A 72,089-nucleotide genomic window follows, 5' to 3' on the forward strand; every position below is an offset into this window, starting at 1 on the left:
ATATAGAATGTATTATGCCTGCTTTTGGTGAGCGCAAGTATGTGTTTTAGTCCTGTTTTATAATATATACGACACTGGTCGAGGTTGGAATATTGGATGTATATAGAGTACGGTACATTAAACCAATGAGATAACGCAAACAAGAAACAAAGACTGCACCAGTTAACTGCTGTCTACATGTTTGTTCCTCTTTAGTATATTACCGGGATTGAGTTCCTCGTAATATAAAACTGTGATAGGACCTCCTGAATATTTCATTCCCGGACATGTTTAACAGCGTGGGAACCTACTTGTACGTTAACCGGAAGTTGTAACGTGCGAGTCGACTTGGCCGCACACGAAGTTTGTCCATTTGTAAACCTGGCCCGTTTCACAAAGCTATCGTAGCGCTACGACTGTTGTACCTCCTATACTGGGTCTAGATTTTCGAAGCTCTCTTAGTGCTAAGATAGTCGTAAGTTAATGTTAATGCATGGCACTTACGACTATCTTAGCGCTAAGAGAGCTTCGATAATCTAGGCCCTGTAACATAGACTTATGACAGCCGTAGCGCTACAATAGCTACATCATCATATAAATTTTTCCCCATACAAGATAGTAATTGCTTTTCCAAGAAGTTACTTGTATAATATTGGTGTTTTCGAATTAAATGAGTTATTATGCAACACTAAAACATATTTCGTATGTTGTCAAAGCCTTATTGAGTGCGATCTTGCGTAATAATTATGAACATAATCACGACATCAGTTTTTTGTAAAACTAATATGCATATGCGTCTTTGACTTTTACACGGTTGATCACTGGATTGTCTGATCCAGACTCGATTATTTACAGTCCACTGCCATAAGGAGCTGATGGTCGCATTATACAACAAACAATCAAGTAATCACAATCAGGGAAACACGTGTCTGAAGGCGACGTACAGACTCATTTGTTTCGTCAAAGTAGAGACCCGTGAAGATATGGGTTACAATATTGATTTTCAGTAACCCATGCTTGTCGTAAGAGGCGACTAACGGGATCGGGTGGTCAGGCTCGCTGACTTGGTTGACACATGTCATAGGTTCCCAAGTGCGTATATCGATGCTCATGCTGTCGATCTGGATTGTCCAGACTCGATTATTTACAGACCTCCGCCATATAGCTGGAATATTGCTGAGTGTGACGTAAAACTAAACTCACTCACTCACTCACGTCAATGTACAGTACATCTGAGACCTGCATGGGTCCAATCTTCCCTCCACCATTGACACGCCGTGATACATCACTAATGCTGTTCAAAGCGCCGTTAAATACAACTCACTCATATCAGTCAAAGATTCTTATATTAGTTGCGGACTACATTTCAGTGGACTACACACGAGCAGAATGTACTAAATAAGTGTACCTGTCAACGCATCACTTTGGGCTAGAGAACTGGAATCATCATCACTGACGCTGAGGTCCACCAGTTGTTGGTCAGTTGGTCGATGGCCGTCTTCGTCAATCAGGGGCTTGACATCTGAATATTCATGTTCAGTTATGTTTTCACATTGCTTCCGTGTTGGATTCCTGGTGACCTCACACGTTGTTATTCCCCGAGAATTGCCCTCGCTGGTCCTGTCTCCCTCGGCTTACAAACAGAAGGAAGGAAACCCTTATTGAGGTGTTACGTAATGAGGAAAAGCATTAAACATACAACAATTAGCAAAATAGTTGTGTTGATGTGTCATTAATTGGAATATGTTTTTGTAGTCAATCAATGCCTTCATTTATATTAGGTCTTGTGCGTGTGTGCGTGCGTGAGTGCGCGCGTACATGTGTTCAAGTGTTTGCTTTATTATAGCCATAAATGCCTTGGTTGGTTACAGTGTCGTAACTGTAACATAAAATTTAAAAAATTTAGTTCCGATGCACTTCTTTATATTCCGGAACTCTTATATGCTACATAATGCTACTGTCACAAACAGTATTTGCAATATATATAAATGATTTAGTTGACGGTGACGGAAATCGTCACGATGAAGGGAATAAATGAAAATAATGTTTGCTGTAAAACATATAATTGCTTTCATAGCTGATTACAAATGAAAAACATGTACAATGTCTACTCAGTTTCCTACATGACCAGGGTTTGTAAATAAAAGTTTAGACCAGCTATTCAATTCATGGATTGCTAATAAGCCACGCCCCTCAATTTACCACTACTACATTATCCAGTTGCAGAGCCTGGCAATCCAATCCTTTTCGTTGTTCCAATCCCAGGAACCAGGTCTTTTAACGTTGAATCCCACAGAAAAGCCATTCTTGGGCGATAGGACCATTTCAAAATAGAATAATTTTGTGAGTTTGCTGAGGAAGAATCCTATGTACATGAATAAGTGTTTATTAGTCGGAAAGAGATCAGTGTCCGAAAATAAAATAAACACTACAAATCCTTTCTGTATACATCAGCATGTTTATCCGCAACTGCCTCACAGAGAAGGTACCAGGTGTTGGCCAAATGGTGAGCGTATACTGCTCCAGAATAACCGATTGTGTCGATTACAGAAGTGTCCTTCGTAAGTCTAAGGGTATAAATTACTTGATGAACTCTTTTCATTTAAACATACACCGGACATGTTTTCCAAGTAAATGCTTACAAACATAAACCTTAAACATATACATATCTATCAACACATGACGTACTTAGTCGCGATAACGCTCAGTTCGCTATGATATATATACTGCTGACGGTGATGTTTAAAGTCCTTCAGTCAGTTCTTCTTACATATGTAACCAGTATAGGTCATCTGGGTGAGTATACCCACAGATCAGCAATGCTTTTCGTGAGCGGCAACTAGAGGTGTGACGATACAGAAATGTCACGATACGATACGTATCGCCATATCTTCGAACGATACGATTCGATACGATGCATATCACGATATGCTATCTTTAGTTATTTTCTTTTAAAAGGTGTATTTTGATAACAAGTAACTTGTAAATTTTGACATAACCGTCAATTTCTAGTGAAAAATCACAATTTTAAGGTCAACGATACATATCACGATACGAAAAAAAGTATCGATATATTTATTGTCAGAAAAAGTATCACGATTATCGATACTAAGATATATCGTCACACCTCTAGCGGCAACCATGTTGGGTATGGACGCGTCATTGCTCATATTATTATCTGTATTTCTTAGCCATGAGACCAGTGAAGATCCAAGTTAGGGCTGGTCTTTAGCAACCCATGCTTGTCGTAAGAGGCGACTACCGTGATAGGGTCGTCAGGCTCGCTGACATGGTTGACACAATTGCGTAGACCAATGCCCATGCTGTTGATCACTAGATTATCTGGTCCAGACACGATTATTTAGAGACCTCTGACATGTAGCTGGAATATAGCTGAGGGCGTAAAACAATCAAATCTTAGCCATGACTCGAGTGACACTTTAGTAGGGTTCGCCATACGGGTGAGGGGTGGGGTGCCAGTCTACTTAAGCGCTGTACAGAGTTGAGAGTCCCTTGGGCTGTGCTGATTATGTTTTGGGTTCGTCACTATACTCGTGCTCGTGGGCTTTCAACACCTGGTGAACGTCTAATGCCTGCACTACCCTAAGGACCATATCCTTTATCAAGCCTACACGTCCTGATATAACTGGAATACTGGTCAAAACAGCGTTAAACGTACACTTGCACAACTCTCTACGGTAATAAGTATAGTTTCTAAACAATATAAATAACATATAAGTCCTTGGATGTACTGTCCGCTTATCTAGACTTGCCTCTTTAAGGGATAGAATTACTATAGATGCATAGCACTGAGTACAGCCTTGGAGCAAGGCTACGTTACACGCAGCTCACAGCAAAATGAGCAAGAAAAGCAATGTTACCTGCATGACCACTACCTTGTATTACAGGCCACGTGGTACCATCCTCCACCGAGCTGCTGTCAGCTGGATGAGGGTCGACGTCCTGTAGTTCATCGGCATCCTCATTGATCAGAGGCCGGAGGTCTGAATATTCACTTCCAGTTTTCTTCTTACTTATTTTCGGTTTGGGAAAGCCCTTCTTGCTTGACGCCTTCTCTGCAAGTAGAGGTCTTCCTTCTGACTTAGTTACCGTGTCAGCATGGGTCAGTTGTGGAAGGCGGTCAACGGGTTGTTGCCAGTCCAGCAGACAAGCGTTCACGTCTACACGGAAATCCGTTCCACAAGCCATTAATACAGCTGCCTGGAATGAATGTATGGATATGTAGAGCTAATGGAACTAACTTGAATGGAAATGTTCTATACGTTACAAGGACATGCAGGACTATTGAAGACAACGTTGCTAAGGTGAACAGTACATTGAACACAGTGATATTTCATTGCTCCCATAACCGCCCAACATGAATGTCGATGATGGCTCACTTGTAATTCCATACAATTAGGACAATGGAGTTTGAAGTGCGTGTGTAAACTCAATATGAAATCGACATGTTTCATGAATACATGGTCACATGTTGGAAAAAATCAATAATTTATATTCTCGTGTTTCTACTGAGGAATGTACACATTTACAAAGAAATGGTCAATAATGTCAACTTTACGTTCGATCATGTTTACAATCAATGATTCAAAATCGATGACCTACAGACAGCCGTCTTATAGTTGGAACATTGTGGAGTACTGCAACAAGAAACAGGGTTGATAATTTTAACATGAACATTTTATCAGTGATGGGAGCAAGAGAACGGACATTGTGCATGAGACCGGTTCCACAGAGTCACGCGTACCGCCATCTGCAACAACCTTAGGCCAGTGTTAAAGTATGGGAGGTACATCACCTTGGCGTTAAGGTCGCTTGTGAAACGGGACCCTAGTCATAACATTGCACCAGTGGTCGAGGTGTAGGACAGTGTGTACAGCACTGACAACAACGCCTTTTGTTCAACATTTAACGACGTTTCGACGTCGAATCTTACACGTCATTAAGCTGACGTGACTACAGTCAAGTAATGAAGCAAACAGTCGGTGCAAATGTCGTTGACATGAATCCTATTCGTTATATATCACCCTTGTAATGCTATTGTGTTGTGTCAATATTAACACCTATTGCTGCGTGACTGAATGTCGGTCAGTGGTAGCAGATTGTTGCTCCATTGTGGTGTGACGGTATTAGAACAAACGCCTACAATGACGGTTATGTGAACCATTGTAAATAGGCACAATACGAAAACAGCTATTATTTTCAGAATGAAATAATACTTAATGTATCTTTGTTAACAATTCTTGGACGAAGACGCATTATTTGCCCCTTATAGCAAGACGAACATAACGTCTTCGTTTATATACAAGAAGCAGAGTCTCGACACATTTACACATCAGACGGGATTCAAAATTAACCCATCATGTTTTGTTTAATTAACTCACTATAGTGTCAATGGATCATTCAGTGGATTTATAACTTGATTGTTCTGTTTGTTTACAGTCCACATGGCTGGAACTATTTACCTGTTATTTTATGTAAACAGTGAGATTGGGGAGTACAACCTGTACGGGGCCTCCCATGGTACAATATATGAGGCTGGCGTGGAGGGGCCACTTAGCAGCTGTAGCATTTTTATATTAAAACATTACTGACTCCACCCAATGCTGTAACCACAAATCTACCCCACCGCTCTGCAGTTCAAATAGAGTTATAATGCATGGAATATTCATTGATGTTATACAAAGCTTGCGTGCATCTTATATATGCGAGAAAATATATAACTATAATTGATAACAAGTCAACAAAGAAAATGTATAGCATTTTTAAAGTGGATACGATGAAAACGTGTATATGCAGGAAACAATTATGAATACCATTTATTTAACATTATGGACCTAATCTATCTGAATACGTGTACGATCATCTGTCAATCAGTCGACGCCATATTTCTCTATACAATCCTCATGTCCTCATGATATTCCTCCAGTAATAAATATCGTCTTCCTGAGTAGCATATCTACTAATAATATGCTACTCAGGTCGACGATATTTATTACTGCCATTTCACGTCTATCACCCCTACAGGAAATGGGAAAGTTCTGTGTCAATACTCGTGCTGCACTCCATGTTTGTAGGTCAAGGTCACTGAAAGAAGATCCGTGTTGACTGAGTGTGTTACAACCATTATCTGCACAGCCAGCATACAGGGTGAGAAGCTCTGTGTCCGTACCTCTACACATACACCCTGACAAGATGAACATACAGCCAATGCTACTTGCCCGCAGATGATATTAGGATTTAAAAGACTCGTCATTTTGTAATGCTATGACGAATTTTAAGCATATATACATACTATTGGCAATACAACAAAGTAATACTATATTACCCGGTAACAATGTATATGAAACTACCTTTACGTTACGGCGGGATGATAATACAGCAGGTATCATGCACGGGGTAGTAATGTAACAATGTTCCCCATTTGTTGGATGATAATTCCATAACTTCATTATATACAGGGTTATATATAGAGAGAGTCCTAACATCTTTATATAATAAACATTAAACCGTTATATACTGTTTCCCTATTTTCTTGAATAATTAATTCTTACACACACACACACACACACACATGCACATACATACATACATACACACACATACATACATACATACACACATACATACACACACATACATACATACACACACATACATACATACATACATACATACACACACACACACACACACACATACATACATACATACATACATACATACATACATACATACATACATACATACATACATACACACACATACATACATACATACATACACACATACACATACATACATACACACATACACACACATACATACACACACACACACATACGAAAACAATATGGACGACATGTGCAAGGGAAGCTTTTCATCACAGCCGAATTAAACAAACTCTCAGACAGACTAGCGGAGAGAATGGATATCCTACAAACACAAGCGGAGAATACAAATTCCAAAGTTGAGGACTTTGTGAACTCAATAAACTTTAATTCAAAATCAATTGACGAGAACAGATGTGAGATAGAGGCATTGAAAGCAGACATGTGCGAATTGAGAGCCGAAATGGAAAAAAGAGACCTACAACATGAGATGTATTCGCGGAAACAAAAACTTCTCGTGTATGGAATCCTCGATAATCAAGACCCGGAATCTGAAGTGAGGAAACTGCTCGCAAACATGAAAGTGGAGGATGCGGAAAAGATGGACTTTGTAAACCTACACCGGCTCCAAAGATTTTCAACGACAGGTCGTTTGGCGCAGATGCCCCTGCCAATTATAATCATATTCATTCGCATGGCCGACCGACAGTTTTCAAACCAACCCAAAACAAGGGCAAGTGTTTCTAGAAACCCTATTTCTTCTGACATATTACAATTTCCCGGGCTCTTTAATGTAGATGCCACTATGCTCTTCAACATGAATCCAAACACATCAGGTCTGTGCAATTGCAAGGGGGTGACAGTATCCATGTTTTGTCTGTATTATCCGGTATATTGAGTGTAACAAGGTAAACATTTCTTGAAAAAATTCGTACTTTGTTTTATATCTTAATATCTACCATACATTTTGAAAAAGACAGTCAAAAGTTGTTGCAAAAAAGCTATCCAATTTTATATATCAACTATTTGATACTCCAATAACACAGTGATAGTACCATTGCTTTCACTGCATGTCCAAATATTGCAAACATGAGGTAAAAGTACACTATTTTGAAAACTCAATTTTTCATATATCAAATAAGTAGCAAAAATGACAAGTTCTAAACAGGCAATAAAATGTTACAGACCTCTATCTCAATATTATGCATCTGGATATTTGTGTTCTTGTGTAGACGAGTCGCAGTATCCCTGGACTCTCTGTATTACCAAAACTGGCCAAAACAAGGCAAAATGTTTTCTAAAAACTTTGTACTCTCGTCATATATCTTATGAATTGCCAGATAATCGAATGAAAATACCAACATGTTTTTCAACATTACGCATCAAACATTCCATGTGTTATGTTATCGAGTGACAGTATCCCCGTGCTCACTGTATCATCAGATCTGGCCAAAACAAGGTACAATGTTTTCCCGAAACCTGGTATCTCTTCATACATCCTACAAATTGCTGGGAAAGCACAAGTAGATGCCAACATGTTTTTCAACATTATGCAACAGAACAGTTCATGCTTGTTCAATCGAGTGACAGTATCCCTGTGCTCACTGTAGTATCAGATCTGGCTAAAACAAGGTATTCTTTTCTTTTGCTAGAAACCTTGTATATCCTCACTACCACACACACACACACACACACACACACACACACACACACACACACACACACACACACGCGCGCGCGCGCGCACACGCACACGCACGCATGCATGCATGCATACATACATACATACATATATACATATACCAACACACTGTATGTATGTATGTGTGTAAGAATCAATATCTATGATACTAGAGAAAACAGTTTATATGTTATGATATTATGATACATTGTATATAGATGTTGGGGCATTTACAATCTGACGTGGTCCTCATGTATACTTGTCCATGACTTGTTGACACTTCGCTCTGTACTACAGTATATCATATCTCAGAGACAGTATATCATATCTCAGAGACAGTATATCATATCTCAGGGACAGAATATCATATTTCAGAAACAGTATATCATATCTCATAGACAGTATATCATGTCTCTGTGTATATCATATCTCAGAGACAGAATATCATATCTCAGAGACAGTATATCATATCTCAGAGACAGTATATCATATCTCGGAGACAGTATATCATATCTCAGAGAAAGCATACCATATCTCAGAGACAGTATATCATATCTCAGGGACAGTATATCATATCTCAGAGACAGTATATCATGTCTCAGAGACAGTATATCTCTCAGAGACAGTATATCATATCTCAGAGACAGTATATCATATCTCAGGGACAGAATATCATATTTCAGAAACAGTATATAATATCTCAGAGACAGTATATCATGTCTCTGTGTATATCATATCTCAAGGACAGTATATCTCTCAGAGACAGTATATCATATCTCAGAGACAGTATATCATATCTCGGAGACAGTATATCATATCTCAGAGAAAGCATACCATATCTCAGAGACAGTATATCATATATCAGAGACAGTATATCATATCTCAGAGACAGTATATCATATCTCAGATCTCAGAGACAGTATATCATATCTCAGGGACAGTATATCATATCTCAGAGACAGTATATCATATCTCAGGGACAGTATATCAGAGACAGTATATCATATCTCAGAGGCAGTATGTCATATCTCAGAGACAGTATATCATATCTTAGAGACAGTATATCATATCTCAGAGACAGTATATCATATCTCAGAGACAGTATATCATATCTCGGAGACAGTATATCATATCTCAGAGACAGTATATCATATCTCAGGGATTCAGGGAATAGAAATATTTAGATAATATATGTAAATATTCACTCACTGAATATACATAACCCCCTTATAGTTTCAGGTGTATATTCTTTATACCCAGCAAGTCGTTTGAGACGTGAACATATACAGCTAGGTAAAATTCTCTTCAGTAATACATTGGGACACAAATGAAATTCAAAACGTCAGCACGAGATAACAGTCAGCCTCGATTATCCCCAGAGCGTTATTGACATTATCTGCATGGACCACCGAGATGGGAGATGGCACACAGAGACGGTCAGGATGACCTACACTACCGGCCAGACAACCTATCACAAAGTTGACACAATAAACGTTGGTATTTGATGCTAAGCGCCGCACCCAGCTGCTGCCACGGGAGACCTGAAAACAACTGGACTAGACAATCCCGCGACACAATAGCGCGTTTGCTGATTTTGTTGACGCTAAACACTCGATGTTGACTTAGAACTACGTATGCTGCATACCGGTACAGAGACACTGCTTCTTGAGAGCAAACGGAAACACTTAAGAAACTTGTTCGTTTTGCAGTAAAGTGGGGATGCATCTCAACTTTAACGTTAAACTGATTTCAATTAAATACATCACATTTCCAACCTTACCTCATACCTCGTGGAGCTTGAGGGTCCCGTACGCCGGATTGCAATGTCAATATAAACAAAGTAACGCTTTCAGACTAAACAGATTCACACGAGGTGGAGGAAAATGCAGGACGGACACAGCATGCTATGGGACTTCTTGTGTCTTGTACAGGTCTCGCTCGTTCATCTCACTCACGGAAGTTGCTCAGATTTCTCGCATACCAGACCCATAACTAAAGCCCACTCTCCGCGACATCGGGTCTTGCGTGCGTGTGAGATAACGGTAAACACATGGGATGTCCGCAAAGCAGGAGAGCATTAAGAAAGGGTGAGGGGATTTACTGCCGTAACCTCAGCCAAATACATGTGTAACATAAGCGTCTTGGGGGTTCCGTTCTCTTCAGACTATAAACTTGACTTCGGCGTAAACCGAGAGAGAGAGAAGGGGGAGAGAGAGGGAGAGAGAGACAAGAGAATGGAGGGAGCAGAGAGAGTGGAAGAGAGAGAGAGAAAAGAAGAGAAAGTGGGGAGGTAGGAGAGAGAGAGGGAGAAAAAGACAATGGTGAAGGCGGGAGGGAGAGAGAGGAAGAGAAAGTGGGGAGGTAGGGGGAGAGAGAGGGAGAAAAAGACAATGGTGAAGGCGGGAGGGAGAGAGAGGAAGAGAAAGTGGGGAGGTAGGGGAGAGAGAGGGAGAAAAAGACAATGGTGAAGGCGGGAGGGAGAGAGAGGAAGAGAAAGTGGGGAGGTAGGGGGAGAGAGAGGGAGAAAAAGACAATGGTGAAGGCGGGAGGGAGAGAGAAGAAGAGAAAGTGGGGAGGTAGGGGAGAGAGAGGAGAGAAAAGACAATGGTGAAGGCGGGAGAGAGAGAAGAAGAAAGTGGGGAGGTAGGGAGAGAGAGGGAGAAAAGACAATGGTGAAGGCGGGAGGAGAGAGAGGATGAGAAAGTGGGGAGGTAGGGGGAGAGAGAGGGAGAAAAAGACAATGGTGAAGGCGGGAGGGAGAGAGAAGAAGAGAAAGTGGGGAGGTAGGGGGAGAGAGAGGGAGAAAAAGACAATGGTGAAGGCGGGATGGAGAGAGAGGAAGAGAAAGTGAGGGAGTGAGTTAATATTTAACGTCACATCGGCAATATCTCAGCCATATCGTGACGAAAACAATACGTACAATAGAAAGAGAAAACATTTTGAAGATTAAAACCTGTCGACGATGGACAGTAAAAATACTAGAGAAACACAGATATGAATAAAACTAGCGAACAAAGCTAAAACATTTCAATTAAAGAGGACAATACAGTATAAAACACGGGCTATAGATCGCCAACAACTGAAGGTAGATCACCATACTAGGAACCATGGGGACTTACATTACTTTTGCTACCTGCACGGACCCTAGTTGGATTTACACCATCCCTTCAGCAGCTGGCGATTGTAGGAACATTTAGCCGGCAGTTAAAAGAACAAAGATACTACGTTTAAAATATGGTAAATTTACATTTTACTTTGAAAGTTTTGGGTCTCACGTACCCTCTCAGGAGGACAATAATTTTACGCTACTTCAACCCCCTTAGAGGGTACAGCCACTAACAATCTCAGTTACTAATCTAAACTACCAATAATAAAATATTTAGCTATTTACAGATCAGTCAACAAATCTAATTCTTTTAAAAATTCAACTATTAAATGATAATTGACATTATAAAAAAGATCCTTCAATGTTTTGACATTGAAATACTTATCCCTTGTGATGGAATATTCAACACAGTCAAGCAGGACATGCTTGACTGTGATTCTTTCATCACAAGGGATGCAAAACGGAGGATCCTCGCCTTTCAGGAAATATTCGTGAGTATATCTAGTGTGGCCAGTGCGACATCGTCGCATAATGACCTCTTCAAATCTGGATTGACAGGAAGAGAAAGTGGGGAGGTAGGGGGAGAAAAAGACAATGGTGAAGGAGGGAGGGAGAGAGAGGAAGAGAAAGTGGGGAGGTTGGGGGAGAGAGAGGGAGAAAAAGACAATGGTGAAGGAGGACTGAAACAGAGAGACAATGGGAGGGGGGGAGGAGAGAGAACGATAGGTGAGAGAGAGGGGGGAGGGGCTTTTTCTGTCATCTGTGGACGCTATACATGGGTCAAGAACAGGCATGATATGTCAGTCACATAGAACAGTTATGAATAAGTCATATATCGTAACATCCTGTACGGCTGTTATACACATATATATTAAATAGTGTTGTTCTGTTTTAATCCTGTAGAATCGTTATATGTTAGTCATGTCGTTGTATATCCTAATTGCGTAGATCGATGCTCATGCTGTTGATCACTGGATTGCCTTGTCCAAACACGATTATTTACACACCGCTGCCATATAGCTACAATATTGCTGAGTGCGGTGTTAAACAACAAGCCAACCATGTCGTTGTACAGCCCGTATACACTTTGTAGAACCCAATATATACTGGACAAAAATAATTATGGATATATGTAAATTTTGAAATTATGAATAATGATCTATTTATTCATTGACACTCTGTTAAAATATCAATCATAAAAATCCAATATCCCTAACTTATTTTGTCCAGTATATATCAGTCATGTATCGCCCTTTTATATGTAACCGCCTCCGTGGTGTAGTGGTTAGAGCGTCCGCCCGGAGAGCGGAAGATCGCGGGTTCGATCCCCGACCGCGTCATACCAAAAGACCCATTAAGGCCTGGCGCTCGGCATTAATGGGTACAACAAGGACTGGTTGGCTCGGAGTCAGTATAATGTGTGTGAGTGGGGTATTCATGCTTCACTGCGGCATGGTATCTCAGTGGGCTAGCACTATAAAACCAGCTTAAGTCTGGGCTAGTACAAGCAGCCGCACATACACATACACACGCATGCACGTGGTCATATGAGCGAAATATTCTCAAGCACGACGTTAAACCCAATTTCACCTCACCTTTCATATGTGTCGTGTAGAACAATAATATATCAATCATGTTGAGCAATTACATATCAGGCATGTAAAATAATTATTTATTGGTCATGTAGAACCATTATATACCAGTCTTGCAGAACCATTACCTATCCGTTATGAATCATTCATGAAGAGCCGTAACATTTTAGTTACGGGCCTGTCACTAGACGAGCGAACGCGTTAACAAGAAGGCTACACAACCGCTGTCCGGACACAGTAGAAATAATTCTATCATGTGAAAACCTTCACATGTTCTTCGTTTGAGTAATATAACTATTTGAAAGCCATATGGTGTTTGAAATTGTTCCTGGTTGAGAAGCCGGAACTACAGATATCCGGGATGCCGGATCCGGTTACAACACAAGAGTAATGGTTGTGCCTCGTGTTAGTGCTACAGTCTAGCATCTTTTCATGAACAAAACAACGTGGATTTCAATTTACTATGATACAAACTTTCTCCTTTCTTATGACGAAATGTCATAACATAGGTAGCCACGCGACTGCGAGTAGTACAAATGTTACTTCATATGTACCTATCTGAGCTGATATAGACAACAATGGTAGAGTTTCACTACTTATAAGGTTATAAGTTTCATAATGAAACAAGACTTACCTCTAATTCTCCGGCAATACGCCACGACTTTGTTGTTGAACAGTTTACCGTTCCTTTGAACGGTCCTGACTCCACGCGCTATGACGTCATGGAATTCCTTCCTGCGCCTAATACGATAAGGAGGGTTGTTGATGTATATTGATGCTAATATCACATTTAGTGTAAGTATCCGGTGAATGTAACGAGACGTATTTATCTGAAAGTGTGATTCATGGCATGTAGATTTCAGTAAACGTATTAGTCAAGCTGAACAGGAACAGATAAGAGGAAGCCTCTTCCGTGTGATGGGTTGTGGTGGGCGTTTGCATAAAGACTGCGCTTTTATTATCTGGTATCGTAAATTATGCATTTGTTTTGGAGCTCAGTAGCAAAAGACGAGCGTTTAAGATGTGCTCTGGTCGTCTTTAGTTTCAGAAGGAAAATTAATATGTTTATACTCCACAAATCTGTGTGGCATCACCGAAACACAGTCTACTCGGTATTCCTTTAATAACAGGACGTAGTAGCTCCACTAGTAAATAATGGGTAATACCTAAGGAGAAAATACTGAGTTTCTTGTGTGTTTTTTTTGTTGTTGTTTTTTTGTTTTGTTTTGTTTTGTTTTTTGTCAGGAACATTTTTTGTCAGGAAATAGACCAGGAAAAACATACATACTACTGAGGGAATAATAGAATAATGGACATTACGCAACCATACAATATTGTTTTTAAAACATCAGCCTGCAATGAAACGGTTTTAGTTAATAGAGATAGTGGGTCCTCAGTCTAAACCTGAAAGTAACGCCGACAGTGTTGGGACCTATCTGAGGTTGATTAACCGAAATTTCTCTGTGTAGCAATGAACACACTACTGATGATGTGAACAAACATGAAGCCCCACGAATCGTTATTGGTTCTCACACTTTCAGTACACCTGACGACCCGTGAAGATCCGGGGTAGAATAGGTCTTCAGCAACGCATGTGCTTGCCATAAAAGGCGACTATGCTTGTCGTAAGAGGCGACTAACGGGATCGGGTGGTCAGTTTCGCTGACTTGGTTGACACATGTCATCGGTTCCCAATTGCGCAGATCGATGCTCATGCTGTTGATCACTGGATTGTCTGGTCTAGACTCGATTATTTACAGACCGCAGCCATATAGCTGGGATATTGCGGACCTAGTGGATGTGACGAGTATGGCGGATGTTGTTGGTGTGATTGATGTGGTGGGTGTCGTGGATGTTGATGTGAGTGTAGTGGTGTTGGTGTGCACGGTGGATATGGTCGGTGAGGTGGATGTTGTGGATTTAGCTGCTGTGGTGGATCGGGATGTAGTGGCAGTAGCGGGTGTGATGAGTGTGCTGAGTGTTGTTGTTGATGTTGTTGTTGTGTGGTTGTTGTTGATGTTGTTGTGTGGTTGATGTGGATGTAGTGGGTGTAGTAGGCTTGATAGGTACGGTTGATGTGGTTGATGTGGTGGGTATGGACGGTGCAGTTGTGGTTGTAGATGTGGTGGGTATCGTGGATGGGGATGAATTGTGTGCGGTAGATGTGGTTTGAGGTTTCGTGTGGTGGGTGTAGTTGATGTAGGTGTGGATGTAGTGGGTGTGTTTGGTTTGAGGAGTGTGTTTGATGTAGTGAGAGTGGTACATGTGGTGGGAGTCAAACGTGTGGGTGTGGATGTAGTGGGTGTGATGGGTACGGTGCATGAGAGAGAGATTCTTTATTTCCTCCAAAAGATCAGAAGATCAAACATATTATATAAATACAGGAAATGGGGCAAAGTTACAAAATTGATATAGATGTACTTACAATTACTTTAGTCAAGATGATTACCTAAAGCTATAATTTACATAAGAACACACATGTAAATGTATATACAACTTATTAATACAAGACACCTACGAAAATGGACATACATGATATACACAAGTTAATACATCAGGAAAAATCAATCAGTGTAACACTGTAGGAGATGTCGTCTTATTTGGCAAATGTATAAAGAAAATCGTAAAATAATTGTTTCCTATGTCTCTACATTATCAACAGTTTCACCTCTAAATAGACAAGAGAGCATATCGAGTTCATCCTGTAATTCAAAGACAACATGGGTTCCACATCAAGAATGTCAATCATAAACACACACAAAAATCGTTTCTCTCAGTGTGAAGCTGTTCACAGTGTAGGAGTATATGAAAATCATAATCATAACTAAATTTGTTACATAGGTTACATTCCTTAGATATTTTACCACGTGTTGAGATTGTGATACATATTTGGAGAGCAGATTTATAATTGGTGCCAACTGCCAGAGAATATGATAGTTTAACTTGCAATGAACCCGTGCATAAAGCGTCACGTAGATGTGGAAGGTCTGTTAATGACGCCGGTGATGTAATAGCTCCGTGTCACACAACCCATACCTACTTCGTGTACATCCGCTACGAATACCTCGCGTAAGGCCTGACGCAACCTCCAACGCCATACCATTCAGGAAGCGTACGTACAATGCGCCTTCAGTTGCCCGCTGTTCTGTTTCAGTTTCATCATTGAAATACCTATCTAAATTAGACAAAATATAACACTAGACAATCATTTATGGATTAATAGAACATGACGTCTACTTAATGTCGTGTTTCCTTATTGCGACGTAAGAACCGCGATTAAGCCAGATCAGATGTCAAGCTTTTGTACCTGCAGCTGCTTAGATCTCTTCTCCCATCAAAACATGATACTGTCTGATGCTTGCGAAGTGGTTTTGTTTGTCAAACAATCTGTTTCTCTTGTTGTTGTTGTTGTTGTTGTTGTTGTTTAACGCCGCACTGTTATTTCCTCTTATGCGATAATGTAAACCTCTATACCTGTAAGGGGCGGTGGGGTAGCCTAGTGGTTAAAGCTTCCACTCATCACGCTGAAGACCCGGGTTCAAATCCCCACATGGGTACAATGTGTGAAGCCCATTTCTGGTGTCCCCCGCCGTGATATTGCTGGAATATTGCTAAAGACTATACTCACTCACTCACTCACTCTACCTGTAATCTTCATGTATTTTGGCCTTCAGTCAGTATCTCCCACTTAATTGGTACTGTGAACCATTTTAGAGTTGTTAACACCAGACAGTCATATGAAAGATATATTTGTATCTATTACCATTTGTTTTCAGAAGACCGCCTCCGTGGTGTAGTGGTTAGAGCGTGCGCCCGGAGAGCGGAAGGTCGCGGGTTCGATCCCCGGCCGCGTCATACCAAAAGACGTTAAAATATGGTACTTGTTGGTCCCTGCCTGGCGCTCGGCATTAATGGGTACAATAAGTACTGATCTGCTCGGAGTCAGTATAATGTGTCTGAGTGGGGTATTCATGCTTCACTGCGGCATGGTATCTCACTAGCACTATAAAACCAGCTGAAGTCTGGGCTAGTACAAGCAGCCGCACATACACATACACGCGCATGCACGTCGTCATATGAGAGAAATATTCTCAAGAACGACGTTAAACCCAATTAAACCCAGTATAATGTGTCTGAGTGGGGTATTCATGCTTCACTGCGGCCTGGTATCTCACTAGCACTATAAAACCAGCTTAAGTCTGGGCTAGTACAAGCAGCCGCACATACACATACACGCGCATGCACGTCGTCATATGAGAGAAATATTCTCAAGAACGACGTTAAACCCAATTTCACCTCACCTCACCTTTGTTTTCAGAACCAAGCGATTTCCAGGAACTGCAGAATAGAGATGAAAAACCTGTCAGGCAACATGGTGGCCTTCAATGATGTTCAGTGGACCTTTCATATAGTTTTCGCAGCCATTTTGCTCTGTATGCCATTTGTACTCGCCAGATAGTCAAGATGGTTGTTCTCTTCTAATGACCTGAAATAAAATCTTATCAAATCTGATAATTCCACATTCAATATAGTGTTCATTTAAGTTGTATGTCAGTTAAAAGTATAATTCCAGTAAGAAGGAAAGAGTATTCCAAATTAAACTATTTACTGTTGTATTGTTATCTTGAAAAGGTGGAAATTGTCCCGAGAAGACATTTTTTCTGAATTTCAGCTATTAGATAAACCCCTGAATAAACACAATGCAATTACTTTCACCATTTCTCCTGGTCGCCCCCATTCGCGTCTACAGAAAACACAACAAGCACATACTGAACAATAGGAACCGACGTGCGTTCCACGGCCAGTTTATTTATATTGTTTCATCACAAAACCTACATACAACAATATCATACGTAAATAACTAACTGCATGCTGAAGCCCGACACGTAAACCAGAGATAACAACTCCCGTAGAGAAAAACTCTGGAACCGTGTTCCCTCGACGACTGCAGCAGCGGCACCAACAACTGGAGGGTTTACAGCTGTAGATCCTGGATTACTGAACAGAGAGTTAATTTGTTCAGGCTTTGAGTTGTAATAGAAAGCAAACCTATCCATTTCTTGTGGTCCCGATTTTTTGTCAACACATTGAAAAGTGGCCTTAGAAATCCCCCAGTCATCTTGATTCTCATTCCTCGGAATCCATTGAAGATGATGACCAACACAGTGTTGTGTACACACAACTCAAAAATCTCAAGGGCTAGTGACTGCAGGTAAACTTTCATACTTCCTTTCTCAATTATAGCTGCCACATTCTGATTGTCAGTGAACCACTTAACACTCTGTTTAACTAACTGAGACACAAACCTTTTGAACACCATATGTACAGCTTTTAATTCTCTCCATGTAGAACTTTGCATAGACTCGATTCTGGACCACTGACCACGAGAAAATAAACCGTCTATCTCCACACAATATCCGCCGACCCCGTGTTACTAGCGTCACTATAGACTAGTCTCTTGATGACTGTAGATGGAATCAACTCTCTGCTTTTATACTTCTGTATGTTGTTAGCCCTAAACGTGAGCTGTGTAACACTTCCAGCAGAAATGTAAATATTACTGTTCCAGGTTGCAGCAGCAACAACATCAACGCTAAGCTGTGAAACGGATCCAATAACAAGTTTCATCGACACAATTTGACCAACTATGGAAGCAACACTTTTTACAGGAATTCTCTGCGTATGACTTGGCAACAACAACCTTATTGCTGTCAACACTTTCTCAATTGTTCTATCAGGAATAGTTAACATCATAGAAGAAGTGTTAATATGAAATCCAAGCCGCTCTAACGACTGTGACGGACACCAGAGAGATTTCACATCTTAGGAACGAACCCAGAACTGATCAAATCTAACTTTAATGTTGATCCAAACGAACTTGTTTCATGTTTAGAAGATCCAGCAAGAATTCCGTCATCTAAAAACGTCACAATTCTCTTACCCTCGTACCTCCATTTCTTTACAAGTTGTCTAGTGACCTTAGTAAAAACGTTAGGAGCAGATGTAAGCCCAAACGGTAAAACCAAAAATTTGTAATAATGTTAAACATTCAGAATTGTCTTTCCATGAAAACCCGAGAAAGCGAGTATGTGGGGGAAATATATCAATATGATGATAAGCGGAATGAATGTCAAACTTAATCAACCAGGCTCCTTCGTTGATATAATTTAAAGCACATTTCCAATCTTCGTATTTGACGCTTAGTTTATGCACATATGAAGATCCAGAAGATCCCTAGTTCTAGGCTGGTGAATCAGGAGTAGTTTGGTGAAGGACACTTTGCATGGGCTGAGACGTTGTTGTCTGTCTCCGGGTTGACCTACTCGGGTATGGAGCACCTCTTCCACGCTTCTGGCGTAATTTACGCAACGCTTTGTTATCTGCCCTCGTGTTTATCCGGTGATCATCGGAATCGTCAGCTAAATCGTTTGTCACGTAATTCCACACTGTCTCCCACCCACCTTCAGACGAGTCGGCTATTTTGATAAGTTTATTTCTTTTAAGGATTCTTTCCAACTCTGACGTTACTAACGTTTCACTTTCCTCAAAACGTTTGCCTTGAATGGCGGCCAACACTTCTTTCAAAACATCCGCAGTTTCTTCATTAAAATTGAACTGAATTTTGTTACCTTCACGTCGCAAAGTGTAATCTTTTTCTGCTTTAAGCCTCTTAATGTCTTCAGATGTGTGAACGAATTCTTCTCTCAAAGCCCCAATCCGTTCGTCGAGGGCTGATTCAAACTCGGCTTTATTTGTCTCTAGTTGTGACAAAATGGCGTCTAATTTTTCGTCAGAATTCATGATCAATGCTGAAGGGCCGGGAGTGCACTAATTGAGAATGCCAAATTCAAATATCTACACCCTTATATACTCCCATAACCCGCAGATAACCCATGTGAACGCTTCATACCGCTAGGAGAAAATAATACTTCAAACGATAGAAATAATATGAAAGGAATCTGAGATGCCCATGAATTATACCTGAAGACAGCACATAAAACAAGTCACTTTTCATGAAGTCTTTATTAACACAAACACAGAGAAATTGTTTATTTTAGTATAAATGTATAGCATAGTGTAAAACATCATACATTACATAGTCTGTAGGTGATCTCTGTTGGTGCTAACAACGCAATATCATCTGCACATTGCATTACACTGACATTCACGCCACCAATTTCAATACCACAGTTCAAAAACACAAGTTTTAGCTCCTCTTCGTTCTGCCACTTCCACCCTGAGGGTCAGGTGCATACTTCAGAAAGGTTCCTAACTCTGTCTTGAAATTTGCTTCGGATGCATTCCCATCCTGAGATATGACACATTCTGAAATATTTATATATAAATACATATATAATTTTATATGGAAAATATATTGTCTTAAATGATTCAAGTATTTGTTTAATCAATCACTTGAAAGGTTCATTTCACTGCTGTAACTTGGCATGTGAACATATGCAACATGCATATGAAAAGCATCCATACAATATATGAGGAAAAGTACTTTCATAGTGTAAACAATTTATATTTTTAACTAAAGGAATGGAAGTCTTCTTAAACATTTTCCAAGAAATCCTCAATTGCAAACTGATTATTCAATTAGAGTATGAATTAGAATGAATTAGACGATGCTTTACTGTCATATATATATTGTTTGCTAAGGTCATGATGAATATGCTGACAAAGAGCATTTGGTAATTAAATTACCAGAGATGATTGAATGCAACATTGTATTCTTCAAAGAAAACTTGCAGTTTCGCCCATCAGCGTTCATTCTTGACATCAAATTGTTTGACATTGTCCTGCAAAACAATGGAAGTTTGTTGTTATTCTGTCAGATTTAGTTTTCTTTAGAGATTCCCGGAAATGATTATTTAAACTTAAATAGGTGTTGTACTGATATAGCAATGATGTTGACAGGACTCATGAATTGTACCAAAAGCCATTTTTACATGAAAGGATGAGAAAACAAAGTGGGTGGTAATTAAAGTGCATTATCATCCCTCTCTAAACTTTGGGATGGAGATACTGGCAAACAAGTGAAATGTTAAAAAGTTGTTACCTTAGCATTGCTCTTTTCATGTGATCCACAAAATTGATGCCACTCAATCTTCGAAGATGAGATTTCTGCAAATTCCATTAAAGATAAATCTTATTTTGCATAACTAAATGTTCCTTTACAAATTACTTCTTTTATATGCAGCATTTTAACCATTAAGGGATTAAATCATCACATCCCTTTCAAATCAGTGTAGGAATTAAAGTCTATGGGTGCACTTTTGTTAATTGTTCCATTAAAGAACCATTAGTGAAGTTACATATTTTGGCAATGAATATAAGTTTAAAAAATTAAATTTCGCCATTTTCAATCCCCCCACCTAATTAATATGCATACGCTGGCAGGGTTCGGAGCGTGCTCAATGCTCAATTTACTGATAGATCTATTCAAACAAACACATTTACATAACAATGTGATAAGATATAAAATATTAATAGATTATATTTGACTTTGTATAGCTGTAATTATACAGATGTACTTCGTTGATTATTTAAACATATATATTTGCAAAATTCAAATCATGTGATGGGTACGAAAGGAACTCTTATTCGATTATATAATAAAATACCAAATAAGTATGTGCATGCAAATATATTGAAAAATAACAACACAAGTTTATGGAAAACACGGGCTTCTACGAAGAAACACGTACGTGACATACCGGTAACCTTGTGAGATAAACATGAGCCTGAATGCCAAGTTTCCTGCTACATGCTAGATTTGAACAACATTCTTACGTTTTCATTATACATGAATGAAATACTTACCAAATAAAACACCAGCATGCCGAGAAGCTGTTGAAAATAAAACGATATTGCGTTGAACTTCGCTAAACGACAAACTGACAACGATCTACTGCCTTTGCGCGCGCGATAATTGTGCGCATGTCCGGATATGATCAAACGAGGCGATCGAAAGGTCAACATCTGGCATGTGTTTGAAAGCAAATTGTCCGGAATTATAAAATGTTGACAGTTTTGTGGGAAAATATGAATTTTAATGCAATTCGGATAACGGATGACGTTATATTTAAAATCATAGATTTTTTTCATTTTCAATTACGATTTACGTAACATTTCCGTCCGTTGATCGATGCACAATCATGCAATATATTAGATTATATCTGGGCCTTGGTCGATGTGGATCTTTTACCAATATATGTAACAAATTTACCCAGGAAACAATTAGCTGACGTTTTGTTGGTTCCTTACGTTGAAACAACGTTGACAACAACACGAATCTCGACTAATTTTCTTTGGTCGCATGATAAACGTTGAATCAACGTTTATGAAAGGTTGATCAACCAAACAACTAAAAGTCAACGTTGATGAAAACATTGTGTGCCCTCTGGGATGTTTCTAAAGAACTTATTCGACTCATATCATCAGCCTCTCAGATATACAGATATACATTAAATGATTGGTAACGCCGTAGAACATTAACTACATCAAAATACCCAGTATTTATATGCTCATCCAATACATGTAGTCAACGTTACCAAGGAGCATTGCTGTTGCAGGCAACTTTACCAAGGAGCATTGCTGTTGCAGGCAACGTTACCAACGTAAACGTGTTTTATGACCGGTGTCGGTGACACCATAGGTCATGTGGAACAGTGATGATATGGTATTACATTGTTAACATTCAGTATGATGCGGCGGTGTGCTAGATAACGTATTTAGACTAGGAGTCGGAAGGTTCTTCAGCTCTGGAAGTATTCCCGCCAAGGCGCATTATTGGAAGCTTGATAAATGTGTGTGAATACTGTCGTCACTGCTTTTACTGTTACAACTAAGTGGTTCTTGTACTGCCATTGGACATGTACTGTCATCGTAATTCCTATACAGCTATTTGTATTGATTTATAAACTTAGTTAATTCAAGAATCCACTGTTAATGATAAAACAGTTGTATGTTTTCCAGTGTAGCCACCCTGTAGTGAATGAGAGTTTAGTTTTATGTCGCCCTTAGCAATATTCTAGCAATACCACGTGGGGAACACCAGGAATAGGCTTTATACATTGTATCCATGTAGGAAATCGAAACCGGGTCTTCGGCGTGACGAGCGAACGCTTCAACCACTAGGCTACCCCACCGCTATTAGTCAACCCGTTTTGCGATGTACATGGAACATTAACACTGGCACTTCTTTGATGAGAAAGACTGCCTGCGTCTTATGTTATGTACAGCAATGCCAAATTGTAATGACAAAATAAATTGTACACAGCAGTCGAATCCAGTCGTTTTCTCTTGACTTTCTGTAAGGCCGACTGCATTTAAGGCTATTAGAGAGGTGGTATATATTCGTTTCATGCGAAGATGGAGTGATTTCAGAATTGTACAGTCGGGAGATATTTCTAGTGTGGTGTAATATAACTGAAATTTAACCAAGACCAATCACGTTATTAAATATAAACATGACTAAATAGCCGTAATCTATATGTGGGGCGGTGGGGTAGTCTAGTGGTTAAAGCGTTGGCTCGTCACGCCGAAGACCCGGGTTCGAATCCCCACATGGGTACAATGAGTGAAGCCCATTTCTGGTGTCCCCCGCCGTGATATTGCTGGAATATTGCTAAAAGCGGCGTAAAACCAAACTCACTCAGTCAGTCAGTAATCTATATGTAAAGTCATCGTCAGAAACACCACAGATGGGCGATATGTATTGTGAGAGATAAAATGTGATCAAACGAATCCTACTTGCTGCATTGTTCATAAATTAGTACTGTCACCTAATTGGCGTCACGTCACAGTATATACTCCTTCGCCTGTAATGTCTGTCAATCTCTTAATTTCTGTCTGTTTTTATTTATATAACAGTTAGCACATCTCAAGGATCTGGTTATGTCTGATGATGTCCTTGTGGAGAGTTCTTGTATGTCATTCAGAGGATCTTAAAATATATATGTATAAAGTATATACTCAAGTGAGTATACCGTTTACTACTTTTATAATGAGTGAGTGAGTTTAGTTTTACGCCGCTTTTAGCAATATTCCAGCAATATCACGGCGGGTGACACCAGAAATAGGCTTCACACTTTTTGTCCATGTGGGAATCGAACCCGGGCCTTCGGCGTGACGAGCGAACGCTTTAACCCCTGTATTTATATAAGCTGGTGAAGCCGAGTAATCAATACTGTAAGTACGTATTGTATCGATCCAGTTGAGAGAAGATGGTGCCAAAATATAACTACATATAGACACATGAAATACACTCCCCGTATCAGTCAGTGCGCTATAATTTATTCATAGATCGTGTCGAACCCCCAAGAAGGAAATAAACTCTAGTCGTAAAGATATTTTTTATTTATTGAGTCATTCATGCGCGCTCGTCAAAGGGTCATGCTCTTAGCATTATTATCAATAATGGCTTTGTGCTCTCACAAATCAACATAGCATACTCTGCTTGAAGTGTTTAGAAACAGGACATCTACACCAGCTATTTTCGTATTCACCATGTCTGTTAGAAATCGAGGGTGGAAAAGTAGATATGGACTCAAACCTCTGAGAACAAAGTGGAATCTGTTTTCAGTATTCTGTGACCAAGCGGTAAATTGCTACTTCTGTAGTTTATGTTCAGTGTGCCACAACAGAATATTGATCTTCAGAATATTTTCTTGGCTATGTTTATTTCTAGTAGGATCTTCTATCCGTATTCATGTTTTTAAAAATATTTCATCAATGTTACAAGCCCCAGACAACAACACTTTGAAGTTTGTCTCCAAACTATATATACTCACCTTGCTTTAGACTGCACACCTCGAGTGTTTAAATAGCAATATTCATTCTGCTCGTACGTTTATTATGTGAAGATCACATTCCAATGTGGAAAAAAAGCTTTGGCATTTTTACCATTGCTGCTTGTGAATATTATTGACTCTGTTTTTATTACTATAACCACAGCTTTTAAATAGTATTGCCTTAGAAGTTTCTTGCCATTCCAGTTTTTACAACCAATGTAATTCCTTTGTGGCGATTTGTACTCTTAGTTAACTTTAGAACACAATTGTAAATTACCACATTTCCTTGTTACATGCTGGCTACACACCGAGTTCTTTAACTGACTGATTTCAAGTAACTTGTTGTTTCCAACTGGGAATCAACCCGTGATGACTCTGAGCCACGAACTACTGATTGACTGGTTGTTGTTTAACGCCGCACTCAGCAATATTCCAGCTATATGGCGGCAGTCTGTAAATAATCGAGTCTGGACAAGGCAATTCAGTGATCAACAGCATTAGGATCATGGAGACTGGTCAACTCTAAGTTGGCCTGTTGTGACGTTCTTCTTATGCCCATGATGTCAACATACCTTTCTCCTAATCTCCTGACGGGATTGTTCATTATAACAAAGATATACCAGTTCTCTATGTATTATGATGTTTGCTGGCTCTATATTGACAGGGTATGAAATCATGAGAGACCAGGAAGTAATTAAGACGCCCTAACTTAAACATGGAGACTGCCAAATCCTCTTATTTCATTTGAGGTTCAAACACCGATTCAGCGAAAGCGTTTTCATAAACATCTATGAATATAGAAATTCTAGTGTAGTGTACTTACATGTAGTGTAAGTAGTGATAATGAGGTCTTCAGAGATTCTAAGTCTCTCGTCTTTCATATTGATTTATCTGGGGGGGTTACGGCTGGAGAACTGATGTGTGTCGTCGGGTTAATAACCTGTACCTGTTCACACAACTTGTGTGAATGAACGGTGATACCGGTAAACAGAACATGAATAGCTTATTTGCGAACACCGGGTGTTATTACTGTTGTTCAGTGGTCCATAACACTTTTTACAGCTATTGTGACCTTTACTCAAAATGGAGACTGTTGTGTGTGTAGTCAAGACTATGTTTACCTTTGCACTGAGGTTATATACTTCATTATGTTGAAATAGCCAAAGACAATATTGTGTGAAGGCAACGCACACAGTCCTCACCTACTAAGCATACATGACCAAGAAGTCAGTTAGATCACGGCGAAAATGAGAGATGTAATTCCCTTTGCATAATATACTCTTCAAAAAAGTAGGGAAACCTGAACTGTCAATTTGGGTAGAAAGTAAAAGCGTGAACACACTTTTCAAAGACAGACATCTTATGAACGCACCACCATTTCACTTTACACAGAACGCATGGGATGCACGTGCACAACGCAGCAGACGCATACACGTGAATGGATTGATTTTGACGGTTTAGGTCGACAAAGGTCAGTCTCTAGCCGAGTATTTTTTGTTTGAATTTGCAATGCGGCGTATGCAACGTGGTGAACGTTTACGTGCAATGGGCATATTGCAAACAGGCGCTACCCAGCGTGGAGTGGCCAGAACCTTCAGCATGTTAGTCAGTCATCAGCAGACCTTGGAGCAGATATCAGCAAACCCAAATCGTAACGATCGACCCCGTCCAGGTCGCCCAAGGTCAACAAGAGTACAGGATCGTTTTATTCGGTACCAGGCTTTAGGAAATCGAGCTGTAAGGACGAATCAAATTCTATCGTTTGCCATGGCCATCAATGACCCCTGATATGTCCCCCAATCGAACATGTCTGGCCGCCGACTATGCTGGAAGAACTTGGCCTTGCGCTTCAGGAAGAATGGAACAGACTGCCCCCAATTGGTGGTTGGGAGACTCACACGCAGTATGCCTCGTCGTCTGAATGAATGTCACCCTTCCATCCTTCGACGTGGAATCTCACACCGCTGAATGAAAATCCTACACATGCAAATTTCAAGAGCGATTACTGTACAAACATCTATGGTCATAAGGAAGAGCAAGTGCAAATGTCTCAAAATATTCATTATTATCATATCAACATCGCTTGACTCCGATATACCTCCAAATATTTTCAATCGTAATTAAAAAATGAAGTTCCCCTATTTTTTTAAGAGTATTTTTATAACTAGTAATAATTTTGAATAAAACTGCATGTCTTTCGACTACCGCTGCGTGACTCCATGATATATAATTAGTCGTCGCGAAAACACAATCGCATTCTGCACGTGCAATGTACGGGTTACTGAATAAAGCGTTCGGCAGCCTTGTCACAGTCGTCTCCACGTCGATGTGTGGTGTTGTTCTCATGGCGCATGAAATGAAATGATTGATTTAAAAATTCACATTTTGCAGACACACGATACAGAAGGAATCGTAAATCAGACACCTCTTTCAGGAGAATTGTAAAAATGTTGTATATTTCCCTTTAACGGATTATGTATCTCTTGTGTATGTGTAAAATAAAATTATTTTGAGTGGCTCCGTATCCTAAAATGTTCACTATGCATCAGTCTATAGATGTGCAAATTTTATGTTTGTATCATTAAACGCTCATTTTATCTATTTAGCTGCTCCATTACTGAGGCCTTCGTAAGTTATCCTTTATCAAACAACACGCGAGGATTGTACAACGCTCTTTAAAGCATAAACTTTTATCGAGTTAGCACAACAATATATGCCCAATTATAGTGCCACCGTTCCGTATCAGTTCGTAACATCCAGTTATTCCACTTGATCGTTTTATCCAGTAATATATTACTCTGTTTTTAAATTAACATGCAAATTGTGCCACCATATTCACCGTGTACGAACCGTTTTGAGTATCTTATTTGACACCCATTAATATCTCAAAAGGATATGGCTTTAGTGATTCTCAATCTGCCAACAGAAGCGGCAAAACGGTTTCCACATCTTGAGAACTCTCTGCTCAAACAATTTAAAAGTATGGAAGACATTATAAGGGAAACAAGATGACCCCTCATATTTTGGGGCGTGGCATGGTGATGGTGATGTGTGAGAATTCACCCATAAACAATTGTATATTGATAATGTTTGACCACAGGGGAGTATTACGATACCAGTATTCAGATCTCAACATTGCAACATATGATTTTATTTTGACAGGGGGTTTGCAGCTTTGTGATTCAGGAGTAGCTCGCCTTCGTCAATGTGTCACGACTAGAAGTGATTTATTCAAGAGCAGCTCGCCTTTGTTAATGTGTCACGACCAGAAGTGATGTATTCAAGAGTAGCTTGCCTTCGTCAATGTGTCACGACCAGAAGTGATGTATTCAAGACTAGCTCGCTAGAAGTGATGTATTCAAGAGCAGCTAACCTTTGTTCATGTGTCACGACTAGAAGTGATATATTCAAGACTAGCACGCCTTTGTTTCTATCTCACGACTAGAAGTGATGTGCCACGACTAGAAGTGATGTATTTAAGAACAGCTCGCATTTGTTAATGTGTCACGACGAGAAGTGAGTGAGCGAGTGAGTTAAAATTTAAAGTTCGCAAAGTAGAGTAAAACAAGTAGAATAGCACAGTTATAAATGTAAAATTATCATGAAAACTTATAACATCTTAACTATGAAAGACAATACAATATTAAAAGCAGGCAATACATAGCCAACAGCTGAAGGTAGATCACCATACTAGGGACCCATTAGAAGTGATGTAAGAGTACCTCGCCTTTGTTAATGTCTCACGACTAGAAGTGATTTATTCAAGAGCAGCTCGCCTTTGTTAATGTGTCACGACCAGAAGTGATGTATTCAAGAGTAGCTTGCCTTCGTCAATGTGTCACGACCAGAAATGATGTATTCAAGACTAGCTCGCTAGAAGTGATGTATTCAAGAGCAGCTAACCTTTGTTCATGTGTCACGACTAGAAGTGATATATTCAAGACTAGCACGCCTTTGTTTCTATCTCACGACTAGAAGTGATGTGCCACGACTAGAAGTGATGTATTTAAGAACAGTTCGCATTTGTTAATGTGTCACGACGAGAAGTGAGTGAGCGAGTGAGTTAAAATTTAAAGTTCGCAAAGTAGAGTAAAACAAGTAGAATAGCACAGTTATAAATGTAAAATTATCATGAAAACTTATAACATCTTAACTATGAAAGACAATACAATATTAAAAGCAGGCAATACATAGCCAACAGCTGAAGGTAGATCACCATACTAGGGACCCATTAGAAGTGATGTAAGAGTACCTCGCCTTTGTTAATGTCTCACGACTAGAAGTGATTTATTCAAGAGCAGCTCGCCTTTGTTAATGTGTCACGACCAGAAGTGATGTATTCAAGAGTAGCTTGCCTTCGTCAATGTGTCACGACCAAAAGTGATGTATTCAAGACTAGCTCGCTAGAAGTGATGTATTCAAGAGCAGCTAATCTTTGTTCATGTGTCACGACTAGAAGTGATATATTCAAGACTAGCACGCCTTTGTTTCTATCTCACGACTAGAAGTGATGTGCCACGACTAGAAGTGATGTATTTAAGAACAGCTCGCATTTGTTAATGTGTCACGACGAGAAGTGAGTGAGCGAGTGAGTTAAAATTTAAAGTTCGCAAAGTAGAGTAAAACAAGTAGAATAGCACAGTTATAAATGTAAAATTATCATGAAAACTTATAACATCTTAACTATGAAAGACAATACAATATTAAAAGCAGGCAATACATAGCCAACAGCTGAAGGTAGATCACCATACTAGGGACCCATTAGAAGTGATGTAAGAGTACCTCGCCTTTGTTAATGTCTCACGACTAGAAGTGATTTATTCAAGAGCAGCTCGCCTTTGTTAATGTGTCACGACCAGAAGTGATGTATTCAAGAGTAGCTTGCCTTCGTCAATGTGTCACGACCAGAAGTGATGTATTCAAGACTAGCTCGCTAGAAGTGATGTATTCAAGAGCAGCTAATCTTTGTTCATGTGTCACGACTAGAAGTGATATATTCAAGACTAGCACGCCTTTGTTTCTATCTCACGACTAGAAGTGATGTGCCACGACTAGAAGTGATGTATTTAAGAACAGCTCGCATTTGTTAATGTGTCACGACGAGAAGTGAGTGAGCGAGTGAGTTAAAATTTAAAGTTCGCAAAGTAGAGTAAAACAAGTAGAATAGCACAGTTATAAATGTAAAATTATCATGAAAACTTATAACATCTTAACTATGAAAGACAATACAATATTAAAAGCAGGCAATACATAGCCAACAGCTGAAGGTAGATCACCATACTAGGGACCCATTAGAAGTGATGTAAGAGTACCTCGCCTTTGTTAATGTCTCACGACTAGAAGTGATGTATTTAAGAGTACCTCGCCTTTGTTAGACTAGAAGTGATGTATTTAAGAGTACCTCGCCTTTGCTAATGTCTCACGACTAGAAGTGATGTATTCAAGAATAGCTCGTCTTTGTTAATATGTCACGACTAGAAGTGATATATTCTGCTCAAAACAAGTTAGTGGCTGCAAGTGCATGTCAACTGGAGCCTGAAACGACACACTTCAGCATTACAAAATACATCATTTATTGATAGAACGTGACTTACTCAGAGCTAGCAGAAATGGCCTGGTCGTATCTTCTGACTATAGGAGCAAATAAACAAACCTGAAGTTTGTATTCCTTTATTCCCAGGTTGTTTTTCTATCACAGGTATAGGACTTACACACTTGGCTACATTATATACATATGGAAATTAATTAAGCAACAACAAATTAATAGACCTATAATTCTGTAAATTAAGAGGTGAGGTGAGGGGAACTTGGGTTTTACGTCGTGCTTGAGAATATTTCGCTCATATGACGACGTGCATGCGTGTGTATGTGTATGTGCGGCTGCTTGTACTAGCCCAGACTTCAGCTGGTTTTATAGTGCTAGCCCACTGAGATACCATGCCGCAGTGAAGCATGAATACCCCACTCAGACACATTATACTGACTCCGAGCCGACCAGTCCTTGTTGTACCCATTAATGCCGAGCGCCAGGCAGGGACCAACAAGTACCATATTTTAACGTCTTTTGGTATGACGCGGTCGGGGATCGAACCCACGACCTTCCGCTCTCCGGGCGTACTCTCTGACCACTACACCACGGAGGCGGCCTGTAAATTAAGAACACAGAGAGTGTTTCTGAATGATTTCGTAACATGAGGCATTTTTTTGTTTAGCGTGATTTTTTTGTGGAGTTATTCAATGTACGTGCAATGTCATACATCCAGCGTTGTTGAAATCAATGATAACATGTCACACCCTCTTCTTTCAACTTGTATTAAATATCCAGTACCATCGTCGTAAAGTGTCAGAGGTGACAATCTAGGTTGTTGCTGGAGAATGCCCTGAATGTGTTTTCGTGTTGTTTATGCCATTGCGTGATGTCGTCATTGACGGAATGTATGTCAGGCAAAATAGAACAAACAAACTTGGAATACACTAACATGTAACGCCTGGTCGGCCAACATCACTCTTTTTGTAACTGCTCCAACTGACACAGTCTCAACTGTTCCAACTGATACAGTCTCAACTGTCGCAGCCTTCACGCGGCACTTCATTAATTGTTTGATAAAACAACCAGCTGTAAGTGACATACCAAACAGTATCAAATAACGCCACGTACAAGGCAAGTTATTGAACTAGGTAACCTTCCAACTGTAAATGTTCCCTTTCTGTCGAGGCATATTACAACATTCAAGGCCTTGGCGAAGAAACGGTTTATATTTTATATTTATGAAATTGTTCGTCAGTAAAACAAACAATGACAAATTCCCTTTTTTTACTTGAATCACATGTTCAATGAAATTTTCAGACATTCATTTGCCTTTGAATGTGTGTGTGTCATTGGTGTCACTATCAACCTCTCTGAAATTGGGATCTTGGCCTCTCTGGTCTGGATTCATGACGGGCTAATGTCGGTACCGACCTCTTGACGTTAGATATCATCGGCGGCACCTAGCCTCGTATTATCGTCCAGGAAGACTGGCCTTGTGTTCCGTGATGGTCATCGAGAAGTGGCACCACATGCCTGTCTTGGATATCAGTCATGTAGCGTTGTCCGTACAGATTCCGTCTGATCGCCATAACGTCAAGTTTACAGTCAAGTGAGAGGCACCCCAATCATCAATTTCGGACCGTTCTGTTGGACAAGCGACGATAAGGAAGCCACTCAGTTTTTAACACCCCACTTGACATGAACGGATGAAGTCTTTTGATTCTGGGAAGGGTGTAATCCTCCTTAGGATTTGTCATTCGTGGTCGCCAGGAGCCCTGACAGCCGTTAACATTATTAGTTTGCTGATGTTTTCGGGCCAGTCGGCTGAGAGTCGATTGTGCAGTAGCCCTCAATGGCAGCGTACCAGTAGCTTGCCATTGGGGGTGTCGACAAGGTGGTCTAGCTTCATGTCCACAAAAGAAGTAACACAAAATATCTCCAACTTTGAGCCAGAAAACTGAAGTGAGTGAATATTGTTTCCTGCCGTATATCCCATCAGCATGCAAATTATTTATTCTGGAACAGGTAACTCATGTACAACGAACCCAGCCATCAGAAAACCAGCCTATGATCTCATCAGAGTGCCGTCACCATTAGTGTTTGTCCGGTGTAAAGGTCTTCTTCGTCGGAAAGTCGGATCAAGTAAAGCTGAAAATCACACGCTTATAACATCTAGTAATAAAACTCTGAGCATAAAACACTTTTAGTAGACAGCGAACATTTCATTTCATGACATTTTAACATTTTTACATTTGGGTTTTATATCATTGTGGTTAAACACGAGTTCTAGTCTTTGCTAAAATATTATACTAGACCTAGATTTGCCCTTTGCGTGTTGACGATGCTCTCAAATTTTCATTTAGCTCAGAAAACACGAAATACCCAGACCAGTGAAGCAGAAACTGTACATACTTGTTCCCGCCAATCATTGTTTTCAAGTTGACACAAACAACCGTTCAGGAACTTTGAATAGTACTTTAAAAAAGTGTCTACTACAGTCTGTTTGAAACCCTTCGTAGCCATTACTCAATTGTTCAAAATGTTTCGTCAGTGAGTTGGAATTACTTTATATTTCGGCTGGGAAGACCGGGAATGGATTTCTAGTGTGCCCATGTACCCAAAACCAAAGACTTTTGTTCAGCATCATCGCAAACATCGGGATTAAATAGCACTCAATTTAAAATTACTTTACTCTTTAGAATTCAAATTGTGTTTGCCGTTTGAAATTATCTGACCTCTGCAGAAGAAAATTAAATCTAACAAAGATGGAAAACAAAATAGAGCAGCGGTATGTCAGCAGTTGTGCGGAATTGACACGCTCAGTTAGCGACACCAGGCATTGGTTATTCTGTATGCTGATTGGTGTAGGAAAGTAGGAGAGTGGATCAATTCCACAGCCTCTAGAATCCTTACCGAGCGTACATATCACTATTTTACCAACACCTCTCTTTCCACTTTCAGTCATTGTGCTGAAAGATTCGGTCCCAAGATGAGCAGGATGGCCTTCCTGTGGCGTCTGGTGGTCACTTCAGGTAAGTGTATGTCTACATTTGTGCTCTTGTCAAGAATGCTTCTCAGTATCCAACGGTACTTAAAACTTGTTTATTTTATTTCTTTACTGATTTTATGATAAAATGAGGATATGGTGTTTGTGAAATGCGTTATTTGTCACATCTGCAGGCTTGAATTCAGTTGTACCTAGTTGCTACTAATACATATTTATCAAATACTAAGATCCTTTAGTTCAAGGAGAAAACGAAATTATGTTTCCATCAGAATATAAGGTGTGTGAATGATAGGACAGGAAGTCATGAGCTCAAAGGTCAAGGTCAGAGGGTAGATCACCAAAGTTCGGTTACACTTTCTCAAAATACATGAGCGAGACTTCGTAGGTTATTAAAACAGACCGGAAGTGCACATATCTTTCTCATTAAGATTGACTGATTGTTGTTTTACACCAAACACAGAAATATTCCAGCTATATGGCTGAAGTCTGTAAATATTCGAATCTGGACCAAACGATCAACAGCATAAGCATCGATCTACGCAATTTGGATACGATGATGTTTCATTTAAGTCAGCGAGTCTGACCACCCGATCCTGTTAGTAGCCTCTTACGGCTAGCCTGGGTTGCGGATGACCAATTCTAACACAAATCTTCAAGGGTCTCTCATTAAGTTTGGTTTGTGGTGTAACGCCGCACACAGCAATATTCCAGCTATTGGCGGTCTCTCATTAAGGAAGACAGGAGGTGCTTTATAGAGAGAAGGAGAATGTTTGCACGCCAAACACTTTCCAAAGATCAGGTTAAATAAAATATTGCTATGGAAACTTAAGTCAACTTTACTTGGTTCTTTCTTTTAAAATCGGATTAAAATAAAAAAATGAATGTGACGGTGCCTTTGTTTTGGCAGCGCCTCGGAATTGGCGATCGTGCATTGTCCACTAAAAGATTATAAGAAGATAAAAGTTTTGGGCAATTTTGGAGACATAAATTGCGAATATGTTAACGAGGATCGGAAGTGGTTCCAATATCTGTCCTTGCAGACATCTGCTTGAGATCATTTTCCGACAAACAAAATGCTAGATTCGGTCGAAATGTGTTGGTATGTTCACTTTTGTTATTTTGTCACTGGGGCGGTGGGGTAGCTCAGTGGTTGAAGCATTCGCTCGTTTCCAACATGGGTACAAGGTTCTATTCATCACGTGGGTACAATGTGTGAAGCCCATTTGTGGTGTCCCCCGTCGTGTTACTGCTGGAATATTGCTAAAAGCGGCGTAGAATCCAGCTCACTTACTCACTCACTATATTGTCACTATGTGGAATGTGAGACTGCATTAAGAAAGCTCCGTAACGAAAGATTGTGACAGGTCAGCCAGACTTACACATATCCTATAACAGTTTCCGTTTGATTCTCTAGCAGGTGTCCGCAGAGGACGATCAGTTCTGAAGATTAACATGTATCGTCTAAACTACGTCCCCCTGAGTCCCAAAACGTTGAAAGTAAATTCATAGTATTATTTTAACTGCAGTATATACGTCGTTTTAACGTATGGCTACACTTGTCTGCAATCGCTAACGTCTGACGGGATGATGTAAATCCAACTAGGGTCCATGCAGGTAGCAAAGGCACTGTAAGTCCCCATGGTCCTTGGTATGGTGATCTAGTTTTACTTGTTGGCGATCTATAGCCTGAGTTTTATATTGTACGTTCTTCTTTAATTCAAATGGTCTAGTTTTACATACCAGTTATATACTAGTCACATAAAGAAACTGTGCACACAGAAAATGCCTTCATAATTGGAATACAACACAGCAAAGACGAAATGATGTTGACACTTTATAAGCTGAAGTATCGGACCACGAGAAAATGTCAAAAGAACATGAACAATATCCGTAACGATGACGTCAGAGGTTCAAAATCGAGTAGGGGGTCACACGACGAAGTCACAAAATCAATAATGGGTATGACCACCATGTGCGTGAAGCACAGCAGTGCAACGACGACGCATAGAGGCTACCAAATGAGCATTGGAGGCCTGGGAAATGGTCTGGGGTGTGGTCACTACTGTCTGGAACCTGTATCTGAGATGAGTCACCCGAATCCACCTGTCCTGTCTTGGCGTCGTTACGTCGGGAACGCCCAGAACGTGGGTGGTCGGCGACGCCATTACTGTTTCGATAACGCCTGACCCATACAGATATCGTGTTACGATGGCATTGGAAATGTGCTGCCACCTGTTGTTCGCTCATTCCTGCTCGAACCATTCCAATGGCTTCATGACGTTGAGCAGATGTTAATCTTGGGATGATGTGCATGTGACTTCTCATGTGGATTTGTGAACGTTTGAATGACCAAAGATCAAGCTTTTGACAGTGACAGCAATTTCAGAGTTTCACATGTTGTGTGCAACTGTACGGGCTGCACCTGCAGTAACATATTGCAAGGCCATAGGCCACCGTCAATGACGTCACGTCGCCTGGCACGTCCATGAGCGTTTGATTGTCTCCAATACTTGCTATGTTCACAAATGTATTTATGTATAAATACGCTGTGTGCCTATATTTATATTTTCTGAGTGCACAGTTTCTTTATGTGGCCAGTATATATTCATATTTGTGATACTCTATCCATCCTGGTCAGGTTTTACTTTTCAAAATGTTTTCATTTGTATTGTATACATTGTTTTCGTCACGATATGGCTGAGACATTGCCGATAGGACGTTAAATGTCAACTCACTTACTCACTCTCCTAAACTACATCGTAGATAGGTCATTGTCTAAAAGACAAAGTGAGTATCAAACTACATGTATATAGATTATTATCACTGTCTGTTGTATCATTGAGAGATATTCATTCACATGCTGTTTTAACTTACAGGTATTTTGAAGGAAACAATAGGAAAAGCCTTCATACAAACCAAACCTGCGGGTGAGACGACGAACATTGATATCAGCCAGAAGGAGTCGCTGCTACTGCAAGTGAGAGGCTGTACTGACCTCTACGTTGTGCTCCGTGAGAAAGAGGGTGGAGAAGAAGCAGCTATTGGAATTGGGATTAATTCAAATAATGGACTTATAATGAAGCCATGCATCACCTGCACAGCGCAATACGGTGCCGCGTCAGCATATCTCGACTGCGAAGCATTTAAGCCCTTTTGGGTAACATGGGCGGGAATGACGGTGAAGATTGGTCGCGGCCATGATGTGGGGATGCAAGAGATTCTTTCAACGACATCAACCAAGGCCTACAGAATCAACTTGCTGCGCCTCGCGGGCGTTGCTAACTGGATCATAGGTTTGTCATTCCATAGCATCTTTAATTGTTTGTTGTTTAATGTCTTACTCGGCGAGATTTTAGGCGACAAAGTCTGGCAATAGGATTGAGCTGTGGTTACTGGTATCTAACAACATCAAAACGAGTCATCACATGATCTACCCCTGGAGACGGACCATGTGGGTCCCGGGGGTCACCCCATGCTAGTAACTGCAGCTTCCGTAGATTGCATGTGCTTTCTGACTACCCAGCTAATGAACATTCCGAACAATCATGATATATATAATATCCAATTCAAGGTTAGATCGCATCAAGAATGACAGTTGGAAGTTGCTTTCAATAAGCGTCAAGGCAGTCATCAAATACTTGGTCTATGATGACATACATAGTAAATGTTTTCCAGGTTGTTTTATAGCAGTGTTGTTTTACATACGTTCACGTTCCACACAGCCATTGAACCAACTTTTATAAATGACAAATTGTAGTAGGTTAATACTAGCCACTATTACTGTACATGAAGCATATCTGATAGTTGTATCTATCCATTATACAAATGAGACAGCTATCAGTTTTTGGGTAAATTCAAAACGTTGTCTTTTGATGCAGCTAAGCACAGTCTGTACAGCACCAAAAAGTGCCACATCTGCTAATCTCAGATGTTTCCTCTTTTTCAGAAACTGGGGACTTGAAGAGAGGCCGTCATCTCTACCAACGCACTGTGCAACCTCTGGAAGGTATGATCGACGACCTGGACGTGTTCCACTCCTTTGCTGCTGCCGACATCGTCCGCTGCATTGAAGCATGCCACGAAATCCAAGGATGTCAAAGCATCAACTACAACAAGCAAGACGGCACCTGTGAGCTCTTTGCTGCTTTGCCTGGTGATGGTGACTTCAAGGCCAAGGCCAATTTGCAGTCGTGGATTGTCGTTGGTTGAGTTCTCCACTGACTGGACAAGGATCGTCAAGCTGTCTAAGCAGCTCAGTACAAAATGCATGTAGTCGCTCACTCACTGTAATCGTTCAGTGTGCAAATGTATCATTTATGTTCATATTCACTTTCGTGAGTTCTTGATGAACAGACAAGAAGCACCTTTCACAGTATTCCATTCATTTCAAACTAATATCATTTCCACAATTTTGTAATTAGTTTCTCGTCTGATTGAGAATGACAAAGGAATCTGTAACAGATTACAACCGGTAGAGAGAAAAGATAGTATATGTCCTGAATTCAACACATGTCATTGTTTTTTTTCATTATTTACCATCTTTATTCCACAGCTTACATAGTACATGTAGAATATATTCACATGAGTATAATTAATACACTTTCACAAATCCCCTCATACCATGAATAAACATCTTTAAAAATGTTTTGCATACTTTATCTCTGTGTTTCAAATAATAGTAACAGTAATTAAATACACTTACAATATGTTTTCTGACGTCATACTTTATGTAATAGATTGTGGAAAGACGACCAGAAGGTAAAGAACTCACTGTTACTGCATGTAGAGTAAGCATTATATTTTGTGCACAATTGTTTCTAATTCCTTTGAACAGAATGTACATTTAGGTGTGTCCTTTAGACCGATTCTATTTAAGAAAATGTTTGTTGGTAAAATATCATATAATATCTTCATCTGTAACCATTTCAAGTTACTGCATCGTTGTACTTCGATTTGTCATCATATATATGTTTCGTAACATTTTGTTATCATACTGTGTTTCAAAGACTCCCAATTTTTATGTGCATATGATTTAGTGGAATTAGGGTCTAGTAGAGACAGATAAAAGGTTTTGGAGCCTTTAACCCTTAGACTAAGTTTGGATATATTGAATGGTAGTATTATTTAGGTAGAGTGATTTGTCTTCTCTTTAAGCAGGCAATTATGGAAGATTTGATACTAAAAAAGGTGCTCGCAAATCCATTTACAAGTACACTTGATTTCATATATTTAAAGAAAGTCTAATCCACTTCTGAAAACTAGGTCCGAAATTAAAGAATCTTAACACATTTAGTATAACATTTCTGTCAACTGAATCAAAAGCTTTTTAAAATCAATTAGAACTAATAGTCCTGATATTTGATAAGACTCTGTATACTCCATTAGATCGTATATCAGCCTTGTGTCCTCAACAATATATGTTCCTGGTACAAAACCTAATTCATCATCATTTATTATTAAAGGTAGTATCTTTTTCATTCTTTTGGCTATAACAGCTGATGCAGTTTTATACGATGTGTTAAGGAGAGAAATTGGCAGCCACTTTTTTTAAATAGTTTTGGATTGTTTTCTTTTGGTAGGCATGTAATTAATCCTTGTTTCTGAGTAACTGATAGATTTTCGTTTCGATATGCATAATTTAAAGAATTTATCAAAAATTTATTTAAGTCTATCCAAAAGAATTAAAAACATTCTGTTGTAAAACCGTGTGGTCCAGGGCTTTTTCCGTTTTTCATTTTTTTTCAATGCTTCTAGAGTTTCCTCATATGTTAGTTCGCCCTCTAAAGTTGCGGCACTGTCTTCACTTAGTTTTGGTATATCGTATTTGTTTAACAAAGAATCAAGATTAACTTGTGTGCAGTTTTCATTTTTATAAAAAAATTATAAAAGGCTTGTGTTTCCTTTAGTATTTTTTCCTGATCTTTAATGGTTGATCCATCTTTTGTTTGAATTTCTGATATAAGACTTGTCCAGAAAATTTCTAAATTCCAAATTTAAAGAGTATCTACTTGGTTTTTCTCGCTGTTCTTCCCATTTTGCTTTAGATCTAATAAAGGATCCCTTTGTTTTATTTGTTTCAAAATCATTAAGTTCAGTTTTTGTATCATTTATTCTTGCTAAAATTTCCTCTTAGTTCTGTAAACTATCGCTGTTATCCAGTTCTATCTCTTAATCATGTAATAATATTTCCAGGTCATTGATTCTACTCTTATCTTATCTTTATTTTTCTTTGTTGATGTATAGTAAATTGTTAGGCCTCTAATTTCCATAAGATTCATTTCCCACAGAAGTTGATCTTTAATTTGGTATTTTACAGTTTGGTCTACTGTTTTGAAGTTATATTTGTTCAGAGTGTTTTTAATAGTTTCTTTGACTAATCGTACATATTTTGGATATTGTAATAAACAGTTATTGAATTTCCAAAAAGTCATGTCATTGACCCGAACGTGACACCAAACTGTGTCTTTGTCCAATCCCCCGTTGCAAAATATTGAATGGGGATTCGATCAGTCATAGTGATTATTGATCCTCTTAATTTCTTAAGACGTTTCAGCTCCAGTTTGTTCAGTCTGCTTTTGGAGGAGTCAATTCTGAACCGGATCATTCGTCATGTCTGACTGATGGTTCACTTTTACTCACTGTGCTGTGAGGACTGTGATTCTTTGTTGATTAAACATACAGTTGCTCGCTCCTCAAACAAGGACTTTCTGCACTGTCTGGTGTTGATGTTACCATTTTCACATTATGGACATAAGTAAAGTGACCTTAATCCCATGTGGATTATCAAACCCTCAATGGATTTGCTGATCTGGTTTATTTCTCTATTCATTCTAGGGTTATCCACTTTCGACTGCCGGTTATAGCAGGTCCTAAGTATCCACTTGCGTGCCATCTTGATGCAATGGGTTGGAGCATCATAGTCACTGGTGTCCGCACATGTTTGTCTAGTTGAGGTGTCTTCATGGACAAAGTTGCCGGGTTACATGTAAAGGCTCAGAGTGAGTGAGTGAGTTAAGATTTAACGTCACATCGGCATTATATCAGCCATATCGTGACGAGAACAATGTAAGGGCTTAGAAAGCAAACAAACCATTAATGTCAGAACAACGTATCTATGACGTTACTTCAGGTTGTCCTTTTAATTGTGGAACTGTAGAAACTATTACCAATAATTTGCTATTTCTTCTATTTCTAAAACGAGTTATTCCAATAAGACGTATCATCTGCCCACACACACACACACACACACACACACACACACACACACACACACACTCAACTCCCCCCCCCACACACACACACACCACCCCTTTTGCAAAAGTTATGATCCTTTCAAGGACCGTAAAGAGTTGTTTGCCTCTAAAGATGCATCAGCTCCCTGAGGATTGGAAAGGGTGCCATATCCTAATCCTAAACCCTAACCTAACTCTAAACCCTATGGTGCAGCATGATTAACCCTACTGTATCTGCTAGTTTTAGTCTTTTATCAGACATCAGATGTCCACTGAAAAATACAAGACATACTGTTAGAGGGGGTTGAGCCCCATTAGGGATTCGAACCCACACTGGCACAGTGGGGCAACCTATCCCCAACATTCGAATCACCCACAAAAATAGAAAGTCTGGTAACTCGTAGTCTTGATCACGAAATCCCAAATATGACATATATTTGACCATTTTCTGAATAACATTGTTTATTCGTAGCTTCCGGAATCTTTAACCATCAAGATGTTTTCGGTTCGGCTTTCGGGACAAAATATCGCAGACCAATGTGGTAGACCACCTAACAATATATATCATCAATAGTTTTGGTTATGTTCCGCTAGGAATGGTTATCTATAACAAATAATCATCTGAAAACATCAGTATCGACTTGTATGCTAATTTACCATCTAATCAATGTCCCGTAACACTCAGCTTCTTTCCATTGTGAATGTCGCTGTACACCTTTTGTCAATACACTGTGGATTTCTTAAATATTACATGATCGAGAACGTTTTCTTGGCCTTCCTTCAATGTCCCATTCGATAAACAATGTTTGTGATGTCAAGTTCAGAACATTAGCCCCTAACGATGTTGCGATTATCATATGGTTTGTCCTTACTGAGGTATAAGGATCTTCTAAAGCAGAGCTGTGTTCGCGATACTACACTGTTTAATGTCACATGATACATGACGCCATATGATTTGATATTACTACAACTTGTCTGTTGGCAAACTTCTTGTAGCTTACTCGTTAACAGCAATCTTGTGTTTGGTTTATCACGACTGCCAGTGAAGCATGGCATTGAAAACAAAATACCTTCCACTCGACTGAGCTCTTGTCAACATCATTTCTCAGTGTTGCACAAATTATTCATAGAACGTGCCCTGCACATAAATAAACAGGTAATTGACACACATCACGTCACAGTACTCTTGCTATCTGACAGCAGTGATTAAACAAACAACCCAGTCACACGATGGTGAATTAAGTCCTTTGACACACTTGATTGCCAAAATCGGGGAGGTCTGGAAGGTGGTCAAATAAACAAGTAGCAAAACTATCTCCAAATGTTTAGCATGTATAGCATGTTTCTACCTGCCAGAACACAGAAGTGTGTGAATGTTGTTTGTTGACGCTTCGGCCATGTCATGGCGGCCTGTAAATGAGATTTCCTTGACCAGACAAACAAACACTGGCATGAGGAATGAAACCCTCGAATAGTGTTTTTATACGCATTACAGATATCCATTACACACATGGATAGTAGACGAGGTCGTAAAAAGTCTATAATTGCTCTCTTGTGACTCTTATCTGGACACAGTCAGCTTTTAAAACCTGCACGCGAGGAAACTTTGCAAACGATGAAACATGTATTTTTTGCAAATACGTGAACACGTAGCCTTCTTTTCGTTTCTCGTAGCCATGACCCTTTACTAGCTCTTCAATCTGACAATATCACGACGGGGATCAAAGGATGGGTTTAATATAGCGAACCCATGTCACCAATACTCAGTGGGTTTCTTGAGAGCATACATTACACTAATACTGATCTGATGACAACCAGGAGAGGTATGTACCACGTACCACCTCTATAATATCATGTACAAAGTAAGTGACCCCGCTAGTACATCTGGGCAAAATTGGTTTACGCCCCCTACCTCCCCAGAATAACATTGGTGACTCTGCCCCCACCACCCTCATAAAAATCATCATGTTATGGATAAAACGGAACAGGCTATGATTGAATCGAAAGCAACACAGAACAACGATTGTACAGTGATTGTGTTGACGACAGACGCAATTAATTCCTCATATTGATCAGTGTCAGTCGCGAGTAATGAGGAACGAAGATTAATAGGACAGTGTCACGCTTCATTTAGTGACATGATTATGGAAAATAATGATTTGTTGAGATCTGTTACCGAGCGTACATATCAACATTGTATCAACACAGGTTTCTCCACTTGGAGTCATTGTTGTCTGTGACACCACGATGAACAGGTTCAACTTCCTGTGGCATCTGATGGTAACCACAGGTAGGAATAGCTTCATTTGTATTCCTGTCTCCAACGGTTATCTTCAATACTTTTATTTCTTCTATTTTACTTAAGTTATTTCCTGACATCGGGATAAGTTGACATTCTTTTATTAGCAACAGTTACTGCCACGAATTAACATTTTCGAACGTTTTACTTTAGTTCATTTTATTACAGTGGAGAAAAATAAGACTGCATTTCGAAAAACTTAGTTTAAGACTGGTGAGGCTAACTCCAGAATATCTTGTAGCAGTTTCTTTTTGATAAATGCAATCATCGTAGTTATCGAATTTCGGAAAGACACGTTGCAGATGGAACTGTATTGGGTGTTGTTCTATCGACTGACTTGTCACAGACATGGTGATCAGTCCAGCCTGTAATGTGAAGATATTGCATGTAACTAACAAAGCTTCGTGGATTCAGGATAGAAGAGTTTAGAATAACATTATGTCTTATGCTTGTTATACGAAAAACAGTTTTGTGTTGGGTTTTACACCCCTTTTAGCAATATTCCAGCAATATGACGGCGGACACCAAATTGTGCTTCACACATTGCACCCATGTTAGGAATCGTAGCCAGACCTTTGGTGTGACGAGCAAATGCTTGAACCATCAGACAACCTTGTCACCCATACAGTTTTAGGAATACACTTTCCAGTTAGCGAGTCTTAGTGAACTAAATACATTATGCATTTTGCTAATACATTTTATCATCCCAAAACAGCATAATGTTTTTAACCTCCAGGTATTTTGAAAGATACAATAGGAAAAGCCTTCATACAAACAAATGGTCAGCTGACGACGAACATTGATATCAGCCAGAAGGAGTCGCTGCTACTGCAAGTGAGAGGCTGTGCTAAGCTCTACGTTGTGCTCCGTGAGAACGAGGGTGGAGAAGAAGCAGCTATTGGAATTGGGATTAAGTCTAATAATGGAATTATAATAAAGCCATGCCACACCTGCACAGTGAAATACGGTGCCGAGTCAGCATATCTCGACTGCACAGCCTTTAAGCCCTTTTGGATAACCTGGGCGGGACTGACAGTGAAGATTGGTCGCGGCCATGAGGTGGGGATGCAAGAAATTCTATCAACAACATCAACCAAGTCCTACAAAGTCAACTTCCTGGTCCTCGAGGGCGTTGCTAACTGGATCATTGGTATGCCATTCTATTTGTCTTTCGTGGCTTTTTTTCTTTAATCAAAGATTAATGACGCACAAGCCAGTATTTAAACTATATCAGGGTCCCCGGATCATGGTCATCGAGACTAGGTTGCAGATACTGGCGCCGAAAAAATCATTAGGAGCGCAGTTCGTAATCTCCACATGTAGACATGTACATTGCTTCAATGATGATTTAAAAGTATATTTCATGATCAGTGTTTCTTTGTTGTTGTTTTTGCATTAACGCCGCACTCAGCAAAATTCCAGATATATGTTGTTTCGTTTTCAGAAAATGAGGTCTCGAAGTGTGGCCGTCACTTGTACCAACGCATTGTGCAACCTCTGGAAGGTATGATCAACGACCTGGAAGTGTTCCACTCCTTTGCTGCTGCCGACATCGTCCGCTGCCTTAAAACATGCCACGAAATCCAAGGATGTCAAAGCATCAACTACAACAAGCAAGACGGCACCTGTGAGCTCTTTGCTGCTTTGCCTGGGAATGGTGACTTCAAGGCCAAGGCCAATTTGCAGTCGTGGATTGTCGTTGTTTGAGTTCTCCACTGACTGGACATATGTCGTCAAGCTGTCTAAAGCAACTCAGTACAAAATGCATGTAGTCACTCACTCACTGTAATCGTTCAGTGTGCAAATGTATCATTTATGTTCATATTCACTTTCGTGAGTTGTTGATTAACAGACAAGAAGCACCTTTCACAGTATTCCATTCATTTCAAACTATGTAGTCACTCACCCACTCTAATCTGGCAGCGGCATTAGATTTATTCATCACGTTTCCTACTCATTTGTCCTTTGTAACAATAGTGTGTGCAAATTTATCATTTATGTTCACATTTCATTTTCGTGACTTCTTGAGGACCACGTAAGAATGATCTCCAATTTCATGACAGCATTCCATTCGCTTCAAATTAATCAAATGTTTTGGAAAGAATAAAGTAGGTTAATGTTCTAGTCCACCTGTCAGGCAATATTCCTGCATTGTTCTAGCCAGGGCTAATGTATGAGGTTGGCACTTTTGATGTATACTCGGCGTCATTAATGAAGGGTCAAGCTATTGGTTACACTATTTCTCAAAAGTTGTAAGATCTTCGGTTTCGTTTGAAATATATACAAATTTTTATTCAAATTGTCAATATGGAAATCCACCTGTCACTTAATATTAATGATTTGCACGTGCAACTCTCTCTATACATGGAGAGTGAAGGACAATACACATGCATTGATACTTTTCACTGTCGTTCACTGTTCAGGTACCTGTTTGAAATCGCAGCTTAAAATTAGACGTTTTTGACTCTTTCTTAAAGGGCTTCAAGAGGTCAGGCTATAGGTAGATTTCAAACCAATGGGTCCATGGAATATGCACGTCGACCAGAGACAGATTCCTTAACGCAGCAGATCTTCAGACATAACACTTCAATGATAACAATGTAAATATATCCAGGAGCACCGTTCGTGGACAAGTTTTGATTACTTTCAGATCCCCTTCATATAGATAGCTGGAATATTGCTGAGTGTAGAGTTAAACAATAAAAAAAAGAATGCAAACAAGCATGTTGTTCTGTCTCGTCCTGTTGAGGATAAACAGGAAATAAAAAAAAGTAAAAACAATAAACCAACAATAGCTCAGTAATTTCGTACACAAGAGACACACTTAATTCCTATATATTGATCAGTGCCAGTCACGGGTAATGTGTCACGCGCTATTGAGTCACAACTTTATGGAACATATCCCTTAGAGAGCGTAGATATCAACATCGCACCAACACAGGTTTCTCCACTTGGAGTCATTGCTCTCTGTGACACCACGATGAACAGGTTCAACTTCCTGTGGCGTCTGATGGTAACCACAGGTAGGAATGTCTTCACTTGTATTCCTGTCAAAATGCTACTAAATATGCAACGGTTACTATTAATACTTGTATTTCTTATTTACATAAGTGATTTCCTGACATCAGGATGCGCTGACATTCTTTCATTACCAGCTGCCACTAATTAATATTTTCGAACGTTTTACTTTTGATCATTTTATCACTGTGAAGAAAAATCAGACTGCATTTCGAAAAACTAAGGTTTTGACAAGCAAGGCTGACTCCAGAATAGCCTGTAGCAGTTTGTTTTTGATAAATACAATCACACTAACGGGCGAACCAATGGATTACCACAGAGGTGACCACTGACAAAAAGGAGCGTGCATCTTACTGGCCACTTCGTAGTTACACCAATGTCGGAAAGGCGCATGTTCTTCATTATTAACTCCCAAGGATCCTTTGTTTCCTTTGTTTCAATCTCAAATTATCATGCATCGTCTGTTCTATTCGAGTTCACATTGTACAAATTGATAATGATTTTTTTGCGCGTGACATATTTAAAAGTGAGAACTGCAGGAACAAGCCGCATCTTAATGTTATCATTTATCCTTTATATCAATGCAGCTTTACCTGATGCATGAAGAAAGGCATAAATATTGTCTTTCAATGCATATTTTAATGTTGGGATAATGTTTAATGCAAGTATTTTTCTATTCGCAGTCATCTGTGATCGACTAGGAACCAGTTCTTTAAATTTGTATAACTTCACACAATCGGCATCCTGTAATCAATTGATATTTACTGGATGATGAGAACAGTATTGTATTTACCATATGCATGGGCGGAATTTTCCAAAAGTATGTTTCAAGTGTATGTTTTAGTTCTTATCTTCCAAAGCGCAACTATGTGTATTTTCCCCCGTTCAAAGTTTATATAAATACACATTACATACAGCTACCTTACATGGATAAAACTATACCATAAGTTGTACAAAAGTTGTACCAGAGCCACAGACTGACTGAACTGGGTTTATTACATGTCATAAAGGTGAACTCTTGTCAGGATGTAGTAGGGCTATTGAAGTGGAATACATTCTCTTATTAACACCTGTCACAAGGGACCGGCCGTTTTGGTTTGTGCTCAGGGTGTCTTCCCATTTGTGAGAACTCCCAGTTTTGAGACACATTAATTAATGGTTGAGTACACATAGGTGATGCTTCCACATCCCTACAATGAAAGTGGGAACAGCCCAGTTGTTGAAGAGTACCCACAGGAGCCATAATTCATTGATGAGTTAATAAACCCAGAAGATATCGTTAGTTAAAGAGAATTTATTGTTTTCAGTAAAAAACATCGATACGTTTTGTTTAACTATTACGAAGTTTGAAAGTCATTGTGAAACACTTTTGTACGCATTGAAACGTGTGTCCATATTTGGAGATCTTGGAGATGCTCAGAGACGATGTTATGCAGTTGGTGCACACAGTTCAGATGAATGTTATGTCTGTTTCAGTATTGATTGTTTTAAGTATATTTTATGCAAAACGTCTCACAGAACCCATGTGGATGGCCGATGTAACAATCAAAGATACATATTTTATTTTTATTATGTAAAATATCGGGTGAGACTCGAATACAAACGAATACCACTTATGTCACAATAGTTTGAGAAGAATGTTCAAATCTGCAATCGCCTGCGATGCTTAAAAGGCTTGAAGCGACATCTGCACGTTCATCTTTTGATGTATTGATATACATACGTCTCTGTCACTGTAGAGAAACCCGCGCCAAAGGAACTTATATTTTTAGAAAATGTTAAAACCTGCATTGAGAACACAATGCCATTCGTAGCCCAATGCTTGTTTGATCGGCATTCTTAAAGTACAACTTTACAGATACCATTCTCTTGTTGATGCATAGAGGGGCATTCCCATGTTTATTCTCACACTGTTACCAAGGTGTCCTCTCATTCTGCCTACACCCATTCTGCACACTCCAACGCAGTGATGACTTAGCATAACATCACTGCACAGGCTCATTTGCATATCACGTGACCGGACTTTTCTCTTGTTTGTAAACATACGCGCATATTTATAATAAGAAGAGACTGGCCTTACGCAAGCTTTTCGGCGCGCTCTTCACAGTGTTTTACATTGTTACATATATATTCTTCCACAACTGCGACAATAACATTTATGACAGTACATATTTAGATATCAAACTGGATGCATATTTCTCTCTCTGTTGGCTTCGATGACAGCACGTGGAGCAGTACAACCTATGTAAACAAAGTATCGGTACGCAAATCGAAATAGTGTTACATGTTTTAGGATATTTTCTCAGTGAAACTAAACCATTCTAACAAAGATGTTTAATCAGATGTGTAGACTCGTCAAAAATAGATGAGTTAAGGAATATGTAGAGTATATTGAATGGACGGTGCAAGATGTATATCGTCACATCTTTCTGGCCTGTGGCAGAGGTACTATGCTGGCTTGCCGCATGGAACTCTGGGTAGAAGAGTGCTCATTCTGCCTACAGCTAAAAACAACACAAGTATGGTCTGTTGGTCACAATTGTGTAAGTAGAATGAGAAAGCGATAGATAATACTTGACCCTACATCCCCACAAGAAAAAATGGAAGAGCTTGATTCTTTTGTCATGTTGTTTGTTTTGTGTGTGTATGTCTTCGGTTTTTTGTTTGAATCGTATTGATAAGTGGACTGCTTTAATTCATCCTTGTTATATGGACATTCTTATGTTTTGTTACTTACTGTTTTCTTACTGTTACTTATCAATTAAAAACAGTGAAAAGACTGGTTCCTCTCTAATCCACCTCTTCTGGTTAACTACTTTTCTCTATTAATTATCTTTATACAAATAATAAACAGACTGGTTTCTCTCTAAATTTTCTTCTGCATTTAAATTACCTACAACGTGGACATAATATATAAAATGAGTTTAGTTATCTGTACCATTGCTGTTATGGCTGGTTTACAGAGAGTTGAGTTTATCACTTCCCTTGAGGACCCGTGCCAGGAAAGAAGTCACACCTATTCAACAGATCTTCGAAGATGAGACGAGAACCTTGACCATCGATGAAGTTGCCACAACACCCTCCTTCGCTAGCATTGAAGCTGGTCTCTACCGACACCGCCGGAAAAATCTTCCTCCACTCCCAAAGACCCTGGCTGATGTGTGCATAGAAGACCAGTGGGCTGAGACCAGTGACGGAAGTCAATTCTTCGCCATAGGCGATGGTGTCGACAATACGTCATACGCCTCACTTGGAGGGCTGGCACTCTAGACGGAACAGGTCCCTTGGCAAGTCCCACCGAAACCTGTTCGAGTTTATCAGTAAGTTGAAGGACAATGAATCAACAGACAGAAAGAAGAAAATTCAACTGGAGCATAGTGGTAAACCGAATGGCAGAAAACAAGTGTATCGCGAACTTGATTCTCGAGACTAAAGGAGGCCCTTCATCAAGGTCGATGGACAAAGCTTCAGTATTTAGATGCCTCTGGTCATCTCTTGAAATTGAAATTGCAGATTGATAATAATGATGCCATTACAATTATAATAATGATGATAATGACAGGGAAATGTGAGATTTCTCGTATACAAATGTCTATATTTCATAAATATCATGTTATCTACTATGAATAAAATTGGAATACAATCAAGATTGTGTTATGTTATTCTCATGGGCAAGTCCATTTCAACATTAGGGGTGGCCTGATTTTCTCATTCTGCCTACACTTGTATTATGTCTGTAGGCAGAATGAGAGTAAACCGTTACCAAGATTAACGTTCCACAACCAGGTGAATAGGAGTATATACATAGAAGTATATATATAGAAGTATATATATAGAAGTATGTATATATAGAAGTATATATATAGAAGTATATATAGAAGTATATATAGAAGTATATATATAGAAGTATATATATAGAAGTATATATATACAAGTATATATAAAGAAGTATATATATATAAGTATATATATACAAGTATATATAAAGAAGTATATATATATAAGTATATATATACAAGTATATATATAGAAGCATATATATATAAGTATATATAGAAGTAAATATAGAAGTATATATATAGAAGTATATACATAGAAGAATATATAGAAGTATATATCTAGAAGAATATATATAGAAGTATATATCTAGAAGTATATATCTAGAAGTATATATCTAGAAGTATATATATAGAAGTATATATCTAGAAGTATATATATAGAAGTATATATATAGAAGTATATATAGAAGCATATATAGAAGAATATATATGGAAGTATATATGTAGAAGTATATATGCATAGTGACAAGCGGCAGATTAACAACATCAGGTAATTTAGTAAGTTGCACACAGTTGGATGGGACCAGAAGGAGAGTAAGATCAACTAACCTGATTGATAGATTCTATCCGTAATTCAACTTCAGTATTACAATGTCGAAATCCACTCCATCGTACAAATGATGGACTCAACCAACTATTCAATTATCATCCCATCAGCTTGTTTATCCTGAACGATGTACATCGAAATGGCGCCATATGCAATCGAACTGGGAGTTGTTGTCACTTAAGTGGTATGTTTCGTTATATATCCCCATACTGTTTATTGCAGCATAAGTGAGATCTGCTTCAGTTTGCGAATGACCAATCTTTGAAATCGGGTTAAATTCAATTTTAGTAAACTGCTATCTAACAAATAGATAGCAGATTTTAAAAATCTCATTCCAGTTTCATTTACCAAGATACACTCAATCTTTTCATATTAGATATAAATCTACCGGTACCAGTTTGAGGTGTCTGGTCATCAGTAAATTAACATAGTGATCATATATTTCCTACCATTACATCTGTCATTAAAGCGTCATTTATGCCATTATAATGTTCTCTGATCCATCTCGTCATACAGCATTTATTTCATTCAATATTTTGAAGTTCGTATGATAGCATGAAATATGTTACTGTTCCAGTTCAGTTTGAAGTGTGAAATCATTTTCGTCTTCAAGTGTTCCAACCATTATAGTCATTGTGTTTACAAACAGCATGGTTTTTAATAACTATCAATTTAGATGTTATACATGAGTGTATGCACACACAAAACATGCGTAATTTGTCAATTATGTTCGGAAGAAAGAGAAACATCTAATTCAATTAGAAACACTACATACATTGGTTGTGTCCCACTAGTCATACGCCCACTTGTCATACGGCCACTAGTCATACGCCCACTAGTCACACGGAACAGAGAGGATTGATTACAACAAGGGTATTGCTCCCTACGATACAGAGAGAAAGAGAGAGAGAGAAAATGTTTATTAAAGTGTCACCTGCTTTTGCAATAAAATACCTTACACTACATACATTAAACACAGAAAGCACCCGGCCATTTGACCTAGGAGACTCTAAAATCACAAGCATTATCACAGTAATACAATAAAATAAGAGAATACAAATAAAACACATCATTGCTTATATTAATAAAATGATATTTTAATCACACAAAAGTTATAAAAGCACTTATCAACCATATTGGCGTAAACGTGCACTCACACGCAATCACGCAATTATGCACTCATTCAACCACTCACGCAATCATGCATTCACACACATCGTACAATCCCGCACTCACGTACACAATCACACAGTCACAGGCTTACGCTATTACACTCTCACGCTATGACATTCTCGCACAAACATGTACACATACATACGCAATAACGTACTCACGCGCACATACATACATACACACTCTACACACCATCCACACACATATACACCACATGAACAGACACACAAAACACATGGAAAAAGCATATTAAAATACTATATCCAAAGTGAGGTTCTTCTTCTCACCATAAGCTGCACCTTGGAAGCAAGTAGAAGGTGGCATTGACGACTTTGCATTACAAAATTATATTTTTCTTTGATTTTTTTCTGCATAAAAGCATTATCTATTTTCAGAGCCAATTTAAAAACGTCGTACATGATATCGGAGTATAGCGGGCACGTGATGGTGGAAGCCTCGATATACAGGGGGCAGAGTGGACAAACCCTGTCATGTAGTGGGATAGGCGGCTTAACGAATCTACCAGTCTCGATGCACAGAGGGAGACTACAGGCTCTCAGTTGTATGATGGACTTGCGGTGGTGTCTTGACATCGTATTGGTTACATAGGGTTCAGGGCATAAATCCTTCTTTAACAGTCGATAGGTCCTAAGCTTGTTTCCATTTGTTGCATTACCTTTATCATTCCACAAATCAATTAACCATTTCTGTTCATCCAAGATATTCAGTTTCTGTCGTACAACTGAAATTGTAGATTTGTCTAAATACAGGTATTGTTCCAGATCTAACGATTCGCTCAGTTTTTACCTCTTGGTTCCCAGGATCTCTTCCGTTTAAGTGACCACTTGTGTACGTTGTGCGGGAGTCTAGACTCTGGCATATGACGTACTCTCATCCACATTCTAAATACTTCAAGGCGTTGTTTGGTAACGCACGACGTCCAACCCATATCACCTCTGGTGGCGATATTAGACGTTTTACTACTGGCTCCGAGGAAAAAGCGACAGGCTCGATTCTGAATTACACTGATAACTGTGTGTTCGTAAAGCCCCCAAATACCCAATCCATAGGTGAGGATAGGCTGTACTAATGAGTTGTAAAGGGTTGTAAATACATCGTAGGCCACTCCACCTGCATCACAAAACTTAGTGCAGAGAGCACTCAGAGCTTAATCTGCCCATTTCGCTAGTTGATTCACAGCAATTTTAATCCGCAATCCAAATGTTCACCAAACCATAGGCCGAGGTACTTGTAGTGCTCCGTGTAATGCAATGAGATATCGCCACAAGAAAACTGGACATGAGAGCAATTTTGCGATCGGGGTCTAAAATATACAATTTTAGACTTTTCACCATTTAACTCCAATCTCTATTTGAGACACCATTTATGAACTTCATCCAGCATAGACTGTAAGTGCTCTTCCGTTGGTGCAAGTAAGACAGTGTCATCTGCATAAAAAAGGATACTAATATTTTCTCCATTCACATCAACACCACAGTTCATATTCCGTACACTCCGAGCCATTGTTTCTCATGTCGATGAAGCAGGCAAACGTCAATCGTGCTGGGTTTTACAATGGGGTTGACAATGCCATGTTTCCAAGCCTGGGGGGACGTAGCCACTCTGGAAACAATATTTGATTAAACATGAAGAATGTCAACGCAAGCATCATTCTTGATTGCTTCAGATGGGATTGAGTCAATACCTGCTGCCTTTCTCAGCTTAGCTCGAATAACAGCAGCCTTAACCTCTTCTCGAGTAATCTCCCGGTTGATAGCAGTTACGCCATCTGAGGCTGTGACGTCATCTACTCCCAGGGAGTCTTTTACTGCTTGTAAGTGTGCTTCATCAAAGGACATGGAGTTGGTGTTTTCACTGTGTTTCACTTCGTAATCGTCTTTCCACCTTTTCATGGCAAGTTCAGGGTCGGATACAACAGCGCCATTGTTGCCAATGACTTCCATGGGGATACGAGCCTTGCGTTCATACCCAATTCCTATTTTGCCAAACGACTTCCAGAATACTGACGAGTCACAGTTCTGTAGTTGATCCAACATCGCCCTTTGTTCGCTGATTTGATAGGATCGCTTCGTCTTTCTATGTAGTCTGTCAAAATATTTCTTTGGAGAACAGAAATGTCCATGTAGAATTCGCTTCTGTCCACGGTTGGAAGCTCGGCGCCATTTGTGTTCCAGTCGACGTGATTTATCCAATTGTAGCTGCTGCTCTGGACTGGCTTGCACTAGCGTTTGTTTCTGCTTACGAGTATTAAGTTTCGATTTCATGGGGCAAGCATCGTCAAGGGTTTTAGTGACAAGAGAAACAAATTCGTCGTAGGCTGAGTTGGTATCGTGCTGTGTAGAGAGACTGTGTTTAATACGTTGTATGGCAGCCACAACAGCCTCGGAGTCACCGTCCTGTAGGAAGTCACCCAGGATATCCTTCACATTGAAGTGCCGTAAATGCTCACCCCCTGTAAGCTGTGTCCCCTTGTCGTTCCCAGTGTCCGCAAATCCAGATACATCTGCTACCAAAATCGTAAATTGTTGTAAATCTCATATTTACAAAATGATAAATATCTTGTAAACCTCATCTATACAAAATTGTAAATGTGTTCTAAATCTTAACTTTACAAGAGCTTTACAAGCTTGTAAACTTTTTGCAGTGGTTATCTCGCAGTCTGTTATAGGAAAAACAGCTTCAGCAGAGAGTAAGCCTCTTTTAGCAATATTCCAGCAATATCACGACGGGAGACACCAGAAATGGGCTTCACGCATTGCACCCATATCGATCATCGCAGCAGGGCCTGTGGTGTGATCAGCAAACGCTTCAACAATCAGGGTACCCCCCTCGCCAATACAGTTTTAGGTAGAAACTTAGTAAGCCTTCGTGAGCTTAATACATTATGCCTTTTTCTAACACCAACTTCTTATCATCCCCAAACATTATCATCTTTAACCTCCAGGTATTTTGAAAGAAACTACAGGGAAAGCCTTCATAGACACAAAGGGTCAGCTGACGACAAACATTGATCTCAGCCAGAAGGAGTCGCTGCTACTGCAAGTGAGAGGCTGTAATGACGTCTTCGTTCTGCTCCGTGAGAAGGAGGGCGGCGATAGTGCAGCTATCGGAATTGGAATATTTTCCAATAATGGGGTCGTCATAAAGCCATGCCTCACCTGCGCAGAAAAATACGGTGCCGCTTCAGCATATCTCGACTGCACAGCCTTTAAGCCCTTTTGGGGTAACATGGGCGGGACTGACGGTGAAGATTGGTCGCGGCCATGATGTGGGGATGCAAGAAATCCTATCAACGACATCAACCAAGTCCTACAAAGTCAACTTCCTGGTCCTCACGGGCGTTGCTAACTGGATCTTTGGTATGGCATTTCATAGCACTTTCATTTTTTTATTTATTTATTTTTGTTATATCAAGGTCCCCGGTATTAGATCGAGGCTGACCACCAAACTAAGTTGCAGATACTGCTTTATTACCATACATTACAAATATTTTTGGGAGGGATGTTGTATCGGCATGGGGTTTTATCTATCCAAATGCTATGATAAGATTACAAATATTTCAGACATAAAGACTCAATCATTATGGAACAACTCTAATATCTATATTGGTGGCAAATGGGTTGAATATAGGCACTGGATAGGAAAGGGTGTATGTTTTATTAAGGATATGTTCAATGAAAAGGGAGAAATCTATTCTTTTAACTAACCTGTAGAAACATATAGTTTAGAAACAAATTTTATCCTATATCAAGGGCTCAAGTCAACAGTAGCGAGATACATTAAAAGATGTTTGATTAATGAGTACAAAGAAAGGATATATGATCCTACTCTCCCATTTAATGTATACAGCATAATCAATACACAAAAGGGTAGTAAAATGTTTAATCAGATTTCATTTGCTCCAGACTTCAGTACAGATGCACAGGAAAAATGTCCAAAGTGTTTGAATAGAATAATTGATAGATCAGAACAAGAAAATATTAATCTGATGTCTTATAGATGTACTGAGAGTGTGAATATGAGATGGATCCAATTTAAAATAGTGAATAATATTTTAGCAACAAATAGCTTCTTGTACAAGATAGGAATATCTGAATCACACTTATGTACATTCTGTGGACAAGATTCAGAAACCATGGTATACCTGCTGTTCGAATGCTTTCTTGTGAAAAAGATATGGAAGGAAGTAGAAAAATGGCTTAGAACTGTTTCAGAGGGTACAAAATGAATTTTTCTCTAGAGAATATTATATTTGGATTTAAAGGCAAACACAATAATCCATTGAATGATGTAATCTTGGTGGTTAAAGAAGCTATCCAAGAAGAAGCAGAAAAAAGCAAACTCTGAATATTAGATATCTTAAAGCAGAAGTCATCAAATATTATGAAGCAACAAAAAGGATAGCTTTTTAAAATTGTAATTATGCCAAATTTTTTAGCTTCTGGTCCTCCTTCCATACATTATTTGCCAATAATTAAACTTTTATCAACATGTGTAACATGTAAACACTTTATATACATGCCTAGTTTGACCATTTACATATTTGTGAACAGCATGATATTCGACAATGTGATCAAGGAAACACTACTTGTGTACTATGAGGCTACTTGTACTTTACTGTACTGTACTACTGAGATAACGCCCGTAAACATGTAACACTTCATATACATGCTTAGTTTGACCATTTTACATATTTGGGAATAGCATTATATTTGACAATGCGATCAAAGTAACACTGTACTTGTGTACTATGATGCTACCTGTACTGTACTGTACTGTACTGTACTACTGAGGTAAAATCCGTAAACATGTAACACTTCATATACATGCTTAGTTTGACCATTTTACATATTTGGGAATAGCATTATATTTGACAATGCGATCAAAGTAACACTGTACTTGTGTACTATGATGCTACCTGTACTGCACTGTACTGTACTGTACTACTGAGGTAAAATCTGTAAACATGTAACACTTCATATACATGCTTAGTTTGACCATTTTACATATTTGGGAATAGCATTATATGGGACAATATGATCAAGGAAACACTGTACTTGAGTACTATTGAGCTATCTGTACTGTACTGTACTACTGAGGTAAAATCTGTAAACATGTAACACTCATATACATGCTTAGTTTGACCATTTTACACATTTGGGAATAGCATGATATGGGACAATATGATCAAGGAAACACTGTACTATGATGCTACCTGTAGCTACTGTACTGTACTGTACTACTGAGGTAAAATCTGTAAACATGTAACACTCATATACATGCTTAGTTTGACCATTTTACACATTTGGGAATAGCATTATATTTGACAATGCGATCAAAGTAACACTGTACTTGTGTACTATAAGGCTACCTGTACTGTACTGAACTGTACTACCGAGGTAAAATCTGTAAACATGTAACACTCATACACATGCTTAGTTTGACCATTTTACATATTTGGGAATAGCATGATATGGGACAATATGATCAAGGAAACACTGTACTTGTGTACTATGAGGCTACCTGACCTGTACTGTACTGTACTACTAAGGTAAAATCTGTAAACATGTAACACTTCATATACATGCTTAGTTCGACCATTTTACATATTTGGGAATAGCATTATATGGGACAATATGATCAAGGAAACACTGTACTTGAGTACTATTGAGCTATCTGTACTGTACTGTACTACTGAGGTAAAATCTGTAAACATGTAACACTCATATACATGCTTAGTTTGACCATTTTACACATTTGGGAATAGCATGATATGGGACAATATGATCAAGGAAACACTGTACTTGAGTACTATTGAGCTATCTGTACTGTACTGTACTACTGAGGTAAAATCTGTAAACATGTAACACTCATATACATGCTTAGTTTGACCATTTTACACATTTGGGAATAGCATGATATGGGACAATATGATCAAGGAAACACTGTACTATGATGCTACCTGTACTGCACTGTACTGTACTGTACTACTGAGGTAAAATCTGTAAACATGTAACACTTCATATACATGCTTAGTTTGACCATTTTACATATGTATGTACTATGAGGCTACCTGTACGTACTATACTGTACTACTGAGATAAAGTCTGTAAACATGTAATACTTCACGTACATGCTTAGTTTGACAATTTTGCATATTTGTGAACAGCATGATGTTAGAGTGAGTGACAAAGGAAACACTGTACCTGTGTACAATGAAACTATTTGTACTGTACTGTGTACTACTGAGGTAAAATCTGTAAACATGTAACACTTCATATACATGCTTAGCTTTTGACCGTTTTTACATATTTGTGAACAGCATGTTATTTGACAATGAGATCAAGGAAACACTGTACTTGCATACTAAGAAACCACCTGTACTGTACTGTACTACTGAGGTAAAGTCTGTAAACCTAATTCTGGGAATACAAACATGACAAAAAAATGAAAAAAAGTTGCAAATACTGTTGCCGAACGAAATTATCTATAAGGGGTAATTCATAAGCTGCACCTGTAGATCTGAACAGTGTGTAAGATCCGGGGTGGGTTTCATGGCTAGAATTCGTTTGGTTTTTCTTAACGCCGCACATGATCCAGCTATATGTTGTCTCGTTTTCAGAAACTGAGGTCTCGAAGGGTGTCCGTCACTTGTACCAACGCACTGTGCAACCTCTGGAAGGTATGATCGACGACCTGGACGTGTTCCACTCCTTTGCTGCTGCCGACATCGTCCGCTGCCTTAAAACATGCCACGAAATCCAAGGATGTCAAAGCATCAACTACAACAAGCAAGACGGCACCTGTGAGCTCTTTGCTGCTTTACCGGGGGATGGTGACTTCAAGGCCAAGGCCAATTTGCAGTCATGGATTGTCGTTGTTTGAGTTCTCCACTGACAGGACATATGTCGTCAAGCAGTTTAAAGCACAATGCATGTAGTCACTGAATCACTCATATTTTTCAGTGGCATCCTTTGTAGAGATAGTGTGTGCAAATCTATAATTCATGTTCACATTTCATTATGTTCATTATGATGAACATCCAAGATGCAATTCCAGTTTCATAGTAATTCATTCCCTTCAAGAACAGCTGACAATTCGTTTAAGGTCAAAGTATAGTCTGAGGCGATACTCGAAAAGTACGTCACATTTCCACTATTTTGAAAGGTATTAGTTTCTTGATTTGAAAATAACGAAGGTATTGGTAACAGATTACAGCCGGTAGCAAAGAATGATAGTAAATGTCAACACGCTGAAACGAACGCGAGACCAAACTGTGTCTTTCTCCAAACAGTGCTGTCCATTGATCCCTCGTTTCAAAGTTGGAATGGGGATTCGATCAGTCATAGTGATGCCACCATTATCGATCCTCTTAATTTCTTTAGAAGTTTCAGCTCCATTTCATACATTCTGGTGTTGGAGTAGTCGATCCTGAACCAGACCTTTCGTCAACCTATGTTGGGAGACAAGTTAAGAATATGATGGCCATGTCCGCCTGATGGCTCACTTTTACTCACTGTACTGTGAGGACTGTGATTCAATTCTAATTAAACATGCAATTGATTATGTCAGTGTGTAGACAGTTGCTGGTTCTTCAAACATATCCTGTTAAAGACCTTGGAGTTACACTTGACTCACACCTGGCGATGGACACTCATGTAAATCAACCCTGCAGAATATGCTTCTTTCATCTACGAGCCATTGGCAGAATACGTCATCTCATCAGTCGTGATGCAGCACATGGTCTGGTCCAGGGACTTGTTATATCAAGAATTGATTACTGTAATAGCCTCCTTTTTTGTATTTCTCAGAAGCTGCTATCAAAATTGCAAAATGTCCAAAATACAGCCTCCCGAATCATAAGCAGAACTTCAAAGCGCTCCCACATAACACCTGTCATGAAAAACCTGCACTGGCTGCCTGTTAAATCAAGAATTGACTTTAAAATATTGTGTTTTGTCTACAAATGCCTCAATGGCAAAGGCCCAGAATACTTGAAAGAACTTCTTACCCCATACACTCCAGAAAGACAGGTCCGTTCTCAGAATCTGAACCTACTCTCTGTGCCTCGGTTCAAACCGCACACTTTTGGAAGGAAATCCTTTGCCTGCTCTGCCCCTCTACTCTGGAACTCTCTCCCTATCACCATTAAATCAGCAGTTGACTTTAATTCCTTCAAACGACTTCTCAAGACTCATCTGTTTTCACTGCATTATGACTAACTACTAGTCCCTCATTGTATATATGTATATTATCCACCCACTTTGTTAGCGCTTTGAGCACGGGCCTTGTGCATAGAAAAGGCGCATTATAAGTTCACATTTATTATTATTATTATTATCCTGTATGTTTATTCTCCAAATGCATTAATATTTCTAATGAAGGACTTTCTGTATTCTCTGGTGTTCACATAGTGACTTTGAGTGAAGTGACTTTAATACTCATCAAACCCTCAATGAATTGCTTGATCTTTCTCTTCTTGCATGTGAATCAAAATTTTAGAATAATGACAGTAATATAATTTCTAAGATGATTGCTCTATTTATTACCAGTAGAACCTAAATGTATTTGTATGTATTTGCCTTTAACGTTTCAAATCATATGATGCATTTATGTTCCTTTGAAGTAAATATATTAACAACTCATATTCTCCTCTATTCATTCCATGTATCCCGAATGACAAATATATGGAAAAACTTCTTTCCTCGATCAATGAGGCTTTTGTAAACACACGTGGTGAACACAGATATACACGCATGTCCATCGTCAGATGTTCATGGCAATTTGTCGAAAATGAAAGCAAATGTCATTTGAAGTTTACCGAGAAAACAATATATGAAATGCTGGACTTTCTCAATGATAACATCTTTCTGAAATTTGGGGGTCAAACATTTAACCAAAAAGCAGGCATCCCCATGGGTACCAATTGGGCTCCCCTCCTTGTGCATATGTTTCAGTATGCATATGATTCAGAATTTCTGAAAAATGAACACAAGGTAATTTGTCCAAGACCTTAAACTTAAGCTTCCGATACCGTTCGGTAACCATCAAATCGCCAATTGCCGTTCACTGATTTAACCTCCTAAACTTGAAATTGAGGAGATAGAGACCACCTCAACTGTTTCATATTTAAATCTAGGTATACTGATTCAGAGTAAAAAGTCTTTCCACAAGGCTGTTTGACAAAAGGGATGATTTCAATTTCCCAGTAGTCAACTTCTCTTTCATGTCGAGCAATATTGCAACAGCTCCAGCGTTTGGTGTTTCACACTCTTTGAGATACGATCGAGCGACTACCGGGTAAAGCAGGTCCTAAGTAATCATTTGTGTGCCATCGTCATCCAGTGGTATGAAGTATTGCCATCGGTGTAAGCAAATGTTTGTCTAGATAAGGTACCGTTATCAATAAAGTTTACTGACAACATGTAGGGCTTAAAATGCAGACAAGTCACTAATGTACCGCTGGTACAAGGTCCTCTGAGGTTATGACTTTTTACTTTAGGCTGTTATTTTCCTAGTGCACCAGTTTCAATTTCTACAAAGGATTTGCTCAAAGCTCAACAACCTCAACTGGTCTTCACATCAGTTATAAAGGAACACCTAAAACGACGTTTCAGTCTCCAACCCACAAGGACGGCGTTTCATTATCCGCTTCGCGAACAACAGGTGTCATCTCACAGAGTTTCGGTTATAAAGGAACAACTATAGCGATGTTTCAGTCTCCAACCGACATGAGACGGCGTTTCATTATCTGCTTCGCGAACAACAGGTGTCATCTCACAGAGTTTCAGCGATTCGCCTTTTTATTGTACAGAGTAATCTGTTTAAGCACTCTCCGGGGTTGACGGCTGATATCTTTGTTCGTATTTACAGGTCCGCAGACCCGGAATTAAATCAAACAGCCTTTTCAGGAAAGAACAATGTCAGGAGTCTTTAAGGAAAGAACAAAGGTGGTCAGTGTTGAACTCTACCTCCACAATATTCCTGAATTATGAGGCTAATGATGAGACTCACAGTACATAAGTATGTACAGACCCTATTACAACATAGTTCTCATCTAAATAAAATACCCACAAATCTAAACAGGTTTTTCCTAATTTTGGCTTGTTCCCTGTTGTGCTCAGATGAAACGTTGACATGCCATTGCATGTGTCTGTGATGTGTGCCACTGGTTTGCTAAGATAGGTTCCCACACATGCGAACATCTGATATCATCTCTGTTCGTTAGTGATTAACGGCTGTATATATAAAATCACACTGATGCAACATTAACTTTAACCCATTGACTGATGATTAGAAAACATCTAATCGTCAACCAATTGTGTAGATATCTATAACAAACTTCACCATTACAACAAAACAGCAATGTCTCTCACAGATCATTCCTAAATGTTGCGATGTTATTTCTATAATCAGAAGCAGCGATGGTGAGAGCCGTTTTTTCCACTCTGTCTTAAGCAAATGAATCACTATCGATTATGACAACCTGCGTTTGAGGAAAGGTGAATGTATCACACACAAATGCACGCCACCTGAAAGAAGCATGGGTATAGGCCAGTAGAAACTGCACTGAACCTAGACATTTCTGATAACAGGTCAAGTTGGTGTTTAACCTGACCAGAAGGGTGTGATTTGTCACCATAAAAAAAACAAAGAAACTCAAGGTTGGGGAAATATATATTTTTTGTGCATGGTGTTGGGAGTGGGGTCTATTGTCTTTTCACCCACATTTCAGCATGAATGCGCTTGTCACGGCTACATAGTTCATAACAAATGTTTGGTTTATCTTCATACTGGTTAGTATTTTCATATATAAAGAAGCCTACTTTCAACAAAATGTAATTTTTAAAAATTATTTGCCGATGTCGGCCATCTTGAATTAAAATGGCCGCCATTTTTAATTCAAGATGGCCGCCATATCACTATCAAGAAGGTCAGCTTCTATTGACTCTACTGTATATGAGGTTGTGAATCTCAAGGTTTATGGTTTCAATCATTTTTGTTATATTTGATTAACTTTCTCTTTACATTGCCTCATTTCAATAAGAAACATTCACCGAGTCAATCTTTTGCAATGTTTGAACGAGTTTTGGATCAAAACTCTGTTTGAAGGAAATGGCGCGAAATGCCAAAACTGTTTGCCTTTCTTGACATCAGTTTGCTTCTGGTTAATCCTGTCTACCAAATACAATGTTGTACCTGACTGATGATGTTGGCAATCTCAAAATACACTGAATATTTTTGGACAGTATCATTCCACATGTTACATTTTACTTCGAGGCGTGAGTAGACAGAATATGATAGTGATTGCTGTGAATAATGCGGGCCGAAGCTATAAATATCTGAAGGACACACGATTTCACTGCAGCTAATAGAAACATTCTTTTTTAACATTTTGAGTAAAATTACCGTCTCGTTGTTGATACCAACAGGGATCGTTATGATATAAAAAAGAAAACAAACACAGGTGCACATTATGGATCAGTAAAATCTTTATTAAAACGGTAACGGTAACTGTTAGTTGTCTTGTGGTCTGAGTTGGCCGCGATTATTACCCCAACAGAAGTCATCAGAACATACATACCAGCAATTGAAAACATACAGAGATGAAATAACAAAACAGCAATGCAAAATCTATACAAGTGAGCAAGCACAACTAATGTCCTTGAGACAGAAAATTCACACATACTTATTTGTATTTTATATATTTTGATTATTCTGCATTTTCTCATGGATTCATCTTCATGGAAGAGAGCTGGTGACACTGTTGCAAGTTCAAAGGAGAATACATCATGAGATTGAGGACCACTCACAAGAGTTACAACTGAGTGACATGCATGAGCATACCAAAAGTTAACAATAACTTTTATAAACTATAACTCTTAAACGTGTAACTTTCTTAGTTACCCTTGCATTTCCCTCAGTTTCAAATTACAAGAAAGGGATGCTGACGAACAGAGCTTAATACAGCTGTTCAAGTTGACGACTTACTTGGGGCCTGAACCATCGAGATTTTTCAGTTAGGTCTCCGCTACAAAATATCGAAGACTAAGTAGTACTAGTCCACCGAACAAATTAGGTAATCAATATTTTTGTCATGTTCCGCTTGGAATGATCATCTATAGCAAATCTTCATCTGCAAACATTAGTATTGACATGTCGTATAGCATCCTCTATATGCTGATTTACCATGTACTCAATGTCCCGTAACTCTCCCGTTCTTTCAATTGCAGAAGTTTCCATACACCCCTTGTCAAAACACTCAGGGTTTCTTAAATATATATGATCTAGCACGTTTTCTTTGTGTTTCTTCAGTGTATCATTCCAAAAACAATGTTTGGGTTGACGAGTAAACGACATTAGGTTCTAACGATCTTACATTTATCATCTGGTTTGTCCATGCTGAGGTATATGGATCTTCTGAAGCAGAGGTGTTTGCTATAGTACTCATCTGATACATGACGCCGTATGATTTGATAGGGCTTTGATCAGTATACTTCAACTTGTCTTTTGGCTACGTTCTTGGAACTTACACATAAATCGTGACTCAAACAGCAATCTTGTATTTGGTTTGTCACGACTACCAATGAAGCATGACATTGAAAACAAAATACCTTCCGCCCGACCGAGCTAGTGTCAACATCATTTCTCAGTGCTGCACCAATTATTCATAGAACGTGTCCTGCACTGAAATAACAGGTAATTGATATTTTAAGTCATAAGTCTTAAGTTGACCAGCCACCGTCAACAACAACAACCCAAAAATCTACAAATTAACTGTGATTGTGGACAGAGTTACATAGGCGAAACATCCCAACCCATCAACACCCGATTAAAACAACATCAGATCTCTGTTACCAATTCCGACAGCAAATCAGACATCTCTGACCACATCATAGCAAGAACCAATCATCAAATACAGTGGTCTGACATTACCATTCGCGCTAACAATCAAACAGACTTCACCAAACGCAAGCACACCGAAGCCATCCACATCAAACGCCATAAGCCAACCATCAACCGTGACCAAGGATACTTCATTCCATCCGCTGATGATGCACTCCTCCACCAAACCCAATCTACCCATGTCATTTTCTTCTGTTATAACTTGTTATTGATAAACAGGACATGGATTAAAAACAGCATAGACTGGGGATTGCACGATTGTGAAGACAACAGACGCACTGAACGCCTTATATTGATCAATTGACAGTGTCGCGCATCTTTTCGTCACGTGTTCATTAAAAACAATGCTTTGTTGAGATCTGTTTGCGGGAAAGCCTCTGTCTTACCGAGCGTCCACGTGAACATCATATTCATTCAGGTTTCTCCAGTTCCAGAGTCATTGCTGTCTGTGACACCACGATGAACAGGTTCAACTTCCTGTGGCGTCTGATGGTAACCACAGGTAGGAGTGTCTTCACTTGTATTCCTGTCAAAATGCTATGCAACGGCTATCGTCAATACTTGTTTGTTTGTTTTTTGGTGTTTTTTTTGTTTTTTAGCTTAAGTGATCTCTTGACATCAGTTTGCGTTGACATTTTTTTTATTACCACATGCTTCTAATTAATATTTTCGAACGTTTTACTTTAGTTAATTTTATCACTGTGGACAAAACAGGCTGCATTTCGAAAACTTAGGCTATGACTAGCGAGACTCCAGAATAGCCTAAAGCAGTTTCTTTTTGATAACCACAATCATCGTAGTTAGCCAATGTCGGAAAGACAAGTTGCAGATGGAACAGTATTGAGTGTTGTCCCTATCGACTGACTAGCCACAGACACACTGCAATAGCCAGAAGTGTGAAGATATTGCTTGTGATCAATGAAACTTCGTGGATTTATGATAGAATTTATTTTTTATGCCTGTTATAAGAACAACAGTTTCAGGAGTAAGTGAGATGGGTTCTACACCACTTTTAGCAATATTACAGCAATATCACAGCGGAGGACACACAAAAATGTGTGTCACATATTAAACCCATGTTAGGAATCGCAGCCGGACTTTTGGTGTGACGAGCAAACGCTTCAACAATCAGGCTACCTGGTCACCATACAGTTTTAGGAATATACTTTCCATTTAGCGAGTCTTAGTGAGCTAAATATACTCATGCCAATAATGACAAGATATTTTTCATTCTCCAGGTATTTTGAAAGAAACAATATGGAAAATGAGCTAAATGCGTTTGTTTGCTTGTTAATACTTCATATCATCCCAAACAACATCCAGGTATTTTGAAAGAAACAACAGGGAAAGCCTTTATACAAACAAAGGGTACGGTGACGACGAACATCGATCTCAGCCAGAAGGAGTCGCTGCTACTGCAAGTGAGAGGCTGTACTGACCTCTACGTTGTGCTCCGTGAGAAAGAGGGCGGAGAAGAAGCAGCGATCGGAATTGGAATACAGTCCAATACTGGGAACATCATGAAGCCATGCATCTACTGCACGGAGCAATACTTTGCCGCATCAGCATATCTCGACTGCGAAGCCTTTAAGCCATTTTGGGTAGCCTGGGTGGGATTGAAGATGACGATGAAGATTGGTCGCGGCCATGAGGTGGGGATGCAAGAGATTCTTTCAACGACATCAACCAAGTCCTACAAAGTCAACTTCCTGGTCCTCGCGGGCGTTGCTAACTGGATCATTGGTATGGCATTTGATTTCCAGTTCATGGCTTTTTTGGTTTTGTTTAATGACACACATGACAGTATTTCAGCTACATCATGGTCCCAAGCATTAGATGAAGGCTGACCGTCAGAGATTCAGAATAGGTTGCAGATACTACTGCCAAACGAAATCATCAGGGGGCCATTCATAATCTACACCTGTAGACATGTACATTGTTTCCGTGAGGATTCCTGGGTATATTTCATGCCCAGTATTTGGGGGGAATTTTAGCGCCGCACTGAGCAATATTCCAGCTACTAGTATATGTTGTCTCGTTTTCAGAAACTGAGGTCTCGAAGTGTGGCCGTCACTTGTACCAACGCATTGTGCAACCTCTGGAAGGTATGATCGACGACCTGGACGTGTTCCACTCCTTTGCTGCTGCCGACATCTTCCGCTGCATTGAGGCATGCCACGAAATCCAAGGATGTCAAAGTATCAACTACAACAAGCAAGACGGCACCTGTGAGCTCTTTGCTGCTTTGCCTGGTGATGGTGACTTCAAGGCCAAGGCCAATTTGCAGTCGTGGATTGTCGTTGGTTGAAGGACATGGATGATCAAGTATACAGCAGCCACGCCCACAGTTAGTTTATTGACTCAATGTTATCCTTTTGTTTGCTTAAATTCTCAAGAATGACCAAATCGTCTAAAGCATCACAGCACGCTCTTCCGAAGACACCTTATTACCTTGTAATGTCCATCAGAGGCGTTCGTTACCTTTCACACGGATTAACCTTCGTAAAACTGTGTGCGCAAATATATTGTTTATGTACAACGTTATCTTTTAGTAAAATGTCTTGATGAACAAGCAACATCGATTTTTTGCTAAAACATTCATTTGAAAAATTTATAAATTGTTTAGTTACAGGAAAGGATTCTTGTTTTAAAATTTGTTTTCATCCATAAGTTCAGCATTGTAATTTTCAAAACGAATGTTTTTTCTGCAAAATATTTTATACCTTATTTCCACATGAAACTGTATATACGCACACCATGCACGGCTCTAGAAGATTTTGCTATTCTGGAATTTGAGTTTTGTTTAAGGGCTGACCCTTTGATATTCGGATGGAGGCTATGTTTTAGTGTTGAAAATTATTTCCGATAGAGATAGGTAGAAATGTCTGAAGCTGTAAAACCATATTTCGTAAAGTAAATAATCAGTCTAAATATTACACTGCTTTTTTTGTTATGGAAGATGATCTTTTTTTTCCTTTTAAGTCTGAAGAATAAATGCTTTGTGTTTCTAAAGCATTCTCAGAGACTTTCAGTTCGCTGCTGTCCATTGCTGTTCGAATCCGGGCAAAACACTTGAAGCGCATTTCAGTTGTTCTTTATCTTAACCGACTACCCTTACATAGACCCCAGCCACTCCAACCGCCTCCGTGGTGTAGTTGTTAGAGCGTCCGCCCGGAGAGCGGAAGGTCGCGGGTTTGATCCCCGACCGCGTCATACCAAAAGACGTTAAAATATGGTACTTGTTGGTCCCTGCCTGGGTGCAATAAGGACTGGTCGGCTCGGAGTCAGTATAATGTGTCTGTGTGGGGTATTCATGCTTCACTCCGGCGTGGTATCTCAGTGGGCTAGCACTATAAAACCAGCTTCAGTCTGGGCTAGTACAAGCGGCCGCACATACACATACACACGCATGCACGTCGTCATATGAGCGAAATATTCTCAAGCACGACGTAAAACCCAATTTCAGCCGCTCCTCTGCACGTACTATTGTGCGTTACAGCATTAAAGTGAGTGTGTTTAGTTCAGTTTCACCCCGCTTTCAGCCATTTTCCAGCAACGGGGGGACACTAGAAATGGGCTTCAAACATTGTACCCATGTGGGGAATCGAACCCGGGACTTCGGCATGACAAGCGAACGCTTTAACCACTAGGCCACCCCACCATCCCGATACAGCATTAAAGGCCTTGGTAAGGTTTTCAGGTCGCTTGAAGACATGTTGAGAACAACTCCATGTTTCAGGCAGCGGTGTCCCAAATGACATCCTTCCTCAGAATCGTGCCCTATGCTTGAGTTAGATCCTCAAGTGAACACTTCACTTCATTTGCCTTGCATGTTTGGAGCAGGATACGGTTACCTTTCCGCGAACCCATGATGTCATTACCATCGCTGATTCTTAAAAACATGCTCATGATTGAATCAGTATGGTACAAATACAGTACAATCATGTAACTGTGAAGGCCAAACAAGCGGGGCAAGGCACTCAAAGGCAAAATGTCTTGCACGCGTCTATTTCCAAACCAGGAAGTGAGTGATTGATTTTAGTTTTACGCTGCACTCAGCAATATTCCAGCTTTATTGCGGTAGTCTCTAAATAATCGAGTCTGTACCAAACAAGCCAGTGATCAACAGCATGATCATGGATCTACGCAATCATGTGACATGTGTCAACCAAGTCATCAAGCATGGCCACCCGATCCCGTTACTCGCCTCTTACGACAAGCATTGGTTGCTGAAGATCAATTCTAACCCGGATCTTCATGTATCGGTAGCAGAAAGTACCTGGTGTCTATTTGGGACACCGGTTTGGTGGGTGGTATAAATGTCAAAGTATTCCAGGTGTGTTTCATCTCTTGGTAAAGCATGAAATATACAAAATCACTTTCTGACAGAAATTAAGTGTATTTTCTCAAATGCTTTCAAGGCAAAAATGTGCAATGTGTCATGTAGTGGCCATGTATATTAAACCATGCCGGCAAAGACGTCTGTAATAATTGTCTGGGGAACTAACGTCTGCTGGAACGTCCCTGTGGCCGAGTGGATACAACGTCTGCCCTGAGACTGGAAGGTTTGGGGTTCTACCCACGGTGTCATCAAACCATAGGATGGTACTCTTCATGGAGCTTGGCTTTGAGGGTTTCAAAGAAGAATTAGTTATTTGGGAATTGGGTGACAAAGCAATTTGTTACGCTGTATGCTTTGCCTACTATGTTGTATAGAAGAACACCTGTATTTCAATGTTGAAATTAAGAATGAGAGTAACAGAACAATCAGATACTTAGTTCTATGTGATCTTAACAGGACACATGGCTATACTAAAGAATTCACTGTCGGATAAATCATCAGAATAATACAGGCCTCAGTGCACACCACCATCAGCGACACACGCACGCATGCACACAACATTCCGGTTTAGGAATTGCTTGATTAAAGCAGTCCTCAAAGTCGTGTGTCGAACATCTCAGCAACCAATCAGCATATACCTATCACACAATCCTCGAATTCTCTAGCAGTTGCTACGCCTCACTACGAATACGATCCTCCCAGAACTTTCCACAAGAACGCCGAAGACCGGAAGCAGTACACAACCAAAGGGAGGCAACTCTCAGCGTACTTCTTACTCTCAACAGGCGAAATCTCTTATTCTCAACGAGTGCAAATCGGTCTCAGCGCTTTAAACTTTTGTGACCCAAAGTCAATTTGGGTGACACCTCAATTAAGAAAACACACACTCATAACAACATGCACTCACATTCATCTCACACAACCTTTCTACTATGTCGTCATGCAAGGCTGGAAATCCACTGTCGGTGTGTGGTTTCCATCTGTTGAAGCTTAATATATTCTTGTCTAGAATATTGATATACGACTTAATAGACTAGTAGCAACTTAAGGCTGTTGATAATAATCGAAACAGGATTCCAGTTAGCTCCTCTGTTCAGAAAGCTCAGCAACAACAACGCGAGACCTCATGACCATCTCTTGAAACATCGCTATTGTTCTATCACGCAGATTAAATGTTAATGCTGTCTCTTCATAATTGCTCTTAAAGAGATTTTATGTTTGCTTCACTGCCAGTGGCAACAATACGTGTCCAGCTGATGATAGGTTTGGATTGTTTGTTGTCTAACGCCCCACTCTGCAATATTCCCATGGAATCGGAAATCCATAAAGCTGTCATCCCAAAACTGTTTATCTAATATGTGAAATTGTTGCAGTTGTTTCCACAAGGCCTGAGAAAGCAAAACCACTGCATGTAAATATCAGTGCTTGTTTGATGAAAGAACTTATGGCGCGCCACTGCTCCCCGCCGACACTACAGGTAAAATAGATAACATGAGAAACACTGCTACACAGCGCATAACACTGTCTCAACACAGATAACACTGTCTCAACACACATAACACTGTCTCAACACACATAACACTGTCTCAACACACATAACACTGTCTCATAACACATGTAATTAACAATTGTATTATAAAAATATGGTCGCAAGCAACGATGGGGGCTCCTTGGCTTTAGTTCAATCTATTGTATTTGAGGGCTAGAAATCATCGTCCAAAACGGAGCCAGAACACATTTTTGACAGGCGAGCGGATCTTTCAAATACAGCCGGGGTCGCGGGTGTCAATTAAGAAGTTCTGGAGAAGAAATAGTTCCCTCTTTAAAAGGCTGTATCTCAGTTGTTCTTGGGTCTACGGTCAAAACAATTAGTGTTCTGGAATCACCAAGTCTTCATCTACCATGTGCACAATGGTTACTGTACATCAGTTGTGGAAAGTTTGGAATGTCTAGAGCTGATGGTTGGAGCAAAAATAACTGCCAAACGGTACATTTTAGCGACTTTACCCGTCCGGGCAAAATTGTTGGGAATTCGATTGTGCATCTGTACAACATATTTGGAAGTGTTGGAACACTTAGTTCTTGAGATATTTGCCGTCAAATTAATTTTGAATTATCTCCCATTTGATATTGGGCCTAGAGCCTAGAGATTTTTAAGGGGAATATCTTCACCTCGGTGGGCATCTGTGTGATTTTTTGTAAGCGATTCGGAGCATTGGTTTATAAGGTATGTTTGGTACAAAAATCGGCGGAATAAATAATAATAATAATAATATTAATAAGGGCCTGATGATGTACGCCTCTTCGTGGTTGGCCTAGATAGGGGAATCATATTCCCTGAACTGAACGCACATCACCCAGTTAGGGCTGATCCCCCTAAGCTGGGAATTACTGGGTTACTACAAGTCAAGAAGAGTTCAATCTTTCACTTCCGCAGCCCAGTCAGCCTTCCTCCGGTAGTCAAACCAACCTTACTGGAGATGGGACTTGCCCCAGGGGAAGGCACAGCACCCGACGAAGACTATCTTGGTCAAACCATCTTAAAACCACACTACTAGAGTGTGCAAGAGCGACAGGATGGCCTGCAAATCCGCGAATAAACGGCAAGTCGCTTAAGCTGCTTTTGGACAATGCCATGCCCATGTAAGCTTACCTGACGGAGCAAAATCTCCGAGATAAATTCCGGCGGCTTAAAAATCTCTTGCCCCGTGAGCCAGTTCAACCCACAACTGGTGCCCGTCAGGAACTTTGCATGAGCAGAATGCTCAAGTGGCAGCAGACCCAAAACTTCTGATGGACGTCCGCGTTAATTTCTCTCCTCTTCCTGGTGGAAACTTCCGGCGTAGAACCAATTGGCCCCAAAATTTCGGAACCTCACTCTTTCTCTTCCTCTTCCTCAGTTGCAGATCTTTCCGAAATCCTGTGTATATTTTGTTTCATTCTATTTATGATGAAATATATGACATACCTTTAGAAGAACGGAGGCCAATTAAAAAAACAACTGAATCTTTTGCCCAAAATGAAATTAAGTTATTAAAAATTATATTATTTCTATGAAGCTTTCTGCGGACTGTTTTTTACATGAAGTGAAGTGTTGTGTCTATGCTGCCGCTCGAACCTTGGAGGAACTTCACACAGTTTCCAAAGAAAACACATCTAGTCCTAAGAACAATACACCAAAGAAAAACCGGTTTCAAGTAAATTTAACGGAAACTAGAAAATACATTTCCTGGATAGAGCTTTGCCTGAAGTTAAGATCATCAGGGAGTCCTTTGTCAAAACGACAAAAGTCAATTTGGAGAAAATTAAAATTACAGTATAAGACAACAAAAGAAAAAGTACTTCTCCAAATTGTCGATTCCCTTAAGGCCCAAATAAAGGTTTGGACTG

At 39.5% G+C, this 72,089-nt stretch overlaps 3 protein-coding genes across 5 annotated transcripts in view; 2 read left to right on the forward strand and 1 right to left on the reverse strand.

Annotated features, from left to right (window-relative positions):
- Window positions 1-13,755, reverse strand: part of LOC124266072 — a 15,776-nt gene extending 2,021 nt beyond the window's left edge. Inside the window, exons 1-3 of one of the 3 annotated variants that reach the window (XM_046700890.1) lie at window positions 13,622-13,755; window positions 3,876-4,200; window positions 1,388-1,612 (exon numbers count right to left, since the gene is read on the reverse strand). In XM_046700890.1, the coding sequence (XP_046556846.1) occupies window positions 1,388-1,612; window positions 3,876-4,188 (538 nt within the window). In that variant the 5' untranslated portion in view covers window positions 4,189-4,200; window positions 13,622-13,755. Of the gene's footprint in view, window positions 1-1,387; window positions 1,613-3,860; window positions 4,201-10,069; window positions 10,231-13,621 lie in introns of those variants that run through there. The other 2 variants (XM_046700888.1, XM_046700889.1) reach the window with 2 other exon arrangements.
- A 19,526-nt stretch (window positions 13,756-33,281) lies between these two features.
- On the forward strand, window positions 33,282-37,555 carry LOC124266073. The gene is made up of 3 exons (XM_046700891.1): window positions 33,282-33,347; window positions 36,199-36,615; window positions 37,269-37,555. The coding sequence occupies exons 1-3, from the start codon at window positions 33,305-33,307 to the stop codon at window positions 37,529-37,531; spliced, it is 723 nt and encodes a 240-aa protein (XP_046556847.1). The 5' UTR covers window positions 33,282-33,304; the 3' UTR covers window positions 37,532-37,555.
- Window positions 37,556-42,796: 5,241 nt separating this feature from the next.
- Window positions 42,797-49,141, forward strand: LOC124266112. Its single transcript, XM_046700925.1, has 4 exons — window positions 42,797-42,844; window positions 43,590-44,003; window positions 44,298-44,541; window positions 48,835-49,141. The coding sequence occupies exons 1-4, from the start codon at window positions 42,802-42,804 to the stop codon at window positions 49,139-49,141; spliced, it is 1,008 nt and encodes a 335-aa protein (XP_046556881.1). The 5' UTR covers window positions 42,797-42,801.
- The last annotated feature ends 22,948 nt before the right edge of the window (window positions 49,142-72,089 follow it).

Source organism: Haliotis rubra, unplaced genomic scaffold (genome assembly GCF_003918875.1).
Source record: "Haliotis rubra isolate DU_JTF1 unplaced genomic scaffold, ASM391887v1 Scf123, whole genome shotgun sequence".
Classification (NCBI taxonomy): Eukaryota; Metazoa; Mollusca; class Gastropoda; order Lepetellida; family Haliotidae; genus Haliotis; species Haliotis rubra.

What these genes read in the sequence shown, in the direction of transcription:
- LOC124266073 (XM_046700891.1), top strand. Translation starts at nt 33,305, where the DNA reads ATGAGCAGGATGGCCTTCCTGTGGCGTCTGGTGGTCACTTCAG. An exon ending in GCGTCTGGTGGTCACTTCAG is followed by an intron (nt 33,348 to 36,198) that starts GTAAGTGTATGT and finishes TTTAACTTACAG; the next exon opens with GTATTTTGAAGGAAACAATA. An exon ending in CGTTGCTAACTGGATCATAG is followed by an intron (nt 36,616 to 37,268) that starts GTTTGTCATTCC and finishes CCTCTTTTTCAG; the next exon opens with AAACTGGGGACTTGAAGAGA.
- LOC124266112 (XM_046700925.1), top strand. Translation starts at nt 42,802, where the DNA reads ATGAACAGGTTCAACTTCCTGTGGCATCTGATGGTAACCACAG. An exon ending in GCATCTGATGGTAACCACAG is followed by an intron (nt 42,845 to 43,589) that starts GTAGGAATAGCT and finishes TTTAACCTCCAG; the next exon opens with GTATTTTGAAAGATACAATA. An exon ending in CGTTGCTAACTGGATCATTG is followed by an intron (nt 44,004 to 44,297) that starts GTATGCCATTCT and finishes TTTCGTTTTCAG; the next exon opens with AAAATGAGGTCTCGAAGTGT.